Below are 72,089 nucleotides of genomic sequence, written 5' to 3'. Positions count from 1 at the left end.
CACAGTTGTAGCAGTTTCCACTGAACCGCTTCTTGCTTGGGTTGTATTTCGGACCAGAAGCCTTCTTCCTCTTTTTGTTAGCTTCAACAATATTTGCTCCTATTATTGTTGAATTTCCACGGCCTCTCCTTTCAGCAGCTTTATTGTCCTCTTCGATTCTCAACCGAACAATGAGATCTTCAAGGGACATTTCCTTTCGTTTGTGTTTCAAATAATTTTTGAAGTCCTTCCACAACGGAGGCAACTTCTCAATCATTGCTGCTACTTGGAATGCTTCGTTGATTACAAGACCTTCAGCAAGTAGATCATGAATAATCACTTGCAATTCCTGGACTTGAGTAATAACAGACTTGCTATCTATCATTTTGTAGTCCAGAAATTTTGCGGCAACGAATTTCTTCATCCCGGCATCTTCAGTCTTATATTTCTTTTCAAGCGCATTCCACAATTCTTTGGATGTCTCCATGCTACTGTATACATTATACAGATTATCATCCAGTCCGCTAAGAATATAATTCTTGCATAAAAAATCAGAATGCTTCCACGCTTCAATCACGAGAAAGCGTTCATTATCTGGAGTTTTATCCGGCAGATCAGGAACATCTTCCTTGATGAACTTCTGTAGACATAACGTAGTTAAGTAGAAGAACATCTTCTGCTGCCAGCGTTTGAAATCAATCCCGAAAAATTTTCCGGGTTTTTCTGCCGGTGCCAACGCCGGTGTTCGGCTTGTCGTTGCGTTGGCAGTCGCCATCGGAACAGCTTGGTTTTCGTTTTCAGTCATCATCTTTTCTGTAAAAGAATGACACAAACAAACGTTTAATACACGTTTTCAAACTGGAGTAAAAATCACGTAGATTTTAATATCCAACAAAACGCCACGAAGGCTTAACTCTCCAAAACGGGAGTACACAAACCACAAAGGTTTTAGTTTGCAGAATAATAAGAATAACACAAGTACAGAAATAAATATTAAATTCCTTAAGATTGTTATTCCCGGTCAATATTGCTGTATTTGTAAATATTAATTCTGCAAAATATAAGTTAACGTAATGAAACAATAATAATAAATTCGAGCCCACTGAATTCACAGTGTTTCCTTAAGGAATTTAATCCCCTCCTAGTACCCAAGGTAATGGATTATTTCCTCCCAGGATAGAACGAATAACACACTGGTGTAGCGGTACTTCAAACCCCAGTGTTTCGGCGAACACAAAGTTCGGTAGCAAATCACACTTACAGTTGCTTTGTTTGAAGTTAAAAAACAATGCAGAACGAAGGAGTATATACTCAGAAAAACGTATGGAAGTTCTGAGAGGAAGGAGTGCAATGTATAGCCAATTTGTTGAGCGAATTGTATGTTGAGTTGAGTATTTCTTCAACATTTGCTGCTCATATATATATAGCAGCCAAGAAGGAGTGCAAGACCAAACGTCCACCCTTCATGGTGGATCAAGCATTACATATTTGTGGAGCAAGCACTTCATATTTGTGGAGCAAGCACTTCATGGTGGGAAGACCATTATCCGGCTGCCAAATTATCAATACACGGATTGGAAAATATCCGTTTACAAATACGGATAATCTTACGTTAATATTTACTATTAACAAATAAATTTGGTCCAAAAAATTAATCAATCAATCGATCATTTGACCAAATCCAAATCCAAATCCAAATTCAAATTCAAATCCGAAGCCGAAGCCGAAGCCGTAGTCGTAGCCGAAGCCGAGCCGAGCGAGCGAGCGACGACGACGGCGCGAGGCTTGCTTTCTTCTTAACTCTTTAAGAGCTACAAGAAGAGCAATTATATATATACCCACCAAAAATGTCTTCCACTTCCAATATGGGACAATGTCTCATTGTTAAGAGGGGGAAACTTAAAATTTTACTCAAAATTTCATTTTCCCTCCATTTCCCATTCACCCTCATTTTAAGAATATTACATCTTAAAAAATAAAACCTCAACAATCCCCCACATGAATGGGGAATGGCTATATCACGGAAGTATGCATGAAAAAACTGTGTGATTTACAAGCAAGGATTAATTGCATCTGGATAAGTAGGTTTCCCTTTGAACTTTCCGTAGTAAACTTATGTCGGATATACTCGGTCAATCGGTAGATTTGATATCTTTGAACCGTCGATCTTTGGTGTATACCTAGACAACCATAAGTCACACAATCAACCCTTAACCGTCTTTGGTTCTCATTATGAAAATATAAATCCATTAAATGGTTTAATCAAATGTAGCTTCCAATTGTTTTGATAGCAAGATATAAAAAAAAGTAGCAGGCATGAAAAATGATACCAAAACACAAACCCAAAGATAAATTATTCAAAAAATAGTTTATTTAAATTCCATCCAAAGATGTGATGCCTAAAAGAAGTGAATCAAATTGGGATAGCGGAAAATAAACTCATCAATTTCAGAAAATAATCAAACAAACTTGAGTAGATTTTGCAAAGAGAAACCCAACAAGAAAAGCGCAGCAATTTCAAACATCAACTCTGTAAAATTGATCCGATTTTACACCGATAAAACTCAACAAGAAAAATCCAGCAATTTCAGACATCAAAAACATGAATTAATTTTGAAGCTACAAACATGGAGTTCAATCCAACGATTTCGCTGGCATCGAAATTCTCCGTCCAGATGTGAAATTTAACGACGAAGATGTACAGCTACAAACATGGAGATTTTTCAACCAAGAAGACAGCAATATATTTTTTGTTTGGACATAGTTACAGAGAGGTGGAAAAATATGAATTGGCAGGGAAGAAGCAGATAGCTTCAGAAAGGAGAGGGGAAAAAATGGCTGTCCGGAAAAGATGAGTTTGATAGGTGGGTGGGGGAGTAAAGTTTTTAATATTTTTTTAAGGCCAAATACATAAAGAGCCACTTAAAGTTGGCTCCAAACTCCATTTTGACAACTCAACTTACGTTGTTTCCTATTAAACACTTAATCTCAACCTAAACTATACCTATTAGGCCATCGTCTAACCACCAGTAAACAAAAGTAACAGCGTGAAATCAAACGCTATGATGTGGCCAAAAAACAAATCAAATAACGTATTATTTAACCCAAATAATATATTAACAATATGCCCCCCAAAAAAATATAAACTTGTTTTCTTCTCCACCTTGCCTCTCTCGTCGTCTTCTTCTCTAAATGAGCCCCTCCCAATCATCACTCTACCCCTTTCTCGATCAAATCTCTCTCACCAGTAAACTCTCTCTTTTAACCATTTTTTCTATTATTTGTCTAAGAGAACGAGTCTGAACGACGGTAGGTGAAGTTCCACACCAGTGTCGTTGACCCCTCTAGTTCCTCCAGCGAAAGCCCATCACAGTCATTTATTTTAAAGCCATGATCATACTCCATTAATGGAGTCTTACTTGCTACTTTTCCGGTGGAACATCCCAAGAACTTTTTTTGTCCAAAAATAAGACGCCAACCCTTGAGAAATTTATCCTCTATTTCAATTCTTTATCCTCTGTTATTTTTATTTTTTCTTTTATATTTCATCTGAGTATTATTATGTTGGTGTTTTGATTTCTTCTTTAATGAGAAATTTATAAACTACCAACTTGAAATTGCGAATTTGGGTGTATTTGGTCTGAAATTATTTGAAGAAGCTGTGGAGTTTTGATATTATGATGCGGATTTTTATTTCTAATGGTGGAGATGTGGTGGAGCTCGAAGTGATTTTCACAGTGATAGCTTAGTGGGAGATGGAGGTGCTTATGTTGTAAAAGTACATGTGGAGGAACTGGCCAAAACGGTGGAGGTGGGAATGATGCGGTGATGAAGACTGTGGCTATGGAGGTGGCGTGGTGGGGTGATATCTGCAGAGAAGCCAGATAAAGGAGATGGAAGAAAATTATAGCCTAATCGTCAATCGGCACTCTATTTTTTGTATCCACACTCTCAAAAAGAAGTGTGATATACTTACTTTGCCACCTCAACATTTGTGTCTAATAGGCACAATTTATGTTAATATTAAGTGTTTAATAGGAAACAGACTAAGTTAAGGTGTTCAGATGGAATTTGGAACCAACTTTAAGGGGTCGTCTATATATTTGGCCTTTTTTAAAAAATATTTTTCAATTTGGATTATTTAACCTTAAATAAAGAAAAAAGAAAATGGGCACAACCACGTGTCACTCTTTAATTCGATGTTGCACCACATTATCTGAAAGTGAATACCATGCACTTACTTTTTTACATTGGGTGAGTGCGAGGTATTTAATAGGTACATATTGCATTAAGTTAAAATGTATAATAGGTATCGGCCTTAGTTAAAGTGTTTAAATGGAAATTGGAGCCAAATTTAAGGGGGCGGTATATGTATTTGGCCATAAAAAATTGAAGAGTGTTATGAAAATATTACTTCGCTTGAAAAAAGATTATCCATTTTAGTACTCTATTGAAATTTATCTACAAGCAGCTGATGCAGGCAGGTTGCAAGCAACTCAATGAAATGATTTGCAGCAACTTCTTATTTAAACAAGAAGATTGCAAGCAGCTCTACAGATAGCTTACAAGCAGCTCATGCAGGCAGGTTGCAAGTAACTCAATGAAATAATTTGCAGCAGCTTCTTATTAAACAAACAGGTTGCAAGCAGCGAATGCAGACAGCTTACAAGCAGCTAAAGAAAAACCTTGCAGCTGCTTCCTGAAAAGCCTCGCAACTGCTTCCTTTCTTTTTTAAATAGAGGAGTTTTCAGTTCATTATGAACATGAGTTTGAAGTTGAATAATATATCAATCTCTATATAGACTTGTCTTCGGTTTATTTACTTTACAGTCTTTATTTTATAACACGTTATCAGCACGAGACTCTGCCATTTTGAGCACTTACTTGGAATTTAATTTCTATTTCAGTATTCATCTCCGATGTAAGGCGACACTCTTATGTCCGTGGTTAGATCTTGTTCATTCGAAGTATCATAAGGCAAATTATATCCTTGAGGTGATAAGTTTTTCTTCTTGGCAATAGTGATGTAGATATTACTTACATATGGAGTGGCCAAATTTGCGTAATTTAATTTGAGCCTTTTGCTTATATTTTAATATCTTTATCATCGCTTGTTTGGTTATATGTTACGTATACAGTACCTATTTTGATATTTATTTTCATCCTAATTATCTTAATAAAGGATTACAAAGTGCATAACATTGTTAGATCCACTTAAACTCCAATAGAGTTTACAAGAAATATACAACCACCAGAAGTGGTTATGTTTCGTATATCTCATTGTAACTAAATTTTATTAACTACCAGAAGTGGTGTATGCCCATGACCACCAGAAGTGATAATTTAGACCTTCTATGGTTACAATTAAAGATAAACTAGAAAAATATTCTCTATATTACATGCACGCCTCGATTTGCTCCTGAAGTAGTAAATATTTTAAAAGAGGTTGAAGCATCACAATTTGATGTGATTAATGCGTGTTCAGATAATTATGTTCGATTTTCTGAAGGATGAGAATTTTTATAAATATTAATCCATTCCCTAAAGTGAATGTGACAATATTAATAAAGCCGTAAATATGAGCGCACTATTGATGTAAATATATTACGATTCACCTCCAGAAGAGATAATATGGTTGAGAGAATATATACTCAATTTTTCGTATTTTACTTTGCTCCATAAGAAGTAACACAATTGAAATTTTCTCCCGAAGCAGGAAAATATTATGAAATTATGTCTTTTTGTGCGTAAATAATATAACGAGCTATTCAAGTTTATTTTTGAAGTACATTTTCATTCCCTGGAGTGAATGAAGAAATACAACAACTCACTTTCGGAAGAGCTAGAATAACAGAGGATATAAATTTTTTTTTTGTGGTATAAAGACCATTGCCGCACGTACATGTTGTACGTAAACACATCTTGGATAATTTTATTAAATATCATTCTAAGGCAAAATCATTCTTGCAGAATGCTTTCTGCTACAACCACATTAATATATTGTGGTTAGTTATTGTTCCACGAATGAAATAACAACTCGTGTATATTTCCTTAAAAGATGCAATGACTATGTGGTTACCGTATTGATACAAAATATTCAGATGTTAATGATATTTCTCCTTAAAGGAGATATTTGTCACAAAGTTAGTGGTAGAAATATTAAAATTCTTAATTTTCGTCATTTATAAATTTAAAATTAGTTTTATATTGTTCATTTGATTATGATTTTCTCTCGTGACACCAGAAGTGTCTGAGAAATATTTGGTAGTACAACAAAAGCTCTCAAAGAGCTAACTGTTTGTCTAGAAGACACATGACACCAGTAGTGTCCAATAAATATTAGATTGTGGATAATAAATGAAGGCTCTCGAAGATTTTATATACAAATATGTCATTCAGATTATATGATTATGGTCAAAATATATGTTGTAGTAAACCTGAAGATTACTAATACATATGACTATCATACTTAGACTACAAATGATTGAAAGATTAAAAATCTTCATGTTTCCACAATCATATGGGGTAAATATGTATGTGAGAAGTTACCTACCGTATTCTTCAAATTTGTACTACATCATGTATCACAGTATACCAGAAGTTTACTATGCAAAAGCAGTCACAGTAAATCAGAAAGTTACTAATACAAAAGTAGCTACAGTAAATCAGAATTTACTGATGCAAAAGTTTATGCCATAGTAAACCAAAAGTTTACTTAGAGATAGCACATTCCATGATAAACTTGAAGTTCTCATTTACCATTTTTAGATGAGCTATTTGAGAATTCAGATAAGCATATACTGAAGAACTAGAAGATTCTTCAAGAATTCTCTTGTGTTGCTTGTTCTCATAATAACTTGATTATACCATCTAAAGTTGGGACTAAAATTCTCGAATTCTGAAATATATAAAAGGTAAATATGGCTACATTCACGTATCATGTGAACCACTTATAGATGTATATATAAGATGGTTATATGTATGTTTATTGTCAATCTGCAGCTTGGCATTTGAAATTGTCTTTCTCAATTAAAAGCATAATTTTCAGATTATGAAATCAAGATAGTTCATCTTGATGATGCTGGTTTATATTCAAGCTAGTTTAGCATTGAATAGCTCCTATTAATGGATAAACTATTGCTTATGAGAATAAAGTCTCATGTGTTGGTCTAAGATTTTCTAAATTGCATAAAACAATATTTGTATGCATCAGACCAATAAAATATAATAAGTCCTCCCCTCACAATTGGTTTAGGATCAGAAACCAAATATTTTTACTATCTAATAACTTTTGATGTATGGTATATGATTAATTTCTCTACCACAATGCACAAAGATAGATTTTTCAAAGAAGATTGAGGATATATGTTAGTTTTTCTAACAGTTGGGGGATGGAATAAACAGTTGGAAAATATGCTATATGAATCGAATTATCATTAATATGATCCTCACTTAGAAGATAATTCAAGTCAAATTCCAGAAGCATTTGCTGATCCAAAATTAAATATCATATTTCAGCTACACATGCTCTTATTAAAATTAAAGTCCCTGGAGGATAAAGTTTACTGCACGCATGAAGTATAGTAAACCGATCAGTTCCAAAGGTAACAATCCTTGAAAAGGATAGGAGCAAACGATCATAATGAGGAGGAAATAAGCTATAGAAGAGCCCACGACATAACATTTCATGAAGCTCCAGAAGAAGTTCAGGTACCTGAAAATAAAGAAAGTGATGAGATCTCAACAAGTTATGTCACTTGCGAACCGATACAAAACGATCGTCGACGATATATTTGATACAATATAGTTCACAATATTGTAAAAAGATTGTGAGGATCGGACCTGTAGTCCAGACACCTGAAGATGTCATGCCATCTAAATGCAAGTCATAACCTATATGACTCATTTGATTAAGTCTATATGAAGACCCCTGGAGGATTTAAAATGCATGAAGCATATAGTTCAAAGCATCGTGAAATGCATTCAATCAGAGTACAAAGATCTTTGTACGGTTTAAATCAATCCCGGTGCATGTGATATAATTGCCTCACTGAATTGATGAATGAAGGTTATGTAAATGATGGTATTTGTCCATGCATTTTTACAAAAAAAATAACATCATAGTTTGTTATACTTGTTGTTTATGTTAATAGCATAAATATCACATGAACTCCATAAGAGCTCCAAAGGGAAAAACTTTGTCTTAGTCTATAAATTGAATATTTAGCAGACGAGATCTTTATTCATCAATCTGTCTATACAGAAAAGGTTTTAAAACGCTTTTACGTGGACAAAGCGCACCCATTAAGTACACCAAATGGGTGTTCAATCACTTGAAGTGAATAGGCATCCGTTCTAACCTCCAGAAGAGGATGAGGAACTCCTTGATCCTGAAATACTCTATCTCAATGCAATTGGTGCATTTATGTTAATGTGGTGAAGATCATATTGGTTATGCAGATGCAAGTTATTTATCTAATCCACATAAAGCTCGATCTCAAACCGGATATGTGTTTACATATGGAGGTACTGTCATATCATGGCGCTCCACAAAGCAATCTATTGTCGCTACTTCTTCAAATCATGTTGAGATAATAGCTATTCATGAAGCAAGTAGGGAATACGTATGGTTGAGATCAATAATTTATTTTATTCGAGAAAAATGTGGTTTGGAATACGATAAAAGACCCACAATTTTATACGAAGACAATGCTGCATGCATAGCCCAATTGAATGGAGGATTTATAAAAGGAGATAGAGCGAACCACATTTCACCAAAATTATTCTACACATACGATCTTCAGAAAAATGATGACATCGATATGCAACAAATCCGTTCAAGTGACAATCCAGCATATTTGTTCACTTTGCCAACTTCAACTTTTGAGAAGATGGTATACAAGATTGGAATGTGGAGACTCAAATATTTGGAATAATATTTTCATCAGGGGAAGTGAAATACGTATTGTACTCTTTTTTTCTTACTAAATTTTTTTTCACGGAATTTTTTTATAATATTTTTAATGAGACAACTAGTTATGCGTATCTATTTCTATACTATAAATAAAAATAACCATGCAGGTCATGGTCAACATGTCTGCCTGGCCATCCCGAGGTTAATTTAGTCGTTAGCTGTACTTCTGCTTTAACTATTTGTCCTCCGCAGTCTGTGTTAAATGGATGAAGATGTCAGGTTCCGCCTATTTCGTAAAAATAGCTTTTACAGAGATTTGTTTTGGCCTCACTTTTATCTACTTATTACTTATGTTTCTTCCTTAGTTTTCCGTAAATCCTACGTGCTCTGAGCCCTCTTGGGTAAATTGTTCTACATCAATTTTGAAATTGTCATTATCATGGTGGGGCCCATTTGAAATTTCACATACAACAAACACTAGGTTGTTATCTTTCTAACAAAATTTCACATGGCCTTCTCAATAACAAAATTATTAGTTTAAAGCCATTAACTTCTCCTATATGACTACCTTTATATAGCTTGTTAAAAATCATTACATAATATAAAACAAAGGAAATGAAAACTCATAAACAACAAAATTAAAAAAAAAATGAAAATAAAGGTATATGAAGGAAAATTACTCGAACATTAACTTTTACAACGATATTCACGTGTCCTCATTAAACTCACCCCATGAGCCTTGCACGTTGATTTCTAAATCTGAAATCATACTTTAATTTTTGGCTTTTCGATTTAAATTACATGCAATAATAATGTAATAAATTATTTACATCTTGAGTGTAATTTAATCTATTTTAACTGTTTACCTGGAGTATTATTTATTAAATAGAGTTATATGTAATTTTCTTTTAAGTTATGTGACTACATAAATATTTTATTACATTATCAATACATAGAACTTAAACTCTTAAATTTTTATTGTTACCCTAAAATTTATATGTAAACCTCTTATTAATTAATTATATAGACAACCAATTTAACGAATAATTTTTTGAAGAAGTCGAAAAGGTTAAAAAAATCTTTTATGTAAGTCCTACTTTGAAGATATTGAAGTTTGATAGAAGAACAAATTCCTAATGCACTAATACGAATTTCGTATTAGTCTACATATTTTTCAATTTTCCAATACACATGGATTAGTATAATTACAATCTGTTTTATTTATTATATCTATTACATTGTCCAGTAAGGTGACTATTTTTAATGTCATGGTACCCACTTTTACTTTGTCGGGTATGAACTTTTTATTAAGACAAATAAACCTCTTTGTTACTAATTCTTTTTCATTTTGTCTATAGGCAATTAGGCACATAAAACTTTAAAGTGTCAATTCTTCAATATTTATCAAATGAAGTTCAATCCTACCGCATCAAGTAAAGATAACTAGATTTCTAATAGATGGACTTGCTACAACCTACAAATCCATGTGCATCATCAGGAGTTTTGCATATGATGTATCATAATTTCAAAATAAATAATTCATATATTTTGATACAAAATAAGTAGTTCATATATTCCGATAGATCATCATGAGTTTTTGAGAAATTTCACGAAAACTTTTTTCTTCAAAATAGGTCCAAATAACTTCAAATTTTATAGTATCAGATATACTAACACCAATAGACTAAATGCTCTTCAACAATCAATCCAACAGAACTCAATAATGATGCTTTTTTCAATTTAACCAAATCAATTCAAATCAATCACAAATAAGAAAGAGAAGAAAAAGGACTAAGGAGGGGAGCAAGTTCTATCGAATGCCATAAGGAGGACATCCAAATGAAATGTCTTGTATTATTTCATAAAACATTTGAACCTTAGGTGCATCTTTTTAAATATTAAAAAATTTTAATATTGGACGACCACCAAATTGCGATCTCACAAGTCAGAATAATCGCTAAATGAATCTATAATATAAAAAAAGACAAGCAGAACAAAAGAAACAATAAGATAAAAAGGGAAATAAAAAAACTCACATTAAAAATTCAACCTATTGTGCACTCTAATATCTCATGGGCAACAAATTAAATGACACAAGTAATGTTCTCTTAATTAATTAACTATTTAACGCAAAGACAAAATTAAAAAAAAGGAAAAAAAAATTCTCGCATGTAAAATATCTTGGGCCCATGATGAGCATGAGCCATCTTTTACTAGTTACTAAATATTTGTGTACTCTTTTTCCTTCGTTAGAATTTTTTCCCACGGGGTTATTCCTAGTAAGGTTTTAACGAGGCACATTATCTTTTAATGAGCATCCAAGGGGGAGTGTTATAAAAATATTATATTGTGAATGTCCATTCATTACTCCGCTATAGATAATCTTCTTCATAGATAATCTTCCTGAAGAAGATTATCCACTTAGTGCTCTGTTAAAGTTTATCTACAAGCAGTTGATGCAGGCAGGTTGCAAGCAACTCATGCAGACAGCTTACATGCAACTAAAGAAAAGCTTTGCAACTGCTTCCTGAAAAGTCTCGCAGTTGCCTCCTTTCTTCTATAAATAGAGGAGTTTTCAGTTCATTATGAACATGAGTTTGAAGTTGAATAATATATCAATCTCTCTATATATTTGTCTTCGATTTATTTATTTTACAGTCTTTATTTTATAACAAAAAGTTTATTATGTAGAGATTTTTTTATATATATACTATGGAGTCCTTTGTCCCTTAAAATTTGATATGTAGGAAAAAATTACTTAGTGTTTTTGCTTAGAATTTGAACTTGTGAGCTCATGGTTCTCAATTGGCTATTAGGTTGTACCCTTAAATGCGATTTTGGGAGATTATAATGCATAAATTTTTTATGTGCTCATTAATAATGAAAAGATTGTTATACTAAATTACTTACTTTAAAAAGCATATTTTTATCTTTCAATAGATTAATATTCGTATTACTTGTTATAAATATATTATATTATGGATGTTCATTTAGTATTCCGTTGTAAATAAGCTTCCTGAAGAATCTTATCTATACGAGACTCCGCCGTAAATATGTTTATCTATTTAGTACTCTATTGGAAATAAGCCTTCTGAAGAAGCTTATCCTTTCGGTACTCCGTTATGGATAAACATCATCCCCGGTAAAAGATTATCTATATCTAATATAATGAGTTTATCCTTTTGGTACTCCGTTATGGATAAACATCACCCCCGATAGAAGATTATCTATATTTGGTACAATGAGCTTATCCTTGGGTACTCCGTTATAGATAAATATCACCCCCGGTAGAAGATTATCTATATTTGGTGCAATGAGCTTATCCTTTCGGTACTCTGTTATGGATAAATATTACCACAGGTATAAGATTATCTATATATGGTGCAGCAGCAGCTTACACATCAACTTACTTTTTTCTATAAATAGATGAGATTTCATTTCATTATGTACATATATTTGAAGCTTGAATATTATATCAGTTTCTCTCTACACTTGTATTTACTTTACAATTTTTATTTCATAACACGTTATCAGCACGAGACTCTGCCATCTCGAGCAAATACTTTGAAAGTATCAAAGGTAAGAACTTTCTTTTTCTAAATAATGACAAATCTTTCTAAACTTGAATTTGTAGCCCTGAATATATCGGGCAAAAGTTACATATCTTGAGTGCTTAATACTAAAATTCATATTGATGCGTTTGGCAGATACTATCAAGGACAAAAATCAAGCATCAAACCAATACCGTGCCAAAACCAATGGTATTCCTACGCCATCACCTTGATGAAGGCTTGAAAATGGAATATCTCACTATTAAAGATCCAGTCATACTGTGGAATAATTTAATAAATAGATACGACCACCTGAAGATGGTCGTTCTTCCGTATGCACGTTATGATTGGACTCATCTAAGGCTACAAGATTTTAAATCTATCAGTGAGTGTCGATACCCAATTTTTTCCTTATATATATATATATATATATATACTTTAAAAATAGTGCATATGCATCATCATTTGATTTACAAGCATATACAAGTATTTTCATAATTCTCCATAATTTTTAAAGGCTTTAAATTAATTTATTTCCGTATTTTATTATATAAATACCCATTAATTACCTTACAAATAATTTTTATGATGATTTTATCATATAAACTCATCATTTACACCTATATTAGGTTTTAAATATTTTTAGTACATTTGTTATAATTATATTTGCATTTTAAAGGCTACAATTGCATATTTTTGCAATAATAGCCTATATGTACATATAATTACTTTATTTATGCAAAAATAACCTTTTTATATTTTTATAATATTGAATATTTGTTTTCAATCATTTTTATGCACAAATGATATTTTTATTATTTATCTATTATTTTTACAAATTATTTTATTGGTTAAATTTGAGTATTTAAAATCTGGCCATAATTTTAATTGATTTCGGACCTGATACTACCCAAACCAACTCAATTCACCCAAGCCCAATACCCTTACCCACTTAATAAACTGACCCAACCCCTACCTAGATCCCAGCCGTCGATCACAAATGATCAACGGCTCACAAACAACCCTTCCCTTTCCTTATATCTCCACCCCCAAACCCTAAACCCCATTTTCCAAAACCCGTTGCCTCTATTTCCTTCCTCCGATGAACCCTAATCCCGCCACCTCACTAAAATCCCCCCAATCCCGTTCCTAATGGGATTCTTTCCCCATTCACTTACCATTTCGATATTTTTTCCTTATTTGGTGCTATGTTACGGAGTAACTTAAGTACTTGCCTAAACATGGTAAGTACCCCACTTTGATTCTGTCCCAATCGATTTTTACCTCTTGAATCTGGATGACCTTAAGTCCAAACGCGTTATTTTGTACCGTATGAGCCCTATTCGCTCGTATCTTGCTGATTCCCTAAGGTTAGGGTTTCAGATTCTCTATTGATTCGAACCTAAACTGGTTCAAACTCTGATTTTTAGCATTATTCTGCCTATATTCACTCTATTACTTGTGAATCTGCCTATTTTGTCGATTTCTTTACTTACCCGAATTAGGGTTTCAAATCCTCTTTAATCGAACCAAATCTGGTTCGATTTTATGTTTCTTTTTTGAACAATCTCCTGTCTATGTTTATTTTTATACCAATACGTGATTCTTTGCCATTATTCTCTATTGATTTTGGGATTTACCAACAATTAGGGTTTCAGACCCTTTTTACTTGAATCAAATCTGGTTCGATTCCGTGCTTTTTTTAAATAATTTCCTGTCTATGTTCATTATATGTATTGTGTGATTCTCTGCCTTATTTTTCTGCCGATTTTGTGTATTTTTACCTAAAATTTATGGTTTCAACTTTACTGATTTGAGTACTTGCCTTTTGGTGTTTTAATAAACTATTTTCCATGTTTATGCTCTAATCTCGGCAATATTTAAACCCCTCCCCACTCCCCTTTGAAAGGAGGAGGAGAGAAGAAAAAAGTTCGAAAGATCCTTTCACTACTATAAACAAAAGCTGCATACTCATATTCTCTTGAGTAATTTTACTTTGTGCTTTGATTCCTGGCCAGCTGAAAGCCAAGGCGAGAAATCTCCAAGTTCTGCTCATGTTTGGTGATATTTGCTACACTGTTGGATTCTTTTCTTCCATGTTTCATCTTAACCGGTGAGTTATTTAATCCTCTGCCATTTCATTATGATTACTTGCTCAAAGTATTATTGCAATTAGACCATGTTGTCCTAAATGCTATTACTTGTAGTTGAGACGTGTTTGAACTTAGTTTAAGCTGATTAATGAAATCTGCCTAATTCTGTGTTATTGAGGACTATCTTTTAGAGTTAAACATGCTTTCATACCTCTTTAGCCATGTATAGATGTGTGCCTTAACATATTTATAATGTTTGTTTGTTGAATTTGTTCAGCCTGTTTAGTTCTATTCTCACTATGTTATGATACCTCTACTAGATTTTCTTAATTAGTTCCTACTGCTAATCAATGTGTTTTCTTTCTATGACTTATCTGTTATCACCGTTAACATGTTTATGAACTGGCCTTATTAGCATGTGATTTTGTTAATTCTTAAAAACTTGACTAAGTCTGCCTAAGTTCAAGCATGTCTACCGTTTGTTTCTATATGCTCAATATGTGACTCTGTCTTAAAGTGGATTCCCTAATTCATTCTACTCCCATGATCCTTCTGAATTCCTACTCCTAGCTGGCTGAAAGCCAAAGCTATTTAGGTTCTGTCCTCTGACCTCCCTAGTGTGAGCACTGCTCAGGGTTCATGTGAGACCCTTGTGAACTCTAACACACTAGGACCTGGTCCCTAGTCTTTCTTTGAACTGTTTTTGATCAATCTCTCTAGTGTGAGCACTGCCTTGGGTTCCTGAAGCCCTTAATAACTCTGACACATTAGAGATTTGGGTTCTGTATGCTTATCCTTGAAATATGGGTGAATCATTCACTACTGGTTATTGTGTATCTATGAACATGGGCTTTTGGAACTACTCTGAGTTGAAGGTCTGGCCTGTCCAGGTGTATTTGGGCCTGCTGTGGGCTCCGTATAGTTTTACTTACTTTGTAATTCATTCATCAAATTCTGGTCTGTAATAATTATTTGTAACAATTCTGGGGTATTAGTGAAATGGGAAAGGGTTCTTATTTTACATTTACTATAAAGTGGGGTAGAAATCCTGCCTATAGGGTTAATGCTATGTTGTTGAATGTTATATGTTAGAAATCATGCCTCTAGGTATCTTATTGTGTTCAGTCATTATGTGCTAGCAGCCATAGGCTCAATGTTTGGTTCAGTTATGTTCTATTATAGACCATGCCTATAGAGAATGGTATGGTCCGATGTGTGTGTGAATTCCTGCTTGCATACTGTTTTGTTCAGATTATAGAAATCATGTCTATATGATTCAAAAAATGTTCAGATTGTAGAAATCATGTCTATAAGATTCAAAACTATTCAGATTATAGAAATCATGCCTATAGGATTCAAATTGGATCAGGTAATAGAATACACGCCTGAATCTGTTTAATTGTTATTTATGCATGTTTATTGTGCTGCTTTCCTCACTAGAAAACATGCTTGTAGGATTAAAATGAATAATTTTAGGTTTGTTTCCGTGACTGGCTACTATTTACTATCGCACAAAACACCTAAATACCATATTGGTAGGCTTAATCGTATTATGCTAAAATCAGTAGGCAAACTTTGTAGGTTCTAATAATCGCACTAAGAAACTGGTTTTATCACATAGATATCCTGCCTATAGGATTTTGTAGTTAATAAAACCTGTTAATGCTAATCAGTTTGGCGTGCATTTGATGTCTAAATGCGGAGGGTAACTTGATCCCATACTTGTTTCTATTTGAAAGTCATAACTGTTTTTGTATGTCGCCTAGTTTTTTCTTTTTGAGCAACCTAAGTTAAAGTTTAGAACCACCCTGAAATAGAGGTCCAAATGCCTCCTGGACCAAAGGCATGTGACGTGTAGTGCACGCATAGGGTACGGCTTAGAATTGATTAGAGCGCTTTAGGTAAATAACTTAAAGATAGTAATTAGGTAGTAGGAGATGATAGTTTGTGCCCGTTGAATAATATGAGTAACACCCCGTCTTGAAAGAGTTACGAAGTATTATTTATATTGCACGGGGTGATCCTTTAGGCTAAAAAACTTGGACCCCCATTTCTGTTTTAAAATAAATTATTTATTTCATTTGTCAATTGTTTCTTTTCTCTTAGACTAATTCACATGATTTGAGTTTGGCCGGGACCCACCGTTGTGGACCTCGAGTAGTGCCTAACACCTTCTCCTCGAGGTAATTTGAGCCCTTACCCAATCTTTGGTGACGCAAACTAGTAAACCCGAGTCATTTGCAAATAGGTGCCCTAACGCACCTTAATCTGTTAGGTGGCGACTCTCTCTTTTAGTAACCCTTCCTTTTAAAAGAGTTGTCAACGTCAAAACCCGATTTCACGAGAAAAAGGGGCGCGACAGTGAGTATAATTCTGCTATGTTCAGAATTATTTTCCAATTAAAATTATGTGGTGATAATATTATTGATCATGATATGTTAGAGAAAACTTTCACCACTTTTCATGCCTCGAATATGCTCTTGCAACAACACTATCGAGAGATGGGATTCAAAAAGTATTCTGAACGTATCTCACATCTTCTTGTAGCCGAGCAACATAATGGGCTATTAATGAAAAATCATGAAAGCCGACCTACTGGTTCTTGTCCTGAAGTGAATGAGACAAACTTCCACCAAACTAAGCGTGGAAGAGGACATGGCCTCAGTCGTGGTCATGGCAGTGGTCGGGGAAGAAACTCTAGTCATGGTAATAATAATGCACCAAAGAACCCTCATCACCACCAGCACTGGAAAAGGAAGGTACAAAAGCATGAAGCGGTGCAAACAACAAAGGCAGAAAATGCATGCTATAAATGTGGAGGAAAAGGGAGCAAAGACAGAAAATGCATATATGTCGTACGCCAAAGCACCTGGTTGAGCTGTATCAAGCCTCCCTGAAGAAGACATAGAAAAATGCTGAAGCAAATTTTATTTATGAAGATAATTTAGACTTCATGCATTTGGATGTAGCTGATTACTTTGCACTCTCGGAAGGAGAAACAAGTCATGTGATCAGTGATGAATCTGTAAAAATATAAATATTTTATTTTTTGTTGTTTGTAGTAGATAGTATGGTTATGTAATTGTTATACATAAATAAAAGTTATGCTTTGATAATGATTTTTACTTTCATAATTATTTTTTTTATGTCATTTTGAAGAATATGGATTATCCTCAAATTATGTTTGGATCAACGACCAATCATAAAGATATTTGTGTAATTGATAGTGGAACAACTCATGCCATGTTCAAAGATCAGAAATACTTTTCTTATTTTCATAAGGAAAAAGCAAATATTTCAACAATTTTTGGTAATATAAGTTTAATTGAAGGCTCCGGAAGAGCCATTATATTTTCTGTCGAAGGGAACAAAATTTATAACAGATAATGCATTATTCTCCTCCAAGTCCCGAAGAAACTTGTTGAGTTTTATAGATATCCGCCGAAATAGGTAACATGTTGAGACGATAGAATAAATGAATATGGAATATCTTTGTATTATAAAGAATGTTTTTGGCTAGAAGTGCATTGTAGTAAAGTTACCAACTTTATCTTCTGGCTTATACTATTCAAAGATTAGTACAGTCGAAACACACTCTATCGTAAACCAGAAGTTTACTAATTCAAGTATCTTTATGCTTTGGCATGGCCGTTTGGGCCATCTTGGATCAATAACGATGAGACGAATTACTGAAAATTTGAGTGGGCATCCATTAAAGAACCTGAAGATTGTTACAAATAATGATTTTTCTTGTGATGCTTGTTATCAAGGCAAAATGATCACTAGACCATCACCAATGAAGGTTGACATTGAATCCCCTAATGATATATGTGGACTTATTCACCCGCCAAGTGGACTGTTTAGATATTTTATGGTCCTAATAGATGCATCTTCAAGATGGTCTCATGTGTGCCTACTATCATCTCGAAATATGGCGTTTACAAAGCTATTAGCCCAAATACTTCGATTAAAGGCACAATTCCTAGATTATCCTATAAAGGGTGTTCACATTGATAACGCTGGAGAATTCCCATCTCAAGCTTTTGATGATTACTGTCTATTAATTGAGATAAAAGTTGAATATACTGTAGCTTATGTTCATACTAAAAATGGCCTTGCAGGGTCATTTATTAAACACATGCAATTGATAGCAAGACCACTACTTATGAAAACGAAATTTCCCACTAATGTTTGGGGCCATGCTATCTTGCATGCAACATCACTTATCCGCCTCAGACCGACACATTATGATAAATATTCTCCGTCACAATTAATTTTTGGTCATGAACCAAATATTGCCTATCTACGAATTTTTGGATATACTGTATATGTGCCAGTAGCACCACCATAACGCAGTAAGATAGGCCCGCAGAGAAGGTTAAGAATATATGTTGGGTTTGAATCACCCTTTATTATTCGCTATCTTGAACCATTGATAGAAGATTTATTTACTGCTCGATTTGCAGATTGTCGGTTTGATGAAACAAATTTCCTACAATTATGGGGAGAGAAAAAGGAAATCAAAAAGAAATTGTATGGAAAGTTTCATCATTATCTATTTTGATCCACGTACCCCTATATGTAATCAGGAGGTCCAGAAGATCATCCATTTACAAAATATAGCAAATCAAATACCAGACGCGTTTATTGATTTGAAAAAGATAACTAGTTCACATATCCCTGTAGAGAATGTGCCTATCCGAATTGATGTCCCGGCAGGACCATCTACTAGCATGAGAGCTAGTGAACCTAAAATATGCCTGAAGCGTGGTAGGCCATTGGATTCTAAGGATAGAAATTCTCGAAAAAGAAAATCGACAAATGATCAAAACAATACTATGAAGGGATCCCTGAAGACACCCAAGATCTGATTATTTCTGAGATTCTTGAAGAAATAAACGAACCCGAGACGCAAGTGAGTGAGAAGCTTTTAATAAGTTCTACTGGTGAATGGATTAATTTAAATCGATATGAAATAGTGGTGGATAATATTTTTGCATATAATGTTGCACTTAACATTATGCAAGATAGTGAGGATCTTGAACCCCGATCTTTTGAAGAATGTCGACAAAGATCTGATTGGCCAAAATGGCAAGAGGCAATTCAATCAGAATTGAACGCACTTGCTAAAACAGAGGTCTTTAGACCAGTAGTCCAAATACTTGCTGGTATAAAATCAGTTGGTCATAAATGAGTTTTTGTGCCAAAAAGGAATGATAAAAATGAAATTGAAAGATTCAAAGCTTGCCTTGTCGCACAATGATTCTCACAACGACTTGGAGTCGATTTTGATGAAACATATTCTCACAATGATTCTCACAATGGATGCCATAACATTTCGATATCTTATCAGTTTAGCACTACATGAAAAGCTTGAAATACATCTAATGGATGTAGTTACAACTCATATGTACAGTTCACTTGATAATGAAATTTATATGAAAATCCCTGAAGGATTTAAAATTCATGTAGCAAATTCAAAATCTCAGGAAATGTATTCAATTAGATTACAAAGATCTTTGTACGGTTTAAAGCAATTTGGACGTATGTGTTATAATCACCTTAATGAATATTTGCTGAAAGAGGATTACATAAATGATGTTATTTGTCCATGTATTTTTATAAAAAAAATGGCATCTGAATTTGTTATACTTGCTGTTTATGTTGATGACATAAATCTTATTGTGTAATGACACAACCAGTCATTTTGAGTGTATTAGTGTCGATCCCCTATTTACTGCTTTTTCCGTATCTGTTTCTTCTTATGTGACTTGCCGAGAGGTCTTGTTTTTGGTTTCAGAGTGTTTTGGGACACTTAGTCCCTAAAACACAAGCTTATTTTTTAGGAGTTTGACCGTAGTCAGAATTGTGTGAAGAGGATACCGGAATGGAGTTCCGTCGGTTCCGTTAGCTCCGTTGGGTGATTATGGACTTAGGAGCGTGTCTGTACTGTGAATCTGAGGTCTGTAGCTAATTTAGGCTTGAAATGACGAAAGTCGAATTTTTGAGAAGTTTGACCTGGGGGTTGACTTTTTGATATCAGAGTCGGATTTCTATCCCGGAAGTTGGAGTAGGTCCATAATATTGAATATGACTTGTGTGCAAAATTTGAGGTCAATCGGACGTGGTTTGGTATGATTCAACATCGTTTGTAGAATTTAGAAATTTCGAAGTTCATTAAGTTTGGATTGAAGGGTAATTCGTGTTTTTATTGTTGTTTGACGTGTTTTAAGGGCTCGACTAAGTTCATATGGTGTTTTAGGAATTGTTGGTATATTTAGTTGAGGTCCCCGGGGCCTCGGATGTGTTTTGGATGCTTAACGATTTGAATTTGGAGTTAGGAAAATGACTGAAGCCTTCTGATATCTGGTGATTTTGCACCTGCGGTGGGGAGACCGCAGGTGCGTACTCGCACGTGCGGATAAAGGAGCACATAAGAGGGAGTTGAGGAGATGGCCAGGGGTCGCAGGTGCGAGTGCATTTTCGCATCTGCGAGCTCGCAGATGCGCTCAAGGCTCCGCAGATGCAGAGAGTGAGATGGAGGGGAAGATTGCAAAAGTGGACCTTTGTCCGCAGGTGCGACCACTTGCTCGCAAATGCAGAACCAGTCTCTTATGTCATTTCCGCACCTGCGAGGGAAATTCCGCAGGTGCGGCGTCGCAGGTGCGACAGTGGGTCCGCAGATGCGGAAGAAGTGGGCAAAAAATGGGATTTCGAGGGTTTGATTCCCATTTCGATTTTGGGACTTTGAGAGCTCAGTGTGAGGCAATTTTTTGAGGTTTCTTCAATAAGATTGTTGGGGTAAGTGATTCCAACTCGGATTGGACTATATTTCATGAATCTATTGCTATTTTCATCATCTAATTAGGGATTTAAGTTGTAAATTTGGGGGGAAATGGTAGAAACTCCATAGGCTAAAATTTCGAGTTTTGGAAGGTGATTTGAGGTTGGATTCAAGTAATTCTTGTATGGTTGGACTCGTGAGTGGATGAGTGTTCACATTTTGTGACTTTTGTCGGATTTCGAGACGTGTGGTCAGGGGCCGGTTTGAGCCTATTTCGGATTTCGGCTTATAATTTCGTGTGGAATTGATTCTTTTAGCCAATATTAATTATATCGTACTGCTTGTGGCTAGATTAGGGGCGTTTGGAGATTGATTCGAGGGGCAAAGGCATTGCGGAGTGGTATTTTGCGCGGTTTGAGGTAAGTAACAGTTTTAAATCTGGTCCTGAGGATATGAAATCCCGGATTTTGATATGATGTGATTATTTTGGAGGTGACGCACATTCCAGGTGACAGGCGTATGAACGTGCATCGTGGGAGATTGGAATTTGGTCCGTCCTGTGAGACTATAAAGTCGAATAGCCTATTGTTAATTACATGTTCCCCCTGTCTTCTAGAAATTTGACTGCCATTCATGTTAGAAACCATGTTTATGCCATATGTTATCACCGTTGGGACCCGTAATGGTCGAGTACTTGTTGAATTAACTGCTATTTGCTGTCTTGAACTCAATCACAGTGCTACTTGCGAGTCATGTCTCTGTTTCCTTTTGTTTTCTTGTTGACACTTGTTATTATCTCTTTTGGCTGATTTGTATGATTTCTGAAAGCCCGAGAAGGCTGGAGAGGTTAGTGACTGAGATAGGGCCTGAGTGCCGAGCTGTGAGCTATGTGAGGGTATATGGATCAGGTTGCATATATGGATCAGGTTGCATATATGGATCGGGTTGCACGCCGCAACGAGCCTTGTGGCTATTTATGGACTGTGGATCGGGTTGCACGCCGCAACGAGTCTTATGGCTACTTATATAATTGGGTCGGGCTGCCCACCGCATCGATATAGCGCTTGGGCTGAAAGGAGCCCCTTCTGAGTCTGCACACCCCAGTGAGCGCAAGTACCTATTGAGTGTGAGTATTGAGAGCTGAGAGCCGAGTGATTAAGCTGTTGTGACGAGTTGAGTGATTGTTGCCCTGAGAGGCTGTACTTGTTTTTCATTTGTTGATGCACTTAGTTGCTATCTATCATTATTGTAGGGAATACGTATGGTTGAGATCAATGATTCATTTTATTCAAGAAAAATGTGGTTTGAAATGTGATAAAAAATCCACAATCTTATACGAAGACAATGCTACATGCATCGCCCAATTAAAAGAATGATTTATAAAAGGAGATAGAACGAAGCACATTTCACCAAAATTATTCTACACACATGATCTTCAGAAAAATGGTGACATTGATATGCAACAAATCCGTTCAAGTAACAATCAGACAGATTTATTCACTAAATCTTTGCCAACTTCAACTTTTGAGAAGATGGTATACAAGATTGGAATGCGAAGACTCAAATATTTGAAATAAGGTTTTTATTAGGGGGAGTAAAATACGCGTTATACTCTTTTTTCCTTACTAAAGTTTTTCCCACAGAGTTTTTCTTATAAGGTTTTTAATGAGACAACTAGTTATGCGTACTACTAAATATGTGTACTATTTTTTCTTCACTAGGATTTTTTTCCACGGGGTTTTTCCTAGTAAGATTTTAATGAGGCACATTATCTTTTAAATGAACGTCTAAGGGGGAGTGTTATAAATATATTATATTATGGATGTTCATTTAGTATTCCGTTGTAAATAAGCTTCCTGGAAAAGCTTATCTATATGAGACTACGCCGTAAATATGTTTATCTATTTAGTACTCTATGGGAAATAAGCCTCCTGAAGAAGCTTATCCTTTTGGTACTCCGTTATAGATAAACATCACCCCCGGTAGAAGATTATCTATATCTGGTGCAATGAGCTTATCCTTTCGGTACTCCGTTATGGATAAACATCACCCCTGGTAGAAGATTATCTATATCTGGTACAATGAGCTTATCCTTTCGGTACTCCGTTATGGATAAATATTACCCTCGGTAGAAGATTATCTATATATGGTGCAGTAGCAGCTTACAAGCAGCTTCTTTTTTTTATATATAAATAGAGGAGATTTCAGTTCATTATGTACATAAGTTTGAATAATGTATCAGTTTCTCACTACACGTGTCTTTACTTTACCGTTTTTATTTCATAACATTACTAATAATGGTCTAGTATCAAGCATTTCAAGATATTTAAAAATAAAATAATAAGTAATCATTTTGATAGAAAATATTCGACCGGAGAAAAGGAATGTGGAAATATTTATTTCATTCTAATGATAGATGAGGTATAGATATTAATTTCTACCCGTATATTAGGGTCCAAAAGTGAAATAGCTGGAGGAGGGAAATAACTTACTCCTTAATCCTGCAAATTATGATTAGAATGTAAAGACATCCAATATTTAGATATCGGTTTTCTCATCAGTGTTGCGAAGTTGTCTCTTTCTTACCGAAGCTTTTACCTAGGCCTAGCCATTCATTTTACAAAGAAGGGTTAAATCGACTCTACGCACTTAGTTAAAATGACAAAGATATTCATAAATAATAAAAGATCTTCCCCTCACAGATAGCCGACCTTTGTCTCGTGAACAAATTGTTTGGTTACTCCATCGAACTCTTTACGAAGTGTTAACACTCCGCATATTTTTTTGTTTAGTTATTGAAATTGTCCCGCAATGAAATCTTATGCTACTAAAACCATCCTAATAGAGGAACAAGTTTAATTTATTGGCGTTTTCTATTTCTTAATTAGGGGCCATCATCTGTTCCGTCGTTTATTTCTTAATAACAATTTGTTTGATTAACTTCGGAAGTTATATGTCTCTCATGATGAAGACCTTTTAGAGGTCAAAAGATTACTTCCAAGAACTTCTACGACTGGGTCCAAAACTCAACGTAACAGTCTCTGTAATACCATTACAAACAGGGCTACAGCTGTGAGGATTAGGACAAGACTTGCTCTCCTACAAGCGCGCTGCTAATGTGGTTACTAAGCTATTAATAATTCCCTGTTAAAAGCTACTAGTACCAGGTTAACTCATATGGACCAAAAAGGAAGTGAAAAAATGATGGCCTCCACTTTTACTTCACAAACAGTACCAATTTACCCTAGGAAAGACGGGGGAAGGGGAGGAATAAACGCAGCATAACTTCACTAATAGAAAGATTAACACTTGTAATTGAAATATAAGTCCGACATTCGTCACTATCTCAAGACTCAGTTGGCAGCCTTGTAAATATCCAAAAGACTTTAAAGTGGCAGCATTGCCGTAAATGTGTAATAGATGGGGCTGAATTATCTAATTTTACAGGTTTCACTGCGCCATCCCAAGCTGATACTTCATGCAAGGAATGCAAGGGATCACACTTCTGTGAAATGAGTTTTCTCACTTAAGTTTGACGGTGATCCTTCCCATAGCTCCGCTAGCTCCTTTCTCATCCACGAAATGACAATTATGGGCCCCAAAGTTGATGGTACCTATTTTAGTCAATTAAAGATAGACAGAAAACAGTGTAGGGACCAGATCAGATCATGCTTGTTGTGGGAAAAGAAGTGCTTAAACCACCATAAGAGGAGATCCTCAAAAAGTAAGAGATTTGTAAAAGATAGACATGAATAAACTACTAAAAACTTGTCATTAAGTTCTAGATTTATGCAAGTAGTTAGTACTATACTTCTTTTTTGGAGTCAACAGAGCAAAAACTAGTCTCTGGCTAGTAACTCATCAGCATTGAACTCAACATAGTCTACAAATGTTTAAAACGGGGTATGAAATAGTGCAGAGTATTCATGGCAGATCAATCTACTCATGCTGAGTTGAAAATGTCACTCATGTCTTAACATGGCTCTCCAAGGACTAACTAGCACTCTCTAAGAGCCATACCCAATAACCACATTAACGATGGTTGAACACCACCGCAATGCTGTGAGAGAGCCACTTGTGACGCTCGTTTCACTGTATTGGAAAAGAATGCACGCTTCCAATTTCTGGCTAATTCTTAAGTGCTTCTCTAGTGTGTAGGAAGAAACCCTTGTTGAAGTTCCCACTAAAGAAAGGAAACAAAATTCTGCCTACGTGATTTTCGCAAAGCATGCCCCGCCCAAGCCTAGTTACTGGAGGACAGTTGCGGTAGGTTGATAACCACTGTAAAAATAGTGATATTATAATTAGTCCTCTTGTTATGGTGGTGTAGTATCAAATAAGCAACGGATTCTATTATAGTGTCACGTGCGTTTCAGGGACTATAAGCTAGGTTTTCACACACAATTAAGTGGTGCAAAACAAATAGTCCCACAGATCAGTATCTGGATATGGTGCTAAATGGAAAATGATTCCTGCATCTTATTGGCTTATGGAGGTAAGCTATCCAAGAGAACGGAGTTCGAATAGATAGTTGGAAAATAGAATTGACAGGAAAGTCAAATTAGTTTATACCTTAAAGCGGACGAGAGCTGATTTTACGTGTCTATGAGAGACGAAAAGGACAGATAAAGGCTTGACATAGTGGCAACAAGATATAAATTACGGAATTATGGGACTAAATAAAAGCTGGAACGCGAATCATTGTATAACTAGGACTTCAGATAAACTTGTAGAAGTAAGGAGAATGGACCGAAGGATTATCTTGTTACGACTAGTATGGGGAAAAGAGACAATCAACAATCAACATCATTAGTACAACTGCTCCACGAATAGGATTAACGAGGAAACTAAACCTAAATATGGGAACAATATTGTTACGTTGATCCAAATGCACATTTAGGTAGACCTCCATATGCACCAACCCATAGGCGCGATACTATGATAACTGATATTACAAAAAAGAGAGGATAAGATAGACCTGAAATTATATGCAAGGAAGTCGTCTCCAAAAAAACCAGCAGTCTTAAAATCCATACAGAATTAGATAAAACAGGACGTAATGGAAACATAGGATCCATATAAGCAATAGTAATTCCTTATCAACAACAAGCCTATTATCATTAAAGCATGGGGACCGGAGTTTAATTTTAGCGAGGAAGTGTTGAGAATGGTGCCTATATGGGTGAAGTTCCCTAATCTTCCCTTGAATTGCTGGGAGATGGAGACGCTAAGCAGGCTTAGTAGTGGATTAGGAAACCCAATTTATGCTGATGAATGTACTACCAGGGTGGATAGAATTTCTTTTGCAAGAGTATTAGTGAAGATGGATGTTACAGTGCCACTGCCCCAAGTGATTAAAGTCAAGGATCCAACAGGCAAGGCCTTTGAACAGGAAGTCTGGTATGATTGGGAACCTGAGTTTTGTGAGACCTGTTTGCTAGTAGGCCATAACTGCAATGGTGCATATAGCGAACATATACCAGATCAGTTACCAAGACAGGTCGCTGAACAAAAGGAAAAGCAGGGTAATGAGCAAAAGGCACGACAGAAAGTTGATTTTGTGCAGAAGCAACAACATAGAACTGTAAATGAATGGAGAGCAAAATCAGAAATTGTAACTGTCCAGCCAGGAGGTAAAGTAGCAGAGCAGCAGGCAGAACCTATAAGAATAGAGCAGAAAACTGAGAAAGCACTGGAGTTAAAACAAGGTCAGGCAAAAGAAGCACAGGAAAATATATGGCAGAGTGTTAAGGGAAAATCTGTTACAAGAAGCACTAAAAGCCCTGCATCAGTTTCTGGGCACATTAATACTGAAAATGGATTCAGTCCTTTGTCACAACAAAATATAACACATAGTCAACCATGTACGACAGGGGAGAGTGGACAATGTAGTCAGATGGTGAAGGAAGGGCTACAATTCTTTAACATTTTAATATGAAGCTTATCACTTTAACATTTTAAATTGAAGTTGTTTATTAAAGAAAATAATGTTAGTATTATAGCTATTCTAGAAAATAGAGTACAAGAGAGGAATGCTAGTGGTGTAATAAGGAAAATTGCTTGGGGATGGGAATGTAAAACCAATTACTCTAATAGTAAGAGAGGGAGAATATGGGTGTTGTGGGATCCAAGGAAGCTTGACTTCACCATGACTGTTACTGAGCAAGTGATACATGGGACTGTGAAGTTTTCAGTAATACCTATTGAATTTCACTTTACTGCTACTTATGGGCTGCACACAGTTGAAGATAGGAAAAGCTTGTGGAGACAGTTGAGTAATATAGAGACTGGATTACAGGGACCATGGCTCATTATGGGTGACTTAAATGCTGTACTAAACCCAGATGATAGGTTGAATGGTTCTATGGTGACAGAAGCTGAAACTAGGGACTTCAGGGATTTCATCGTGGACACTGGACTATGTGAGCTCAAAACAGTTGGCAGGGACTTCACCTGGACTAATAGCCATGTATTCAGTAGAATTGATAGGGCCCTCGTTAATGCTGAATGGATGACCAATTTTACACAATTGGAAGTGGAAGTCATGGATCCTCGTTTCTCTGATCACTCCCCTCTATGTATTGATTTATGGAGACAATTAACAGGAAGCCTAGACCTTTCAAATTTTTGAATCATTTTTTGATTTTGCACCGGGTGTCCGAGTCTCTTTGAGCCCAGACTAATCCCGGGGGTGCACAGGCCCTCGGCAAGGAGTTTCCCGCAAGTGCACCACGGTTAATTCAGGTTTTACCCAGTCCGATGGCCCTCAGAAATTGTTTGCACCCAGTGGGTTTCGAACTTGAGACCTTGAAAGGGAGCAAACCCCAAGGCTCAAGTCAATTGCCACCAGGCCAACCCCTGAGGGTTATCAAATCATCTGGCTCACCATCCGAATTTTGTAGAAAAAGTTGAACATGGATGGGAAAAACTTGTTGTTTGAAATTGCATGAAGAGGGTGTGGCTGCAATTCAAAAATGTGAAATAAAACTACTGAATATACGGGAATTCTCAAATGTGGGCAACAGGATTCAGAGCACTAGAAAGAAGCTGGCAGACTTACAAGAGCAAATGAAGGATTATAGGCATGATGGTGTGCTTTTTGAGCAGGAAAGAACTTTAAAGGAAGAACTAGAGAAGTGGCAAACGGCGGAGGAGAGTATTTTTAGGCAAAAGTCTAGGATACAATGGTTGCAATTAGGGGATTCTAATACATCGTATTTCTTTACAAATGTCAAGAACAGAACTGCCCATAATCACATAAAGAGGCTGATGAACTCGTCTGGACAATGGATACAATCAGAAAATGAAATTGCTGGTGAGATAACAAGCTTTTATCAGAATCTACTTGGGACTGCTGCAGCACAACTACCTGCTGTTTACCCTGAGGTATTTACGAGAGGGCCTGTTTTGAATAGAAGCCAGCAACTACGTATGATTTCCCCAGTGACACAAGAAGAGGTTTACCAAGCTGTACAAGGTATAGATGACATGAAAGCTCTAGGGGGAGATGGATTCAATGCCTATTTCTTCAAACAAGCATGGTCAGTAATAGGGAAGGATGTTATCACTGCTGTATTGTATTTCTTTAATACTACTTTTATGTATAAACCTATTAACTGCACATTAGTGACCCTTATCCCTAAAGTGAAAAATCCCTCAACTGTTAAGGAGTTTAGACCTGTTTCCTGTTGTACGGTACTTTACAAAGTGATATCTAAGATCTTAACTAGTAGGCTTCAAAGTGTAATGGATATCCTTATAGACAATAGCCAATCAGCTTTTGTGCCTGGGAGAGTAATTAGTGATAATATTATCCTCAGCCATGAGTTGGTTAAAGGTTATGGGAGGAGGGGTATATCTCCAAGGTGCATGGTCAAGGTTGATATGCAGAAAGCATATGACTCCTTGGAATGGGATTTTATTGAGCAAGTTTTGGTAAATCTGAACTTCCCAGTACAGTTTATACAATGGGTGATGAAGTGCCTAAGGACTGTATCCTACTCCATTTGTATTAATGGATGGCCTACAGAACCATTTGCTGCTAAAAGAGGGCTGAGACAGGGTGATCCCATGTCACCCTTCCTCTTTGTCTTAGCCATGGAATATTTTTCTAGGCTTCTAAAGGGACTGCATGATGTTCCAAATTTTAACTATCATCAAAGCTGCAACTATTTCAATTGGGATTTGCTGACGATCTACTCATGTTCTGTAGAGGAGATGTAGTTTCTGTCCAGCTGCTTTTTGAGTACTTTCAGGAGTTTTCTAAAGCCTCTGGCCTTGTTGCTAATAACGAGAAAAGTTCTGTATACTTTGGGGGAGTAGATATGGTCACACAACAGGCTATCCTAGATCTGCTCGGATTTTCCAAAGGTGATATGCCATTCAAATATTTGGGAGTGCCACTTAGTACTAAAAGCTTATCGGTCATCCAATGTTTACCACTACTTGAAAGAATGCTTGGAAGGATCACAAGCTGGACATCAAAATTCTTGTCCTATGCAGGCAGGGTACAATTGATTAAGAATGTTCTTTTTTCCATTCAAATTTTTTGGTCACAAGTGTTTGTATTGCCGAAAAAATTAATAAAACTCATTAAAGCTACATGTAGAAAATTTCTATGGACCGGAGGCGTAGAGTTGACTAAGAAGGCATTGCTTGCTTGGGAGAAGATATGCTACCCTAAAGTTGCTGGTGGTTTAAATATATTGGATATTACCCTATAGAATATGGCATCTGTTAACAAGCTACTGTGGAACCTTTGTTGCAAAAAGGACAAGATGCGGGTAAAATGGGTACACTCATATTACATAAAGGAGCAGCAAATATGAGAGATTATGCCCACACAAGCATCATGGGTGGTACATAAGATCTTGAAGATCAGAAGCTATGTCCAAAAAGCTGGGATAATGGAGGCCGATCTAAGGAACATGACAGAGTTCTCTGTAAAGAAGATGTATATGCTTATGAGAGGAGACTTCCCTAAAGTGCAATGAAGGAAGATTGTCTGCAATAATCTTGGTTTTGAAAAGTGGATCTTTATTCTTAGGCTTGCAGCTCATGAGAAACTAGCTACAAAGGATAGATTGATGAAGTGGGGTGTCATAAGTGACCAAGAGTGCCCATTGTGTTTAACTCAGAATGAGAGCATTAATCACCTATTCTTCCAATGTGATATGTCAACTCAAGTGTGGTGTAAACTATTACAATGGCAGGGGATTCACAGAGCAGTCATGCCTTGGCTAGAGGAGCTTAAATGGGCAGAAGACTATGCTAGAGGAAGAAGCGCAACTGCAGAAATTTATCGAATGACACTGGCGGCAGGTGTGTATCACTTGTGGATAGAGAGGAATCATAGAGTATTTCAAGCTAAGCAAACAGATCCGAAAACTATTGTTAGGAGGATTATTCAGGAGATTTTTTATAGAGGATCCATGAGGAGTAGACTAAAAGTAACACTTACAAAGCTCAATTTTTATCCTGTGTAGAGGGAGCTTGGTAGTTTCAGGTGGTTAGCAGTACTTGATGTCATAGTTGGTTAGTTGCTTTGCTGCGGTTTGGAGATGTCAAACTGCAATAGTTTAGTTCTGCTTGTACATATCCCAAATGGTTATAAAAAAAATTTATTTACCAAAAATAATAATAATAATAATAATAATTCCTTAGGAAGAAGGCTTAGTCGTAAGATTCGTTAGATTTCGTGTTCGTTAGAAGTCCTTTTAGTTTGGTTATATATTTTTAAATCCGGAGGGAGAAGTATGAGCTAGAATCTCCTTTTAGAGAACCCATAATCATCTAGAAAAACAAAATATTTAGAATTTGAATGATATGACCTGAATAGAGTGGAATGGATATAGAGGATTCATACAACCGATTCTTGATTTAAAATAAAAAGGATTCATACAACCAATCAAACTAGTTAGACGTAGCTAATGAATGTATACATTTATCCAATAAATCTCAAAAGACTAATACATCTTTACCAAGGATCTGAATAGACGTGTAGATGGGTAGATATAAAGACAGTCTTGACCGTGAAAGAACTTTTTTTTTTAAATAAGAAAATTAATTTATGATTTGGCTTTAACGACCACCTACATTTTTAAATAAACAAAAAGAGTAACAACCCCCATCAGGGACTAGTACGATTCAATTCAACATTTTGTTAGTATGGGTTTGATTGTGTCGTAGCTCTATAATTTGGATTGAGTTTAGATGAACTACATTGTTGATATTGATCCCCCAAAAAAGATGGTATTAGAAAATGAAACTGTGATCTGTTTCTAGTGGGTTATTTGAAAGAAATAGATTAATTAGTAGATTGTGTCTCACACAAATATCTTTAATAATTCATATCATATAAAATATAAAATAAAAAGCTAGACAATAATGAGAAAAAAGTTCTTGCAACTACAAAAATTACAACAACCTCAATGAACATACACTTTGTCAGTTAATTTTTTATATAACTCCAACACAAATTTTACGAACGGAAGCTCTTATTTTCATACTTCTCATTGATTACCTTAATTCTGAATCCATTTCATTTTGAGAGTAAACCTAATCATAACCAATAGACTTCAAACTTACCAAAAATTTACCGAGGCCTAAGCATGAGACTTCGAAGCTAAAATAGATATCATGTAAAGGAAATGACAACTTGCATTAACAAGGTAGTAAGTGAAGTTTTAGGTGTGTCAAAAGACCTGAGACCTCAATAACAAGAACCGTGGTGGTAGAATTAATAGGTGCAAAAATTATTAGTGCACGTCCTCGGGTCGGGAGTCCTTTTATTTTGATCAGAGACTTTTAGGATGTTTACGAATAAGTATGAGTTTTAGAAAACCTCTACTATGGAAAAGACCCTTCATTTCCCAAATCTGTGTACCTTTATGCTGTTTCCGACACTAACAACCAGCCAGAACCGTGATTTGTCTTGCTTACTCTTAAAACCCCACAAAGTAAAGAAGACTTGCGCCAGTAAATGGGAGGGCAAAGTTGAGCTTCATGCAAAAATAGCAGATCAAAATAACATACCAAGTATAGAAGTGCTGGTTGAGGCGAGTGGGTCAAAATACCAGCTGCTAAGGCAGTAACCAGTCCAACAGAATATCCTGATAGGGCATACCATATGTACTTAAACCCCTTCGGAGATGACATATCCTCCTTTGGAAGTGGTATATCCAAGATGCTTCCAGAGTCCCTGCTCTTTCTATGGTCAAAACAGAAAACTAATGCTAAAAGCATAGAGGGAATAGCCTGAAAATACATATAACAAATGAAAGCTTAGTCCACGTCAAATTGTTTAACAACAAAGTAATGACAGTATCACATCCAGAAGGACTAATCACAAACAAGAGAATCTGTAGGATCAACTTCATGTGATCACTTAACACGTTTATAACGTAAATGTGTATACATGTATATGCACTCAGCCTTAGCTACCGGACATTGAATGTCAGGAAACTACCTTTGAAAGCAATTTCAACTTGTGTGCACCTCGGCTATTCCACCGGGTACCTGCTATCACAAACCAACACAGGTACCGGGCACTCTCCCGGGTACCTGCACAAACACAATTATTACTGCACAAACACAGGTACCGGGTACCTGCTCTTGTTATATAACTTCCACAAATTTAAAACTACTACTTTAAAAACTTTTAATTGCCACAAGCAAAGTAATATAAAAGCCCACTTAATCGATTATACTATGTAGACACTAAATGTGTATCATATAGTATAGAAAGGAGCAAGTATGCACTTTGTTGCATTTGCATACACTACCTTATAAAAGAATGCAGTTGCATAAACAAAACCAGTAAAAACTATCTTGAGGAACTATCTTAAATTGACATCGTACTTGGTGGCAGTAAATTTGAACCCCCTCCTCCCAAAAATAATAAAATGAAAAGAAAAAAAAATAGTGAGTAAAGAAGTAAGTCAACAAGAAGCTAAATTTACTTATGACCAAGAAACTAAGAAAAGAGAGTGACAATGAGGAAGAAGGTATACACAACACAGCAAAATAAGTCCAAATTTGCCCCCCCAATGCCAATATTAAAACCCCTGCCAGAAACAGGCGAATCATTTCTCTTGCTAGTCATGTTTACACCCAAAAGATTCACTTATCCAACAAAAAAGTATCTGAAATCCCAAGGCTCTAAGCAGTTAGCACTGTTCTAATCATATTGCATCCCACTTTCTCCATACACCTCTGAATAAGCACTACACTGCCGTAGCTCTATACTGAAAAGAGTCCTGCTGTTCATCGCACCACCCAACTCATCTAGACTTTCAGCAACTGCAATGCATGGTTCAACTACACAATTTTCTTATTTCCCCTTTTACTTAAATATTATGTTGTTGAGTGTGTGAATGAAGACGGATTACTGTCTGAACATGAAACTTCGTGCCTGAACTGGATATGGTTCAACTATGCAAAACTACTGATGTCTTTAGTTGTAAACAAAGATCTTTTGGCGAATTTAGGGAATTTCAAGCATCAATATGCAAATATCTTTTGATCAATGAGGACAACTCCTATCACTGAGAAGAATTGAAGTGTTCCATTTTGTGCCTCCCCCTCTAACAAAAATAAGGTGCAAAACAAGAGCAGTATAGAGGGAGATATTGACTAACACTTGTACTTATTTCAAAAAAGGAAACATATTTACCATGTCACCAAGACCCAGCATCATGAAGTCAGTAGCAGCATTTCCAGGCACTACCCCACCCAATAAATTTCTTGGGAACACAATCTTGACAGGCAACTCTAGTTTTTTGGTTATCAACCGCAATCCTGGAAGGCTCAAACTATTAGCCACTGTGTGTACAGGATTGGATGCTTGCTGAGTTGCCACAGACACCATGACGTTTGCGCCAAAGAATCTCTCGGAATAGAAAACCCAAAATATGTCATACACAAACAAGCAGACAAGGAGCATTGCACATATCTTAATGTTAGGAAGGCGAACATGGCTCACAAAAGCAATACAAAGAGAGATGCCCAACAAATTATTCAGTATCCAATGCCCAGTGACAAGCCACGCTATTACCGTGCCAACACATAGCAACATCAAAAGCCCTTGGATCCTAGTAAACGGCTTGGAACAACATCGAGATACAAAAGGGTCAGCTAAACCGAATTGAGACTTGATTTGGGCAATATAAGGGAATAGGCAAAAGTAAAGAGACGATGCCGAGGCAACTGCAGTAAACGCCGTGAGGATTTGTGAGACAGAAGAGAACAAATAGAACATCATAAGCAAGCTGCACGAGCTCACTATCGGGATCATAAGAGCCTGAGACCTGTCTAAGGTGATTGATGCTTCAGATAAATCACGATTTTTCTCCATCTCTTTGCCATAGTTTAGAGCTCGGAATGCAGATCCATATGACACAGCTATGGCAGTCAAAATAAGAGCAATGGGTGCTGGTTCAAGCAAATAAGCTAACTTCCACAAAGGCTCCATCTTTTAACAAAGTTTCACACTCTTCCTAATTCTGCCTGTAAACACTTCCTTTTCAGAACTAATAACGTTAAAAATCAAATACTTTTCCTTGTTTCATGAACTCAAAGATAACTTTGTAGAAATTCAATAACCTGAAAGGACAAAAAATTAAACTGGTGAAATTTCATTCGGTGTTATAAGTATAAGGCAGTGCCAGAAAGTTAAGGACTTTAGGGTATTAATAATTTGCACAAATCAATTCATATATTATTTTTAATTAAAAGGTCCACAGACTCATTTTAACATAGCTTCATTAACAAGATGAAATAAACTTCATCTGATAACAAGTAATCGGCACCGACAACTATACTTTCGGTTACACAATCAACTAAAGGCAAAAAATACCCATGAACAGAGGTTTGATGATGATAATTATGAAAATGTAATGAGTTATATAAAAAAATATACAAATTGGGGTTTTTTTTACAGTGAATTTAGGAGATCTTTCTAATGTGGACTTACCTTGGACTTGAAGAATGTGACTGAACTCCTCTTTGTCCACAAATCCCCAAAATTCCCCTTCTTTACCGAACGTGTTTTGAGTTTCGACAGAGCTCTGATTTCTAAATGATTCAGTGAATCAAGTAACTTGCTATGGTGAATGAACGGAAATATCTTTAGTGCCCAATTTAGCAATTGGGCTCATCGACTTAGGACATATTGTACAATGACCCTGTAAAAAGAAATATTAGTCATATTAGCCAACGTATTCGTGCATTTCCAATTTTGGCTGAATCTCTTGCTAATCTATTATATGGGACTGAATATTTATAATCATATAAAAGGTACAATTTTTAAGATATTTTGAAAATACTATGAGCATGTTAGGACATAAGATTTTTTCACTTTTTTCGAATTATTTTTACTTTTTTTCGAAATCAATGTTTGGCCATAAAATTTTCAATTTTCACTTGAAGATAAATTTTAAAAAAATTCAAAAATTTAAAAAACTCCAAAAATTTATTTTTCAAAATTTTCACTCAGATCATTCACAAAACTTCAAAAACAACCTAAAATTATATTCATGTCGAAACACAACTCTGATTTTCAAATATCATTTTAACTTTAAAAAAAATCACTTTTTAGGAAATTTTACAATTCTTATGTCCAAATGTCCACTATATATAATTAAAAATTAATTTTATTTTATCCAAACGATGAAAGTGACTGAAATGGGATGTGCGGGCAATGCCGGGTTGGATGAATTAGAAATGAAGTTATTCGGGACAAGGTGGGCGTGGCCCCTGTGGAGGACAAGATGTGGGAGGCGAGACTTAGATGGTTCGGGCATGTTGATGTGTGGCTATAATTCAATATTTTAGTACATTAATTACCTTGCATTTTATGAGCTTTAATGTTAAACTATACTTTATTTGCGTGTAATGGAGTATATTTTATGTGTAGGTAAATTGGAGATGAAATTAGAGCAAAAGGAAGATTTAAAGAATAAAGTGTGCTCGAAAACTATGAAAAGAAGAAATAATGCATTAAGCAGTGAAAAGATAGAGAAGCTCGCGAGGCGACCCCTTGATCTCACGAGAAAGTTGGTGATGCGAGCCTCTGAGCTCGCGTAGGAGCAGGCATCGCGAAGGGTGAGGCGAGCTCGAGCTCGCGTAGGAGCTGGCGCCGCACAGTGTTAGGCGAGGTTCAACTCGCGTAGAGCCTCACGAGGCATAGTCCGAGGCGCGCTTACTCCGAAATTTGAAGGATTATTTCGTCTCCTGGTTTGACTAGGACTTGACCTATGTCGTTTAGGTCTTTTCCTACACATATAAATAGACATAAAACACCACTTTTGAAGAAGTTTTTGTGACCAGAGGCAAGAATAGCTCGTGGAACACTAGTTAGGAGATAGAATCATCGATTTCTACATTCTTTCATCTTTACTTTGTAATTTAGTTATGCAAAAATATTTGGGATATTGTTACTATGAATATGAGTAGTTAAACTCCTAATCTAGGGTTTTGATGGAACCTATTGGAGGATGAATTTCTTGTTACGTTAATATAGATTTGTTGTAGTATTTTCTATATTTGTTCAACTACATTATTATTGTGGTTGGTTGAAGAGCTCTCAATCGACTGTGCCTATTTAGTGTGTATTACTCGTAAGAGAGTGCATATTTAGATAGTTATCGAACAACATCACTCCTAAAGTATATGCGAGATCATTATGGAGGTTTTAAAGGTGGGATTATGAATAACGAAACCTTGGTGCGATCCGAGTGAGCTGTACTTAGTGCCAACTAGCGTAATTCGGAAGAATATGTCTAGTAAATTGTGGTAGTTACTCAGGAGAGAATTACGACACTCGGAGCGCTCATGATTGGTAGAGAAAACTTAGGCAAATTTATAGGAAACATAGAGGAAAGGATTCCGACAATAGGGAAAATCATAACCTTAGATCATTCTAATTCTTGTTTACAACTTGTTCGTAGTTAGTTATCAATTACTGCATTTACCTTACGTGATATTTAGTTAGTAAACATCCAACTTGTTATTTAAATATTTTTGAATATTGATTGCGTGAATTTGTGCGAGTCTAATAGTTGTATTTAATAGGTTAATTCCCTGTGGGATTCTACTCCGGACTTGTTAACCAGAATATATTTGCAACGACCGCTTAGTCCTTTTTATAATGCATGGTTGGGCATGATAAAATTTTGGTGTCATTGCCGGGGAATTAACAGTGTTATTAATTGCAGCCAAAAGAATTGCTAGAATTCTTAGTGTAGTCAATTTTCTTTATTTTTAAACTAAATACATTGAAATTCTAACGTTTGTAGTTTTAGATATTACAAGTGCATGCCTAGAAACTCCTCAAGAAGTGGTAAATTGTTCAAAGCATTATCAGATCCTGATACAGTTTTCAAGGCACTGAATCATATAAACAAGAAGGACAAACAACAACAGAACTCAACTGAACAAATCGATCCAAACATGGATGACGGAATAGAAAATCAATCAACAGAGTCAATGCGAATGATCCGAACAATCAGGGTGTGGTGCCTCTTGTGCCTAAAGCAGCATTGTATGATTGGGCACAACCCACTACCGAAAATCTGGCAACCGCAATTGTAGTCCCACAAATACAAGCGAAATCTTTTCAAATCACAAACAACATGCTATATTTGTTGCAGAACAAGGGACTGTTCTCAGGGTATTACGTTGAAGATCCTCGGCAGCATTTGAAAATTTTCCTGTCGATATGTATCATACAAAGGCAACCTAATGTGACACCAGAAGCAATAAAGTTGTTATTGTTCCCATTCTCGGTTACGGGAGAGGCTCAGACTTGGCTTAATTCACTTTTCATAAACTCCATCACTACCTGGGAGGAATTAGTTAAGTAATTTATGAATAAGTTCTACCCACCCAATAAGACTACCAAACAAATTGATGAGATATTGAGCTACAGGCAGAGACCAACAGAAACACTACAAGAAACGTGGGAGAGGTTCAAGGGTATATTGGTTAAGTGTCCATATCATGGCATTCCATATCAGATGTTGGGAGAGAGGTTCTACATGGGATTGGCAGACATCTTAAATGCCAATATTGATGCTTCGGCGGGGTGGAGCATTTTTGAGCAAATCATTCAGAGAATGCAAGATCCTACTTGATAAAATGGCTCAAAACTCATGATGGATGACAAGTGACTCTACGATCACTCATGTAGTTCATTATATGGCTTTGGACCCAAATAACTCCATAGCAAAAAATATGGCCACTCTGATGACACAAATGAGTATCCTCACCAAAAAGATCGATGAATCAGGCCAGAAGCAGCAAGTATACATAATTGACGCGACTAATGAAGGCTTATGTACACCATACATTAACCAACCATATGCATGCTCCTGGAGTGCGGAAAGTGACAACCAGCACTATTAGGAAGATATGAACTATGTGGCCAATTATGAAGGACAGAGGCAAGGTGGTCAGAATTGGGGGCAACGGAATCAGGAATATAGACGAGCACAATAATAGTACAATAATAGCAGCAATTTTAGAGCTATGCAACCACAGGGTCAAGTTGTGACGTACTAAAGGCAACATGGATACAACCAGCAAAATCAGAAGCTAGCCTATCAACAACCCAAAAAATAACAAATAATGAGACAAGAAGATGGGTTGTCTGAAATTAAAGGAATGATGCAACAACTGATTGGGACTAATGGAAAAATGCAAGAGAGAGTGAACTTACATGAATCAGCGATAAAAGGCATTGAGATTCAATTAGGACAAATTTTGATGGCTCTAAATAATCGTCCCCATGGGACGTTACCGGCCGACACACAAGTCAATCCAAAAGAGCAGGGCCCGAAACAGCTTATGGTAGTGAGTTTAAGAAATGGTAAAGACCTAGATCTTGAGCAAGAAATTGCTCGCGAAAGCCGACCAGCTGAAACACTTATGCCAGTACCTTGAGGTAGATGATTCAACAGGGTTAACTGAGGTAACGGTACAACATGCCCAAGAGGGCACAAGCAAAGAAAAAGAGGTTGCAAAAGAGACTGAGGTAGCACAAGAAATGACAGTAGAAGCAGTGCCTGAGCAAGATAAAACTCAAATCACATGAAGGAAGCGACCTCCAGCACCATTCCCATAAAGATTGGCCAAATATCAGAAGGATGAGCAGCATAAGAAATTCATGGAGACGTTGAAACAAATTCATGTAAACATTCCACTTATTGACGCTTTGAGGGAGATGCCTGGGTATGCCAAAATGATGAAGGATTTAATGTCTCGCAAATTCGACTTCCAAGACCTAGCCACTGTTACACTAACCCAAACTTATGGTGCAGTAGTGACGAGACCCGTAGCTGAGAAGTTGTCAGACCCGGGGAGTTTCACAATCCCATGTACAATAGACAGTTATGCTTTTGCTAAAGCATTGTGTAATTTGGGGGCGAGCATAAACTTGATGCCCTTGGCTATCTACAAAAGGCTAGGCATTGAAAGAGCAAGACTCACATCTATGTTACTACAGCTAGCCGACCGGACAGTGAATAGACCATCAGGTATCCTTGATGATGTACTAGTGCATGTTGGAAAGATTGTGTTTCTAGCAGATTTTGTCATTCTGGACTGCCAGGTTGACGAGGATATTCTCATAATTTTGGGAAGACCATTCTTGGCCACTGGGAGAGCATTGATTGATTGTGAAACTGGAGAGCTAAAAATGAGACTGAATGATGAAGAAATAACATTCAATGTGCAGAAGTCTATGCGGCGACCAAGTGAATTGGCTAACTACTCTCTCGTAAAAGTTGTGGATGTAATTTTGGAGGAGGAAGACGAGACTCTGAACTCTAAAGACCCTCTAGCAACCTGTCTCACGAACTTAGAAGAAGTAAATTGAGAGGACTTGGCGGGGTGGGTGCTGGCTCTTGAAGTCCAAGGGTTCTGGAAAATAGAGCTCGAAGTTGAGTCTTTGCACTTAGAAAACGAAAAAACTCCTCCAGCTAAGCCATCGATCGAAGAGCCACCGCAGTTGGAACTAAAGCCACTACCACCTCATCTCATGTATACTTTCTTGGGACCTAACTCAACTTTACATGTTATTATCTCATCCGGTTTGTTAGATGTGTAGGAAAAATAGCTTTTGCAGGTATTGATTAAGTGCAAAACTACAATTGGTTGGACCATTGCATATATTAAGGGTATCATCCCGGCCTTCTATATGCATAAGATTTTACTGAAAGATGGCCACAAACCTTCCAGAGAACATCAAAGAAGGTTGAACCCTAACATGAAAGAAGTTGTGAAAAAGAAGGTAATAAAGTGGTTAGATGCGGGGATCATTTTCCCCATCTCCGATAGCAACTGGATCATCCCAGTCCAATGTATGCCAAAGAAAGGTGAATGATTGTAGTGCAAAATGAGAACAACAAGTTGATCTCAACAAGAACAGTCACGGGATGACGAATTTGTATGGACTACAGAAGATTGAACAAGGCCACCCTAAAAGATCACTTCCCCTTGTTGTTCATTGATCAGATGCTAGATAGATTAGTTAGGAGGTACCACTTCTGCTTTCTGGATGGACTACAGAAGATTGAACAAGGCCACCCTAAAAGATCACTTCCCCTTGTTGTTCATTGATCAGATGCTAGATAGATTAGTTAGGAGGTACCACTTCTGCTTTCTGGATGGATACTCGGGTATAATTAGGGGTGGGCATAATACCGACCGAACTAAAAATTCCAGTTTTTTGGTTTCGGTTTAATTGGTTATTCGGTCGGTGTACGATTTTTAAATTATTAAATTTCGATTTTCGTGCGGTTTACAGTTTTGGTGTTTCGATTTTCGGTTAAACCGAAAAACTGAAGTTATGAGACACGAGTTGAGAAAATCAGAAATATGGCTCATACTCATAGGATATTAATATATTAAGTTTGAACATACCTTTGCACTTTCAACCATCTTCTTCCAAATCAGCTGGTTAACGTTAATTAAAACTAAATCAGTAGCATATATTACATCTCACAAATAATTTGGCTATGTTTTACTTATTTCTTAAGAACATCCAAGCTCTTAGTATGCATAGGGGACTGTGGCAAGACACCATTTGAAGGAGGCAATCCAATCAAACCATATACCAAAGTCTAAGGAGAAGTTTCAACACATGTCAATATTATTGGTCTTGATTATTAAAAGTTAAAACAACAACAGGAAATGACGGATGATAGAGGATCCAATAATTAGTTGTTGTCTGCTGAGGCGTAGAGTATGCAATATTTCCAATGTAACAGAAAAATGAGCAGTCTATGAGTCAACACATAAAAATTTTGCACCGTAAATAACCGAAAAATTAAATCAAAAATAACTGAACCGTAAATACTTTGGTTTGGTTTGGTTATTAATATTACAAAATCGAAAACCGATAAACTGAACCGTACTTTCATATTAACCGACCGACGCCCACCCCTAGGTATAATCATATCTTTATTGCCCCGGAAGATAGAGTGAAAACGTCATTCACCTGTCCATATGGCGTCTACGCTTTTCGGAGAATGTCGTTCACCACATTTCAAAGGTGCATGATGGACATCTTCACATATATGGTAGAAGACATAATAGAGGTCTTCATGGATGATTTCTCAGTGGTGGGAGACTCATTCGATGATTACCTAAAGAATCTGAAAAGAGTGCTGAAAAGATGTGTGGAGACTAATCTAGTGCTCAATTGGGAAAAGTGTCATTTCATGGTACAAGAAGGTATAGTCTTGGGACACCTAGTGTCAAGTAAGGGCATTGAGGTAGATTGTGCAAAGGTTGACGTGATAGAAAAGCTACCACTACCCACTTCCGTCAAAGCAATAAGAAGTTTCCTTGGCCACGCCAGTTTCTACAGACAATTTATAAAAGATTTCTCCAAAATTGATACCCCCTTGGGTAAACTGCTTGAAAAAGATCACCCCTTTGTGTTTTCTGATGACTGTAGGGTAGCATTTGAGGAGTTGAAGAAGAAACTGGTGATTGCACCAATCATAGTGGCCCCCGACTGGGGGCAACCTTTCGAGCTGATATGCGATATAAGCGACTATGCTGCGGGAGCAGTTCTTGGGCAGCGAAAAGATAAAGTCATGCATCTGATCTACTATGCAAGTAGAACATTGAACAACGCCCAACTGAACTACACAGTGACAGAGAAAGAGTTGCTAGTTGTGATGTTCGCATTTGATAAGTTCAGGTCATACCTGATAGGCTCAAAGGTAATTATTTACACTGACCATGCTTCCCTCAGGTACCTAATTGAGAAAAATGAGTTAAAGACGCGCCTAATTCGATGGGTGCTACTGCTACAAGAGTTCGACTTGGAAATCAGGGACCGAAAGGGAACAGAAAAACAAGTTGTTGATCATTTGCCAGGCTTGAAGGAGCGGAAAAGAAGGTTAAGGTGGAGGAGATCATGGAGACTTTCCCAGACGAACAACTCTTAGCAACGAGCCTCGAGGCTACACCATGGTATGCAGATATTGCAAATTATATGGCAAGCGGTATTGTTCCTTATGACTTGTCCTCTGTGCAAAGAAAAAGTTTTTTCATGATTGTCGCATGTATTTCTGGGATGAACCATATTTGTTTAGATTTGTCTTGAAAACATGATACGGAGATGCATTCCTGAGATAGATCAATCTTCTATTTTGCAGGCATGTCGTGCTTCACCGTATGGAGGACATTTTGGAGGTGTAAGGACATCGACTAAAGTATTGGAATTAGGTTTTTATTGGCCAATGTTGTTTAAATATGCACATTTCTGGGTGAAAAGTTATGATGAGTGCCAACGGACGGGGAATATTTCTTGTCAACATGAGATGCCCATGAACCCAATTCAAGAGGTGGAAGTATTCGATGTATGGGGAATCGACTTTATGGGACCATTTACCAGCTCATATAATGACAAGTACATACTTGTAGCGGTGGACTATATCTCGAAATGGGTAGAAGCCGTGGCACTTCTAACAAATGATGCCAAGGCAGTTATTGGATTCCTGAGAAAGAACATCTTCACCTGATTTGGCACTCCAAGAGGCTATCATCAGTGATGGGGGCACCCACTTTTGCAACTGAGCCTTTACAAAGTTGTTGGAAAAATATGGTGTTCGCCATAAAGTTGCTACTCCATATTACCCACAAACAAGCGGGCAAGTCGAGGTGTCAAATAGAGAAATCAAGAGTGTTTTGACCAAAATTGTAAATGCTACTCGGACTGATTGGGCGAGAAAATTGGATGATGTGCTATGGGCTTACCGCACTGTATTCAAAACTCTGATTGGTATGTCGCCGTATAAATTGGTGTTTGGAAAGGCATGTCACTTGCCGGTAGAGTTAGAGCATAAAGCCTTCTGGGCATTGCGATAATTAAATCTGGACGTGGAGGCCACTGGAACTAGTAGAGTCACATCGCTGCATGAACTTGACGAGTTTTGGTACCATGCTTTTGAGAGTACGAGGTTATATAAGGAAAGAATATAACTGGTGCACAAAAAAAACATTCTTGAGCGAAATTTTAAGCGGGGAGATAGGGTATTATTATTCAATTTGAGATTGAGGTTGTTTCCTGGCAAATTGAAGTCAATATGGTCAGGACCATTTTGTGTGCTAGAGATTCATCCCACCGGAGCCGTAGAGATTGCTTTAGAAGATGCCTCTCACAAGTTCAAAGTCAATGGGCACATGTTAAAATATTATTTGGGCATGGATGCCACGAAAGTAGTGTCGGTGACTCATTTGCTAGAGCCACCAATGTTGAGAGAGCCTTAAGTCGATTGCCTGCATCATGCCGCGACGTTAAATAAGGCGCTTCATGGGAGGCAACCCATTGTAATGTTGTATTCGTCATGTCATGACATTAACTAAGGCGCTCGTTGTGAGGCAACCCAATTCGTAGTTGATATTTAGTGTAGTTAGAAATTTTCTTTTCATTTTTAGGTACTAGCATATTTGTAGGTAATTTCAGTAAGTCGTACAGTTCACTGCACGTCGCCTGGTCCCCATTGAGTTAGGCCAGGCATTAGGTCTCGCGTCGCTTGATGGAAAGCTAGCACGTGAGCTCGCCTCGCGAGGGAAAAAGCGAGGTGCAACTCGCGTGAAAGCTTGCCTCGCGAGGGATGAGGCAAGGTGCGTCTGGCATTAGGCCTCACGCCGCAATCCCAAGAGTTCATGTTGGAGCTCACCTCGGGAGGGGTAAGACGAGGAAACCACCTCGCGTCGCTAGGTAAGTGCATTTTTCGGTTATTTTAATTATTTTTTCCTTATTCCTTTTAACCCCCTCCCTTAAAAGTCTAACCTAAACGCCCAAACCTCATTGCTCACAAAACACACTCAAGAACTCAGCCAAAACCCTTCCCTCACAACCCCATTGAAGACAAACAATCTTCTGTTATTTCCTTCACTTGCAACATCAATTCAAAGGCAAATCTCTTCTCTTAAACATCTAAGGTATGATTTCTATCTCATTTCTTTGGACAATTTCGAGTTAGGTGAATGCATGGCATTAGACACAAAATTTGGGGTTGTTCTTCATTGTAACAATGTGTTTGTGTGTCCCAACTCTATGAACCCCATAAGAGTGGTGTTGTTATTGTGTGAACAAGTGGTAGTATGGAACTCCCAAGCCGATTTAGGAGGGTGAGGCAACCCCTAACCCTTACAAGCACTCTCATGGCACTAATGCATGCTAAGTGTTTGTTATAATACCTCAAATGCATTCTTTGTCCCCATCGGAGCCCGAGTCTTCGGGATTATTAGACTAGTGCTATGTAGTCGTGAACCACTCTAAAATCTTAAGTGTGGGGTGCCTCACTGGTAGCCCGATGCTTCAAAAGTGGAAGAAGCACCCATGTGTCATTGCTTGATTCTCATACTAAGAAACGGTGAGATGAAGTCTGAGTAACCTCAAAAATTATTGATAATCATGTGTTAAACTCTTAAGTATGGGGTGGCAAGACCATGTTTTGACATATTGCAATGCATCTTAAACTGATTCATGCTCACTTGTGTAGGTACGAATATACCTCCAAGAAAAGACATCGGTAAAGGCAAAGCCACATCCTATGCTCCATCTAAAGCTAAGGCTACCTCCGTACTTCCTCCGAAGAAGAGAAAAATGGGGGGAAGCTACTTCCAGTCAAGGTGAAGGACTGCAAACCGTGGTAGCTATAGCAGCCACTCGTCCACAACCTCAAGGACAATGGGAGTTTGGACTCAAAAGAATACCCCCACACACTAAGGATTGGTACAGGCGTCATAGGCCAAAACATGTACATCCAGAAGTTGCTATTCATGAGCGTCGCCTGCAAGCCAAGTATCAAGCAATTTGGAGAGGCATCTATGAGTTGGGGTTGAGTTATGTGTTCAAAAATACATGGGATATAAATCTCAATCTGATTCGCTATGCCGGGTTTGATCCAAAAGATCCGGAACAACTGGTGCCAATTTGTGGACGGTTGATGGATTTTTCAGCCACCGCAATATGTAATTTCTTAGGTGCTCCAGATGTTCCTCACGAGGCATTGGACTACTTCATCATCCGTCCTATAAACCGAGAGTTGAGACACACTCTTTGTGGTGTCAATTTTGTGGCAGCTTGGGTTCGGGATAAGAAAACAAATCGACACAGGAAATTCCCCAAGAAGAAGATAGGGGCAGAGGCTCAAGTATGGCTGAAACTGATTAATACATGCTCCTACCTTGCAATCATGACACCCTTATTAGCCGTGAAAGGACGCGTGTGCTATAATTCCTCATGACGGGTCAGAGGGTAAATGTGGGTCATTTGATCTGCTACCAGATGTCTCAAGTAAAAACTAGTAAGAGGATCGATCGAATGCCATTTACAAATATATTAACTTAGTTCTTGAGACACGAAGAGGTTGAGGAGGAGCCAACGTTCGATCACATCATTGATCAGCCCCTATGAGTAATGGACATTACAAGTATCCGGGTTAAGGAGACGACTGCTATGCCATCATTGACAGGTGCCGAGTGCAATGCTCCTGATGATAGTTTTATGGCCCATTTATATGGGATGATGGATTTGCAACTTCGGATCGGGGGACGACCGACCTCTACAGAGGAGAGGGCCATATTGGGTGAGCGGTTTCCGCTCGAGCTCGTGCTCAACAACTGGTTGGGCTTGGTGATGGATACAGACTCCCAGATGATGAGGATGTGAACACACCTGAGCAGTTCGAGGCCGAGCTGGAGAAGTCAGATAATGAGGATGATGATGAGGAGGAAGAGGAAGCACAAGACGAGGAATGGACAGCCTCAGAGGAGGAAGACGATGGCGCGGCTTGATTAGGGAGTTTTCCTACACCCTACTCATATTTTTTCTTGTTTTGTCAGTTTGTATATGCACTAAGGACATTGCATGAAAAATAAGTATGGGGCGGTACTTGTAAATATTAGTCTTGTTTTAGTTAATTTCTTCTTCTTTTTTATTATTATAATGTACTAATTTTGTTTTAGTTAGTGTCGTCTTAAAAAAAAAGATAAAAATGTGTAGTGTCGTCTTGCTAAGTAAAAAAAATAAAATTGGACTCTTCCCGACGATGGATCTCTTAGACAGTGTTCTTGAGAGAATTAAGTCTAAAGAAAAAATATAATAAAAAAAATAAACCAAAAAAAGATTTTCTTGTAGGTAGTGTAGTAATTCCCCCTTGGTTTTTCTTTGGGCCGCGGTTCTTGTCCAAGGGTTTTAAGTTGAACCAGGTATAGTTAGTTTTAATTTTTAGGAGTAGAAACCATTGGGCTAGGAATTGAATTGCAGCGATATATTTTAACTTTGCTATGCCATGAGAATATTGAGTACTCTGGTTATGACGCTTAGGCTCAGGTTTTGACTCTAGTATAAGTACCTTAAATCGTAGATTCTTAAATTTGCTTAACTGCTTTGACCGGAGTGTCGTGATAAAATCAATCATGAGTTGAGTTATGTGCTATGTGTGTGAGAGGTTTGTATGAATTATGTGTATTGCATTTGATGTCTAGATATTGCCCCGTGTGTGTGCAAAGCGAAATAGTAGTCTTTTTCGGTATGGGAAGTGATATAGGCATTTATTTGTTGAGCCAGATATATATAGTTTACCCACCTAAATGTTATTTAACGTAGTTAACCCCTCTGAGCCTATAATCCTGTTTCTTTGGTAACCACATTATAAGCCTTACCCCTTTGTTTGAATCTACCATATATTTGAACCTAGTCACCTCTCATGAGCACTTGAATTGTGATGAATTATGTAAAAGTTAAAGTGTGGGGTAGTGGTTTGGTGTTTGAGTGGAACAAATGAAATAAGGAGAAAAGTACACCGTTTGAATTTTTTTTTAATATGTCAATAAAAGCTAGTTGAAGAAAAGAAAAGAAAAAATAATATATATATATATATATATATATATATATATATATATATATATATATATATATATATATAATTGTATTGTATGAAAAATAATTCTTGATGGTGGTAGCTAGTGATATACTTGTACTTAAAGAAGTATGGGGTATTATACTTGGATGTGAAGATGGAATTTTGGTTTGACATAAGTATGAGCTTGAGTGTTAAAGTATATGTATTAAAGTTCTTAAGGGAGGTGTAGTCACTCATATCTAAATGTATCCTACCCGACCCGCAACCTACATTATAACAAATTCAAGTCCTACTTGATCCTAGATTGAATGAGCTCGATTAGTAGAGTATTACACTACGGGCAAGCCTATGGTGCATCATTTGTGGCATATGAATGTTATTTCTGAGAGCTAGTGAATTTTTCCTATTTTGAGTTCCTACGTTCTTAAAATTCATTGTATGTGGAACTAAGCTCTTTGTTGGACGAGGACACGTGATTCATAAAGGAAAGGTAATGTCATTGACCTCCATGTTAGAGTAAGTAAGTGAATTGTGAATAAGGCATGGTATTTGTGAGTCAAATCTTGAGGTGAGGATGTTACACCTTTGTGCTTAGGCTATTTGAAAGATTCATGGTGTGATGAGTTAAGGGAATTGCTTAAAAAGGTCGTGTCTATAAGTGTAGTTTGATTGCTCGAGGACGAGCAATGTTTAAGTGTGGGGTATTGATGTGTGGCTATAATTCAATATTTTAGTACATTAATTACCTTGTATTTTATGGGTTTTAATGTTAAACTACACTTTATTTGCATGTAATAAAGTCTATTTTATGTGTAGGTGAATTGAAGATGAAATTAAAGCAAAAGGTAGATTTAAAGAATAAAGTGTGCTCGAAAACTGTGAAAAGAAGAAAGAATGCATTAAGCAGTGAAAAGATGAAGAAGCTCGCGAGGCGACCCCTTTATCTCCCGAGAAAGCTAGCGACGCGAGCCTCTGAGCTCGCGTATGAGTAGGCGTCACGAAGGGTGAGGCGAGCTCGAGCTCGCGTGGGAGCTGGCGCCGCACAGTGTTAGGCGAGGTTCATCTCGCGTGGAGCTTTGCGAGACATGGTCTGAAGCGCGCTTACTCCGGAATTTGAAGGCTTATTTCGTCTCCTGGTTTGACTAGGACTTGACCTATGCCGTTTAGGTCTTTTCCTACACATATAAATAGACATAAAACAACACTTTTGAAGAAGTTTTTGCGGCCAGAGGCAAGAATAGCTACTGGAACACCAGTTGGGAGATATAATTATTGATTTCTACATTCTTTTATTTTTACTTTGTAATTTAGTTATGCAAAATATCTGGGATATTGTTACTATTAATATGAGTAGATAAACTCCTAATCTAGAGTTTTGATGGAACCTATTGGAGGATGAATTTCTTGTTACGTTAATATAGATTTGCTATAGTATTTTCTCTATTTGTTCAACTACGTTATTATTGTGGTTGGTTGAAGAGTTCTCAATTGACTATGCCTATTTAGTGTGTATTACTCGGAAGAGGGTGCATATTTAGGTAGTTGTTGAACAAAATCACTCCTAAAGTATACGAGGGATCAATACGGAGGGTTTAAAGGTAGGATTAGGAATAACTAAACCTTGGTGCAATCCGAGCGAGTCGTACTTAGTGCCAGCTAGCGTAATTCATAAGAGTATATCTAGTAAATTGTGGTAGTTACTTGAGAGAGAATTACGACACTCAGAGCGCTCATAATCGGTAGAGAAAACTTAGGCAAATTTATAGGGAACGTGGAGGAAGGGATTCCGACAATAGGGGAAATCATAACCTTAGATCATTCCAATTCTTGTCTACAACTTGTTCGTAGTTAGTTATTAATTATTGCATTTACCTTACGTGATATTTAGTTAGTAAACATCCAACTTGTTATTTAAATATTTCTCAATATTGATTGCGTGAATTTGTGCGAGTTTAATAGCTATGCTTAATAGGTTAATTCCCTATGGGATTCGACTCCAGACTTGTTAACCGAAATATATTTGCAACGACCGCTTAGTCTTTCTTATAAGGCATAATTTGGCGTGATCACATGTGAAGAGGAGAGGCACAGATGCACCGGTGAGGAGACGTGAGAGGTTGGCCTTGGAGGGCCTAAGGTACATACAGACCGAAGAAGTATTGGGGAGAGGAGACTAGGCAAGATATGACGTTGCTCGAGGTCACTGAGGACATGACCATGGATAGGAAGGTATGGAGGTTGAGAATAAAGGTAAAATGTTAGGATATGTAGTCGAGTGTTGTACTTGTATGTAATAATAGTTTTAGTACATGAGTTAGTGTTATTTGTGTATTTTCATATTCCTTGACTTATGTGATTACTTGTTGTTGCTTTTGTTTCGATTTTCTCATTGCAGTACTTAATTTTAGTTTTGCATTTTTGCTTTGATTTTCTAATTGGTGTGCTTGTTGCTGCCTTTCCTTATTTAAATTGCAATGAGGACATCAGCTTAAATTTGCAATGATATCTAAAAATGTGGAATAGCTATTTGGCAGTATTTTCTTTTACTAGTCATCTAAATAAAGGTTGCTCAACACAATGAATTTGTGATCCAATGGCATGATGTAACCAATGGTGTTGTTAGCAACATTGCACGGCTCTTATATAAACCTGTATTTTGTTAAACCATTCTATTAACAATGTCCGAAATATTTGAAAAGTCAACTTAGAAGATAAAAGTGACCGTTAAAATCACTAAATTGAACAAAAAGATTTCTAACTTGTTTGGTCAAGTTTCTAAAATCTACTTATTTTGAAAAATACGATTCTCAAAAGTATTTTTTTAAAAGTATTTTTGATGAGAAATAATTTATTTTTGACTAATTAATTTGAAAAGTACTTTTGAACAACAATCGGTGTTTGACCAAGTTTTTAATAAGTATTTCTAAATATATTTTTCTCAAAAATGTTTTTCAATTTTTTTTTATTTTTTAGAGAAACTATTTTTTTCTGCTTCAACTTCTACGCAAAAAAACACTTTTTTTTACTTCAAAAAGCTTGGCCAAACACTTTAACTTTGTCAAAAAAAAAATTTGGCTTTTAAAAAAAAAGAACAAACAAGCTATTAGTTGAAAAAAAGGGCTTAAGAGTTTTGTCTATGTGCTACCTTTTAATCACAAGGAAAAAGAAAAAGGAAAAAAATTAGCAATTACAGCAACCCACTTGGATCCCCAATTCAAAACCACCAGATCAACCCGAATATTAAAAGTCCAACCCGCCGTTAAACCCATCTTCTTCCCATCACCTAAGAAACTTCAATTGTGAAATCTGAAGGCGACTTAGTTCTCTCCCTCTCTCTATAAATGCTTATGCAATTAAGGGATCTTTTGATTGCTGTGACCCCTTGGTGCCCCAACTAGTGAAGATCAGTCAATGCATATCAAAGGTAAATACCATACTTCAATTGGGTTACTTCAAGAATGGTGCTTTTCAAAGATCCAATTTTTACTTAATTTTGATGGGTCTTTTTTCTTCTATGCCCTATTTTGTTTGCTTTATTTTCTATATGGTGTGTTTCAATTAAGAGACAGGGCACAATGGAAGAGAAAAATCTATGTAGGTGATAACTACTAAGTAGCTATATGTTTTAGACTTTGTAGAGAACTTCTATATCTATCTATCTATCTATCTATCTATATATATATATACACACACACACATACACTTGCACTTTTAGTTTATTTTGGTAATGACGATGATATGTGTTGAGCTTAATGAATGAAATGAGGATTCATATAGCCGACCCCATTGTTGTGTGTCTTAATGAAAAGCATTTTTGTGTTTGGACCTTTTCTTTTTTTGGCTTAAGTGGGTAACCCCTTGGATCTCACCTATCACAAAAAAGAAGAAAAAAAAGAAAAACAAAAATAATTACTCTAGATAGATTGCCATGTACATTCTGATATGCTGGCACCAGTGAAGCTTCTAGCTTGCTCACATATCTAGACAGAACTTGGAGTCTAGTGCATGACGGGGAAGTAGCTCATTATGTTATTTTCATTTGGTATTTATTGTAATGTCAACTTACATCCGTTATGTTTGCCCTTTTTCTACATTGGTTGTTTTCTATACGAACAGGAAAAAAATGATTATGTTCTGCTCTAGTTTCATGCTATCATGGCTGTTAGTTGAGACTAAATTCTCTAATTTTTGATTAGGTTGATCTTGGTGCATGATCTAGCACTAGGTCAGAGGGTTGATATGGAAGCTGTGAATGGTAAACAAGTGGGCCATCTATTTGAAAATATTAGCAGCTTTTTTCGCCAATGTATATTTTCTGTGCTTTCTGTGGGTCCTGTTCCTAGTCATATTGCTTTCATTATGGATGGAAACCGTAGATATTCTAAGAAACAGAACTTGCTAGATGGGGATGGACATAGGGCTGGATTTTCAGCTCTTATCAACATGCTAAAATATTGTTACGAGCTTGGTGTAAAATATATAACGGTTTATGCCTTCAGCATTGACAACTTCAGACGAAGGCCTGAAGAAGTCGAATCCCTAATGAAACTGATGCAGGAAAAGATTGATGAATTAATTAAAGAGGAGAGCATTGCAAACCGCCTTGGGGTTAGGATTTACTTTCAAGGAAACCTAAAACTTCTGAGCGCCCCTGTCAGGTCATCAGCTGAGAGGGCTATGGTAAAGACAGCAGGTCATTCAAAAGCTGTATTATCTGTTTGTGTTGCCTACACTTCAACAGATGAGATTGTGCATGCTGTTCAAGAATCTTGTGAAGAAAAATGGGATGAGATTAGAAAACAAGATGCAAATAATGCTGGAGGCAATTTAGTTGGACGCGAAAAAAATGGGAAGGACAAGGATGAGCATCTTATTGGTGTAACGAATATTGACAGCCATATGTACATGGCAGTTGTTCCTGATCCAGACATTATAATACGGACTTCTGGAGAATATCGGTTAAGCAACTTTCTGTTGTGGCAGAGTGCAAATTGTCTTCTTTATTCTCCCACTGCACTATGGCCTGAGATAGGTTTGAGGCATTTGGTTTGGGTAGTTTTAGACTTCCAGAGAAACTACTTGTATTTGAAGGAGAAAAAGAAGCAGGCATGAAGTAGAAGTAAAAGCTCTTTAGTAACTTTTAATTATACTGTGATTCTGTGTTGCAGCTCCATTTGTTTAATGCAGTTCTAGTCTACCAAATATGTAAGCATGGATTAGGACTGCTCTTTATTGCTCTCTCTTAAGATACAGTCAGTAACTTGTCATTTGGTGGTAGAAAAATCAAATACAATATGTAGTAAAAGGCTGAAAGCTATACGGAATACACCTTGATAGCAAGCAGATTGTAGTTTGGGCACTGAGCTCTGGGCTTGAAAATTGTTGTATCAATGAGAAGTGAATTATTACGAATCAAATGTTTTACCCCTTGTAGGTTTGAATTCTTAGGGACCATTTAAGCGTTCCCAACTCAGATTAGTGGTTTCAGCTAAGTTTGATTAGAGCTTTATCCAAAGTAATTTTTTTGTTTCTTCTATATATGCAGCTTCCTGTTTGCCTCATAGCCGAAGAAATCATGGGTTGGGCCTTCAGCAGCACTGTGTCATTTAACAAAGCCAGTAAACGGCAGTTGAGATGAATTTTTGAAGCCACAGATAGATTTCATCTCCTCTAACTACTCTAATGCTCCGCTTTGGCAGAAATTGTCAAGAATAAGAAAAGTGATTTCCGAGGAACAGCCTTTCATGCTTTTGATGCTGAAGTTATACATTTTTTTTGAAATGAAAGAAAGAGGCAAAAGGTGAGGAAAATGTTAACAATATATAGTAAGTCAATAAAGGAGAGAGAAAAAAGAGAAATTTCCAAGGAAAAACTGGTAGGCTTCATCACTCTCACTCTCTCCGGTCTACCTATGTCGCCTTATTATCTATCCTTCCCAGGCCTTGCATGCTGCAAAATATCAGGTTGGAGCATATAGGTTCCATTAGAGTTGTCAACAACTGATGATCCCCTTGACAGGTTTGAGCAGATTGAGAAAGATCTTTATAGAAAACTCATTACCCTAAGCACTTCTAATTCTTGTTCCTATCAACTTTATACATAGCTCATTATCTTCAGCACTTGTGAATCTCAGCCTCTCTAAACTTTCGGTGTCTAACTCTAACCACAGACTTTGACATCGTCTGGAAGTGTTTCTAAATGACATTGTGAGTTTGTGATCCTTTAGGTAGAACCATTGAGAATCATTGAAGGCAGAGGGGACATGGAAATAAATTGTGATTCTTGTTTCTATCTCAGGCAAGCTGTTCAGATAATCGCTAAAGCCTAAAAGAGATGTTTGTTCAATTACATCACCGTTTTTAACTGCCTGATGGGATACCTTGCTTTTCTAATTTTCTTTTACATATGTTATGTTATCACTGTTTTATCTATTGAATTGTTTCTTTTATTTGTTAATTAAATAGGCTTTCTTCTATATCTGTTGGTTACTAGTGGTTGGTGAATTTTGCAAAGCTGATCACTTATGGCGTTTACAAATAGTATCTTGCCTCTATGGTTGTCAAGTTGATCTCTTAGTTAGCAAAAGGTTACATATCAAATGAGGAAAAAGCCTGTACATTCTGATCAAGCCATTTTTCAGTATCAACAATCATTTGGCATAAGTCATTAAATTTTCACGGGCATATCTGTTTTTCTAGTGGTCTCTTTTGATCTTTTGCTTGATATCGAGTCTTGTCACTACCTCCTACAGTTTTAACTTTTGAGACAACAGTTTGCATTCTTTCTAGTTGATGTGCAATTGCCAGATTTGCTTTCGTAAGAGATCAGCTAAACATAATATGGTATATCTGCTTCTGAATTGCTCTTTTGCTGTGTTACTGAAGAAAGCTGTTGCTCTGTTTATGTCAACAATTTCTTATTGTAATAAATCAGAGTTAAGTAAAAGAACCTGGACAGTTTTTCTTATTCATGCTTGAAACGAGAAACTAAATCTAAGATTCTCTTGCACCTAAGGGTGTGACCTAAGGTCAATGAAGTGGGTGCAAACGTTGGAGACCAGGTTCAAAGGTAACTTTCTGTTGGTGGAGGTAGCAGATATTCGATGGAATAGTCAAGGTGTGCTCGTAGCTCGCCCAAACCAACGTTTAAAAAAAAAAAAAAATCTAAGCTTCTCTTTTGTTTCCTCATCCCAATTCCCATTCACTGTCTGGTACAACTTAGCCATATTTCTGGACAAGCTACTATTTGTTCTTTTCCTTATCAAACTGAAAGTTAACATGATGTAAACTCGTAAGTAGTTAATCAGTTTGTCATCTTTGAAGAATCATTCATGTCTGTGATAAACAAACATCTGCTCTTACTTGAGTCGCTGCTTTCATTTGCAAGAAGTTGATTTGCTGGATTAGATGAATCATTCATATTTCTTGCTTTCTACAATATGGAAACTGATTATGTGAAAGCATCAGATTCCTTAGTTGATCTCAGTTGATGACTTGCCATATATAAGCTCGAGTCATCTGACTGAACGACAAGTCTCTCCGGATGTCCTGCAATCTTGACCATGGTTAGCTTAGCTGCTGCAGTGTCTTCAAAAAGAGGAAATAGCAAAAATTCATCTTCCATGTTAGTAAGGATATCTGTCACTTTTTGTAACCAGATAAGACTTTTGCTGCCAAACTAGAAACAATCATGTTAGAGATGTAGAAATCTGATACTCCCTTCGTTTCAATTTAGATAAGTTAGTTTGACTCGGCACGAAGTTTAAGAAAAAAAGAAGACTTTTGAAATTTGTGGTCTGAAAAGCTTAAATGAGTCAAAGTTTTGTGGGACCATGACATTTGTGTGGTTATAAAAGCTTTTCATTAAGGGTAAAATGAGTAAAATAAAGAGTTTAAAGTTGAATTATTTCCAAATTTAAAAATGTGTCATTTATTTTGGAACAGACTAAAAAGAAAAGTATCTCATCTAATTTGAAACTGAGGGAGTACATAAACTTCTATAAGTCTGAACTAATATAGCGTACGTTAATTTAAAAAATAAATTAAGCTACAGCCATACTATGTGAAGTTGTAAGTACATTTAATTTTTTAAATTTAAGATAAACTAATGTATTTGGAGCTCTTGAAATAACTATAAATTTGTCATCTTTTCCTATTTGAAAAATTTACCTCAACATTATGAACTCTTAGAAATTTCAAAGTTGTTATTGACAGAGTTCATTCCGAGTAAGTTTTAAGATACTATTAACTTTTATTTGGTGTTAGATGAACGTGCAAAGATTACGCAAGAAGAGGTCAACATAACTTATCTATAATTTTGATTAACTTTGAATAATCAATTATTTTCTTGTATAATGAAATTATGAACATAGAGTTTATAAAGCGATGCTAGGTGAGATACAATAACATATCATATTCGTATCTTATAAGTAATTATAACTATAAATACTATAGAACTAATTACACTAGTTTTGTTTTAAAAAAAATATTGATTTCAACTATATTGTGTCAATGTAATAATATTCATTTTCATCATTTAAACACATTGCGTTTAGTTTAAGCTACATTGCTATTTTTCAACAATTTGTATACGTTTTGTATTAATTAATGTGATGTACACGTGCAACACACGTACACTAAAACTAGCAATATATTAAAAGCACGAAGACACTTAGCGAAATATCGTTCGCCTTTTTTACCCTTCAAAATTAAAGATTATACTAGATAAAATAGTCATTTAATTAGTTTTCTAATATTTAGGAATATTTATTTAATTAATTCCCTACTATTTAGAAATAGTTATTTAATTAACTTCCATTTTGAAATCAACTAAAACTTAGACTTACTAGTAAATTTTTCCTTATTTTATTTATGTAGATTAATCCCACCCCAACTTTTTTTGTCTTAAACGTGTTAACATTATGACTCAAAGTAGTAGTCACTTTTTTATTTTGGCATTTTACTTAAACGAGTGGGGGGAGGTTTGGATTTTTACACTCTAATAAAGTGGTTAAAAATAATTAAATTTTAAAATTTATTATAATCATATGTTGGTCAATATTTTTACCCACAATAGTTTAATTATCTTTCTAATATTTAAAGTTTTAAAAATAACTAAAATTCTCTATGTGAAGATATTTTTATCCCTTGAACATAGAATTCTTATTGGATAATAATATAGTTATAGTTAAATATTAGACTTGGGATGAGCTCATATTAAGAATTTGAATGAAGCAAATTTATTTCCTCTAATGTTCAGAATGAATAATTAAGTTTTTGAATTAATTTAACAAAATAAGTTTTTGAATCAACTAATTAGTTAGAAAATCCAATTCAATTATTTTACAAATTCATCATTTTTGTACTGTACTTAGGGTAAAAGAAATTAAAAAAACAAAAGTAGTTACAATATAGTATTGAAAGTTAAATTGATAAAAATATAAACTTAAAGTAATAAGGATGAAATAGTAGAAGATAAAATATATTCTAAATGAGTGATTATTATTTTTTTTCCCTTTGCTTTCGTCCAACAAATATTAAAGTTCCTATATTCTTTTATTTATTAAGCTATTTATTACAAAATACTAGCTTAAAATTGATCATTTTTAGGCTTTACATTGTCACTTTTTTCTTGAGGGCTATAGAGCCAACATCTATATCCCCAAATGTCTAAAAGACCAAAAGATTTAATTTTTTTAATTTGATTATTTGACAAATCTTTGGAGAATTACAGTGAATTATTTTTGTGTCACTTATTTGTTTCGAGTATTAAGTTATACAATAGCAATAGTTTTTATAAGATATTCACAAAGAAATTCCCAGAATTCATAATAAGGCATATAAGGACTTCTACAGGCACAATATTTTCATAATGAGCTAGCTAAATCTCACGACCCTAATTTTCCACCTTAGGATGTCGTGATGGCACCTAATTTGTAAGAGTAAGATTAGGTAAGCTTAACACATACTGATTATTAATAAAATTTAACTAACTTAACTGTAATACATTAAATAATATTTGTAGCAACACAACTCGACCAAAATCAGTTACAAAATCCCAAAATTGGCAGTACAAGTCATAAGCATTTCTAAGAGTAACTGTAAATAATGAGTACATCACTATTCAGCAGGTATACCTTGAAGTCTCCAGCAACGCAGATATAAGTCTCAAACCAACTCGATCATAAGTACCTGGATCTGCATAAAAAGGTGCAGAAGCGTAGCATGAGTACACCACAACAGTACCCAGTAAGTATCAAGCCTAACATCGGTAGAGTAGTGGCAAGGCCAGGTCAAGACACCTATCAGACATGTAAAACTGTGCATGATATAACATAAAACTAACAATGGAAACAACATCAATGTATGACCAACAACAGAAGGATCATAATTTACAATCAAAAGTGAAAATAATGGAAGCATGAATGGCAACAAGAACAACCAGGTAATAAAGCAAAAACATAGTTAGAATACACATGAAATGTGATTGAATTCAAGTAAGGGGAACCGATGACAACTCAATCAATCAAATAGTTCCTAATGCACGAATTACAACAAGAATTACCTGAGGTACCACTCCTCATAATCTCAAATCATAAGTTACAACTTCCAAATCTTACACGTTTGGCATCTCGTGCCCACATTTTCTTCTAAATCACTTTCGCACGACAAAATCCTCGTGCTACCATGTACAATGTATCTGTGTAGATGCTAATTTAAATGTTCAAGAGATTTATCTATATCCGATAAGACATAATAACAGTCTTGGGTAAAGTAGGAAATCAATGAGAAAATGAGTTTTATTTAGGAACCAAATACAGTGAAATAAGGTACAATTTATACAAGATATAGTACCAATTGAGTTTAGTTTAAAAGTCTTTTGGATAAAGAAAATATCATTTTTAAATAAACAAAGAATCAGATAAGTTACCGAATTAAATCTAGAATTTGTTAAAATAAAACGTTATAACGATTTTTAAGTAAAGTAAAAACGTCAGATAAGATAAGGAGTTTAAATTCGAGAAATCAATATAAAGTAAAATATAACAACTATTAAGAGTAGTAAAGTACCGAATGAAACGACGCGTTTAAACTTAAAAGTTGGATAAGGTAAGCATGCTCCTAATTCTTTCATTTAAAATTATTATGTTATTAACAACTCAACAGGGTATGGGAAAATGACTCCGCGTAGTAATTCATCTTGAAAATCAATTCACCAAGTAATCATGAGAGCACAAAATGACACATTGAAGTAATACAACGTTTCACGTAGGATGCATGACTCATACAAGACACAACAATAACAACAGAAGTACAATACACACAATCCGTTGCGACGCGCAACCTGATCCCATCATATCATAATCCTCCCTTATTCTACCATATTATCATTAATCATTATCAAGCATCACATATACAATCTGTTATGGTGCGCAAACTGATCCTACCGAATCATCATTTATCAATATCATAATCCTCCCTTATTCCACATGTTGCGGCGCGCAGCCCGATCCCACCGTATCATCATTTATCAATATCAAAATCCTCCCTGCGGCGTGTAACCTGATCCCACCGTATCGTCATTTATCAATATCAAAATTCTTCCTTATTCCACCCGTTGAGGCGCGCAACCCGATCCACAAACAATTTCAAATAACAATATCAATCCAATAACTCAAATTATAAGAATTTCTAAACTCTAAGGGTATGAGTGCACATCAATAAGGGAACCACATAATAATCAAATAAATGCAACATATATTACAAAAATAACACGACAAGTAAAGCACGTGACAACTAAGGTGTGCAAGTAAAACAGTTAAGGCAAGTAGCAAATAGTCACGGAAGGGACGAACAATTCAATATTTCCAAAACAAATAGCCCATGGCTCAACCACAGTGTGTACAAGAATTTCAACAATAACACAATGAATGGGAATACTCAACAAGGGAAGGTAACAAGATAATAAGGAAGACAATAACTTCAACTAAAGCATATAAGAGCAAAATAACAAGTAGGAGGTAGAACACATGCTAACAATGTCAAATAGAGCATGTAAGAGTAGATTAACAACGAGATATTCACATGTTATGATAATTTAATTAAAGGCATGAAGAGTGTCTAGATAATCTAAACTAGTCAAATACCGCATATGGGCCGTGTACCCACTAGTCACCTCGCGTACACAACTTTCACATAACACAAATAACATAATTAACCCAAATCCTAAGGGGTAGTTTCCCCCCCATAAAGTTAGACAAGCTACTTACTTCAATTTGGCCAAATCAATACTCAAATTAGCTTTTCCTTTACAATTTCACCTCCGCTCGGCTCAATCTAACCCGGCTCTCAAATCCCCAATTTTCTTTTTTTTTCTTTCAAAACTTTGACAAAATCCCCAAATTTGCTCTTAGATTCTTATGAATTTGATGTTTAAACTAATATATAATCATGAAATATAGTTAAAAATTGAGTATAATTACTTACCCAATAGTTTGGTATGAAAATCTCTCCACAAAATTACCTCCCACCGAGTCTAGGATTCAAAATATGGTAAAATGAAATTAAGACTCAGAATACTTAGCTATAAACAAGCTGCAGATGTCGCATTTGCGATATGGGGTTCGCTATTGCGAACCCTCGCAAAAGTGAAGAATCCTTCGCAAAAGTGAAGCTTGAACAATTTTAATGCCTTCGCAAAAGCGACAAAAATGTCGCAAATGCGGACATTGGTCTTTCGCAAAAGCGACTCTACCCCAGCCTAGGCCTTCATAGCAAATGCGATACAATGTGTACTCTACAGGAATTGCAAAAGCGATCATTTCCTCACAAAAGCGAGTTCCCTCCCCAGCAGCCCAGCATCGCAAATATGATGAGAAACCTCGCAAATGCAAAATCAGAAACACCATCAAATCTGAACCATCTTCCAAACACTCTGAAATACGTTCGAAACTCATCCGAGTCCTCGGGGATCCAAACCAAACATTCACATAAGTCTAAAAAAATAACATGAACTCACTCGTGCGATCAAAACACCAAAATAACATCTAGAATCGCGAATCGGATGCCAAAATACATGAAAATTGCAATGAACTTCAAGAACTTCTAGAATTGCAACCAAGCATCCGAACCACATCAAATCAACTCAAAATGACACCAAATTTTGTAGGCAAGTTCTAAATGACGAATTAGACTTATTTCAAGTCTCGAAACCAAAATCCGAACCCGATAGCCTTAAAGTCAAACCATGATCTTAGAAAAATTCCAACCCTTTAAATTACCAATTTTTGCCAAATAGTACCGAGACTTTCTAAAAACATCCAAATGCAAAATCAGGCATATGCCCAAGTCCAAAATCATCATCCGGACCTATCAGAATCATCAAAAGTCCGATCCTAGGTCAAGTATTTAAAAGTCAAACTTGGTCAATTTTTTCAACTTCAGTTTCTCAAATGAGAGTCATACCTTAAAATCATTCCCGAACCACTCAAAAACCAGAGCCGATGGGTGCACGCAAGTCGTAATACCCTATGTGAACTTACTCATAACCTCAAACTGACGCAATTGGGTGCAATTTCTCAAACGAACGAACTGAAGACCGCATCAAAGGCTTCCGATCAACGGACAAGTACGCCATCGACAGAAGGACTGATTGTGGTCGGAACAATAGATCAATACAGGACAAAGAAGTGTTAGGTACGCGGGATCCTCCCTATCTCAGGCTTTCATAATATAATTTCAACGTCAGTGTAGTAGAGTTGGTGTCAGTTATGAGAAACATCAAAGAAGCACGGTTCCCGAACCAATGAGATTCGATCCTAACCAGAGGGATCCCAACTTCTAGTGTGAATACCATAGGATGAATGGCCACCGGACTGGGGACTGCTGACATCTCAGAGAAGAAGTGGAGAAACTATTGAAGAATAGGCATCTCAGAGAATTCTTAAGTGACCGGGCCAAGAGCAACTACGGTCGCAACCAGGATAACGCGAAACCCTTGAAAGCAGGAGAAAATCCTTTACGCCAGACGATCAACATGATATTCGGGGGGAATGAAATCAATAGGGTCGCCTTCTCGGCAGCAAAAAATATGAAAGTATCGATAACCCATAGCAAGAGACTCCGGGAAGTTGCTAAAGATGACATCACTTTCACGGAGGAAGACGCAAACGGATTGTTGCTACCGCACAATGACGCATTGGTAATTTCTTTAAATGTTCTAGACTTTAAAATCAAAAGTGTTATAGTGGATCTAGGAAGTTCAAACAATATCATACAATGGAGAGTATTGGAGCAAACTAAACTCATCGGAAGAACTATTCTGGCCACAAAACTCCTCGCCGGATTTAACCTTGCGAGCGTGACAACCCTAGGAGAGATTTTGTTGCCTACGAATGCTGAAGGGGTGATGAAAACGACTCTTTTTGAAGTAGTGGATGGTGACATGTGATATAATATTATTCTGAGAAGACCATGGTTGCACGAGATGAGAGTTGTACATTCAACGTATCATTAGTTGCTGAAATTTCCAATGCCCGAATGAATTAAACAGATAAGGGGCGACCAACCAGCGACAAAAGAGATGAATGCGATTTAGATCTCCAGTAGCAAAGGGAAGGAACACGCGGCATAGCAACTACAAGAACCGGCTCCCGCTCCCGAATCGAATGAAGTTAGCCCGGGGATAGAAGCGTTGGAATCTTATCAGGTGCCAAGGTATTTCCAAGTAACAAAAGAGACGAATGCAACAAATTCCACGGCGGAAGAGCTCGAGCAAGTTGCATTGTTTGAAGAGTTGTTACAAAAGATAATTCCACTTGGGTACAAGACTGCACCCCGAGCTCAGGTCTGGCTTTATTGAATTTCTTAAATTTAATGCCGATTGTTTTGCTTGGTCGTATGCGGACATGACAGGTATCCCAACGGAGGTGGCCGTACACAAGTTAAGTTTGGATCTTAACATCCCTCCGGTAAGATAAAAGAAACGCCCTATTGCGGAGTCCAGGAATAAATTCGTCAAAAAAGAGGTAAATCACTTACTCGATATCAGTTCGATCTGAGAGGTAAAATATCCAGACTGGCTAGCTAATGTAGTAGTAGTTCCTAAGAAGAACAATAAATTTTGCATGTGTGTAGATTATAAGGACTTGAATAAGGCGTGTCTGAAAGACTCGTTCCCACTGCCAAACATCGATCAAATGATTGATGCGACGACCATGCACAATTTAATGAGTTTTCTTGATGCTTATTTCGGGTACAACCAAATTAAGATGAACCCATAGGATCAGGAAAAGACTTCGTTTATAATGAATTTCGGCACATATTGCTATAATGTGATACCCCTCGGGTTAAAGAACACCGGAGCCACTTATCAGAGGCTCATAAATAAGATGTTTGAAAAACAAATAAGGAAAACTATGTAAGTTTATATAGAAGATATGCTCATTAAGTCTTTGAATGCACGTGATCACCTTAAGCATCTGCAAGAAACTTTTGACATCCTAAGGAAGCCTACCATGAAGCTTAACCTCGAGAAGTGCGCATTCGGGGTTAGCTCCGGTAAGTTCCTAGGATTTCTGGTATCACAAAGGGGGATTGAGATAAACCACGATAAGATCAAGGCCATTGAAGACATCCTGGACCAACTATTAAGCGTGAAGGAAGTCCAAAGGCTCACAGGGAGATTGGTCGCTTTGAGCAGATTCATTTCTCGGTCATTAGAGAAATGCCACCGTTTCTTTGCACTGCTCAAAAAGAAAAACAACTTCGAATGGACCCCAGAATGCCAATAAGCTTTGAAAAAGGTACTTGTCAAGCCCTCCATTACTTTCGAAACCAAAGGAAGGCGAAACACTGTCGGTATACCTTGCAGTCTCGGAAGTAGCGATAATTGCAGTTTTGGTCCGAGAGGACGAAGGTACGCAATCTCCCATTTATTACGTTAGTAAAATTTTAATGGGAGCAAAAACTCGCTACACGCACTTAGAGAAGCTGGCCTTAGCCCTCGTAGTCATAGATCGGAAGTTGAGGCCCTACTTCCAATGTCACCTGTAGCTGTGGTGACCACATTTCCCCTACAAAATATCCTTCGCCAACCCAAACATCCGGGTAGGATGGCCAAATGGGACGTTGAAATGAGTGAATTCAACATATAATATAAACCAAGGACTGTGATTAAGTCACAAGTCTTGGATTACTTTGTAGCCGAATTTAGTCCGGGATTACTACTTCTAGCAACCAAAGAGGTAGTAATGGTGTCAGAATCGACATTGGGAGTATGAAACTTATTTATGGACGGAGCCTCCAACGTAAAAGGGTCCGGGCTTGGCATAGTATTAACCACGCCTTCAGGAGAAACCCTAAGGCAAGCCATTAGAACAGTCACTTTGTCTAACAATGAAGTAGAGTATGAGGCTTTGATTGCAGGACTCGAACTGGCCCGTGGACTAGATTTCGAGGTCATAGAAATCAAGTGCGACTCACAGCTGGTGGTAAATCAGGTCTACGGGATCTTCGAAACCAAAGAAGAGCAGATGCAACAATACGCGGTGAAGGTCCAGGCTCTGCTGGCTCGATTTCGGGAGTGGTCGACTACTCACATCCTGAGGGAAGAAAATGCAGAAGTGGGTGCAATGGCTAACCTCCGATTGTCGACAAAAATGAAGGGATCAAAGTCCGGGACAATAGTACAACTGATGCACTCGGTCCTTGTCACAACCCAAAACTCAGTATAGGCCATGATGGCGCCCAACATTGCCATTAGGTAAGCCAAAAGTGAACTACCAGGTTGATTAGGTATTTATTATTTTCGAACTCGTGAATTTTATTAGATAAAAAAATCAACGCATTACAATTATGGAAACTTACACTTTAAATAGAATAGTTATTTAGAGTGTATAAATGCTATGCAAAATCACTAACAACATCTAGAACATCCCAGAACCCGGTGTCATAAGTGCATGAGCATTTACTATGGAGTACAATAATAATACAACATCTGTCCAGAATGTGAATAAGACAAGATAAGGTAAATAGTATGATAGAGACTCTGTGTACTGCGATACGTGGCTTGGAATGCAGCTCACCATAAAGTCTCCTTTGCAGCTGCGCCTACATGCCAAGATAACCACCAGTTGATCCTGTCAGATCATGCACATTTAGTGCAGAAGTGCAACATGAGTATGTAAATCAACGTGTACCCAGTAAGTATCTAGCCTAACCCTGGAGAAGTAGTGACGATGGGTCGACATTGACACTTACTAAAGGTCCAATAAAGCAATATAATAAATCATAAGCAGATATGAAGCACACAACAATAATGGGGTAAATATGTAAGTTACTAAGGAGTCGATGTCACAAGTGCATGAGCATTTACTAAGCAGTACGATAATAATACAACATATGTCCAAAATGTAAATAAGACATGATAGAGTAAATAGTATGATAGAGACTCTGTGTCCTGCGATACGTGGCCTGGAATGCAGCTTACCATAAAGTCACCTCAGCATCTGCGCCTACGCGCCAAGATAACCACCAGTTGTACCTGTCAGATCGTGCACATTTAGTGCAGAAGTGCAACATGAGTACGTAAATCAACGCGTACCCAATAAGTATCTAGCCTAACCCTAGAGAAATAGTGATGAAGGGTCGATATCGACACTTACTAAAGGTCCAATAAAGCAATATAATAGATCATAAGCAGATATGAAGCACACAACAATAATTGGGTAAATCTGTAAGTTATATAATATTCCAAAAACTACTTTTAAAGGTATGAATTTCTCAGTCTTGTATTCTACCTCAATAACTCAGATGTATCAAGTGCCAGAATCAAATGGATAAGGAATACCATATAAAATGCCAAGCAACAATGGAAGGATAATCTCGTAAATATTTGACTGCCAGTGATATAATGCCCAATTATGCCGAGGTTGTTCGGCTCGATCCAGAATAATATGTACACTACCTAGGGTCAAGCGGCATGAACCATAGATGCATCTATTTCAATGTCGAGGCACTCGGCCCGCTCCACAAGAAAGGAAGGAAATCATTGAATTACGAGACACATGCTTACAATACAGTACATGAGCACAAAGTGAATATAACCTTTACTATCTGTCAAATAACTTGCCAACAACTCAAGGTGATAAGGCTCGGCCTATAATATATATATATATATATATATATATATATATATATATATATATATATATATATATATATATATATATAAATCTATTTCAATTACAAATTCAATTAGTTAATCCAGTAGAATGAGTTCAAATAATTCAAATTTTACATGATAAAGTATACCCGGACATAAACATGCTTTAGCTACGTACGGACTCTCGTCACCTCGTGCGTACGTAGCACCCACAACAAGTAGCACATAACAATTATATCACCTAGGGGGTAGTTTCGCCCTTACAAGGTTAGACATGAGACTTACCTCGTTCCGAAGTTCCATAATCGGTGACGAGCGCAAAACATACACTTAAATATGCTCGCTAGTCGAATATAGTATAATATAATATCGTATCCATAGGGATTGGAGTTAAACAGTATTATTGTAGTTTGTAGCTAGATTTCTAATGACTAATGACAATCGAAGCAAGGACTAAGCAAAGGAAGATATCAATGGGAGAAAATAGGGTTTTGATAGGATAGGTGCAAGATAATTGTCTGGATTTAACTCTAGATAATTCACTTCTAATGTTCAAGTGACTCTCTCAAATTCACTTAATTATCAGTACAATTATTTCGTAGAAACTCCTCTTTCGATTAAGTCTCAACCTCTCAATATGAACCAATTTAAGCATGTGAAGATATGCAAGAATGCGTAGTGGATTGGTCTTTAGGAGAACCTCTCTCGATTATCCTCCTAACTAGGTTTAATCAACAATTCAACTAGCCTTTTTCAATTACTAAGAAGAATTAATGAACTCAACCAACAATATAATGCAAAGATATCATAAGTTATGCCTCTCTCGATTATATGAACAAGTGAATATAGATGCAACAGTTAAATCATCCAAAACGCTTTAATACATAAAACTAGAGTTATAATCCACAAACAATTATCAATACACCAAATCCATCAAACCCTAAAGAGAACTACTTTATAGATATGAAGCAATTCATCGCAAATATGTTTAAAGTAAAAGAAAACATAAAACAATCCAAACTCGGGTCTTGAGTGAGGATTGAATGATGAACTCCTCGTGCTTTGGCTTCTCCCTCTCCTTCTTAGCCTCCTTAGGTCTCCAATGTGTCAAAAGTCTCAAAAATAATATTTTTCTATGTATTTATACCAAGTAGCGTCGAGCCCAAAAGAAATCACCTTTTCCTACGCGAAATAGGACAATTACTGTGTAAACTTTGCACAGGCACGCCGCATGGGGTGACGTGCCATGCGGAGAATTAGTGAGAAAATTCAGAGAGTTGAAAATCCATCATGCAACAGAGAAATGTACAAGCGCGGAGCCCCACGCGCCGTGGTAGTGGCCTTTTCTTAGAGTACTGAATTTTCCTCGCTTTTTGATATCCATACGTGGTTCTCGACCCACGAACGCGATCCCAGCTTAATCCCTTGGGCTTTTACTTAGACTTCAAAACTCCAAATAGCTCGAATTCATTCCATACATCTACATAGCTTGGAATCACTCCTACAAGGCTTAAAACACACAATGAGTACAAAACACTAGCGATTAAAGCTCAAACACAATAAACGTGCAGTAAATTAGAGTGCAATAAGTGACTAAAATACGAGATTATAGCCTACCATCAACCGGCTCCAACGCCTATCTAACACCTCAACTCAAAGATAAACGTTCCGAAACTAGTCAAATAACATGCAAATTAATCAAAATATACTTCAATGCTTATAATTTAACAATTTATAATGATTCCCAACTCAACTCGAAAAGTCAATAAAGACAACCCTCGGGCCCACGTGTGCGGATTTCGAAAATTTTCAAAGATAAATATTACCCATAATATTACGAACTCAGATATATAATTCATCCCCAATTTCACGTTCAAAATCGTGGTAAAAATCCAAAATTATCAATTCTAGGCTTCTCCTTAAATTTCCCTAATTTCCATGTTAAAAACCTTTATAAAATCCAAGTATTTAACTTGTAATAGGGGGAAATCACTTACCTCTTGCTCGATGAAATCCCCCTCAAAATAGCTCCCCAAATTCGGCCAGTCCAAGTGAGAAATGAGAGCGCAGTCTCGATTTAAAAGAACCCTTCTGCCCAACGACTTCCGCACCAGCGGACATCCAACCGTACCTGCGGAGTCGCTTTTGCGACAAAACTTTGCTTCTGCACTTCATCAGCCCAAGGCCCCTTCCCGGTTCTGCAACCAACAACCCACACCTGCGAGCTCGTAGGTGCAAAAATTCCCTCGCACATGCGCAACCACAACCTCTCACCCAGAACTGCTTCTGCGACTTCGCACGTGCTTAATCTTCCTCGCACCTGCGCTCCCAAACCTCCTCCAGTAAATTTGCACCTATGATGACCCCCCTACGCACATGCGTGACCGCACCTGCGACCACTCGTTCTGCAGGTGCGATGACACCAGACTTTAACAACAACAACATGACCTAAATTCCAAGTTTCAATCCGTTTCGCGCCCGGGCCCCTCGGGACCCCATCCAAACATACCAACAAGTTCCAAAACACAATTTGGACTTAATTAAAGCCTCAAATCGCGCCAAACAAAATCAAACCTATGAATCAACGATCGAAACCTTTCTTTAATCTTTCAAACATTCAAATTACGCCGAACGCGTCCGAATTATGCTTAAACATCCCAGAATGACGCCAAATTTTGCGTGCAAGTCACAAATCGCGATAAGAACCTATTCCAAGTCTCGAAAATTCAAATGGACATCTATAATAATGAAATTCATTTCAAATCAAACTTAAGAAATTCTTAAACTTCCAAAATGCCAACCTTCCATAATAGAAGCTGAAATGCTCCCGGACCACCCGATACTCAGCCCGAACATATGCCCAAATAAGAAATCATTATACGAACCTATTGGAACCTTCAAATCCCAATTCCGAGGTTATTCACTCAAAAGTCAACTTTAGTCAACTCTTCCAACTTAAAGCTTCCGATTTGAGAATTTTCCTTCCGTAACCACTCTAAACTTCCCAAAATTTAATTTCGACCACACGTACAAGTCATAAAACATGAAGTGAAGCTACTGGAGGCCTCAAACCGCCGAACGACATGCTAGAGCTCAAAACGACCAGTCGGGTCGTTACATTCTCCCCCACTTAAACATACGTTCATCCTCGAACGTGCCAAGAACTGTTCTAGAGTTGTCCAAAATCATTGTTTAATACCTCGTGCACCTACTCGTGCCACCATAACCCATGTGAGCATATTAGCTTGAGTCAGAATGAAGATCCTTCCTTTTTTCTTATCCAACAAGCCTTAGAACCAGGTTCCAACATTCAGAATTCTCCACGAGACCCGATTCTAACATACGAACACCTTATCCATCACTACACACTGTACCAAAACATGATCATGCACCTTTGGTGAAATCACACCATGCACCGCATAATTCGCATGCCCATAATAACATCATTCGACCACAATAGGTGCAATTTCACGAATCGGATGCCCGTAATACGCCTCACAATACATATAAGCCATGTCCCAACTCTCGCAATACCGCCACGACGAAAGAGATGTGCAGAAACTCATAACTACCTGTCAAAATAATAAATCATGGGGTCTCTTCACCTGACAAATACCATTATTTTGAATTGAATAACGGTACTTTCTCGTAAATATACCCTACCTAACTCCGATCGCACTAATCTCAGGTCCAATAATCTCGTCTCACCCAGTATAGGCTGCTCGAAAAATAAGCCATCTCAAACACCGTCTAAAATCTTATATGACGCCATCAATGTGCTAATAAGCTACAATCCAAATATGACTCATACTGAAAAATGAACTCTGGCAAGGAACTACCCAGCCCGCATAACGAATGAAGCGGCCAAGCCGATGTTATGGTTCTATCTTGGAGATAAGGAAAAAGGCACGCAAATAAGTATAAGGAACTATATTTTAAATCTCATTGTTGCGGTGTGCAACCCGATCCAACCATGACACTGTTGCGGTGTACAACCTGATCCAAACATGACACTGTTGCAGCCTGCAACCTGATCCAAATATGACATCGTTGCGGTGCACAACCTGTTCCACACAACATACCCGTGGCGGCGTGCCACCTGATCCAACAATATACCCGTGGCGGCGTTCCACCCCATCCACACACCAATCAATAATGTAACACCCATCAAGCCGTAATGCTTATACTTACGAATGCTCGAATATCGACCACAAGCATGCCAAGTGCATAATACATGTCTAGGGAGACAGATAGAGCCATACGCTGCAAAAACCCAAGCACAACTAAGGTGCAATAAATGACCCGCATTTTGAGATCCATCTTGCTCATATAACACCACAAACTATACAAGATCACCACACATGTGCGAATAATCAAGCCATCTCAAAATCCACTTGGCATAATAGAGTATTACATGGAATAGCTGACGACATGCATAACATCCAACACCCGAAGACTCCTCTGTACGCGATGCTATGATGAATGAACACATCCGATCTGACGTAGAGCATACATTCACATTAGACCCACCAACGGACCTCAAACCAATTCTGATCATACCATATTGGGCCAACAAACTTTCAAGGATCCAAAATGGCCCTATTCATGACACATACATACAGTCGTCCAATCTGGAACAAACTCATACAGTCCACAACCAAATGACTAGAGAGCTTTTCAAGCATAAACTCTCACATTAGTGATAGTACCAGAATCTCCATACTTGGTTTCAATCCTTAACAATTAAGTGACTAACATGTAACACTTATACCGAACTCCCCGTGGGATACGCTCCCACGACCTTCCGCACCAGGTAGCTAAGTCTGCACATCCATACCACCAACCGTACTAATTTTGTAAAGCAAATCAAGAATCCGCAAATTAATACACAAATCCTCTGACACAGGACACCTTCTCAGGTGACACTAAAGAAAATGCCAGCTTACTCTGAACGTCTGAATTCTTCCCTGCTCATCCGAGCTCATTACATTCTTATCAACACCGAGCCGCAACCTTGATCCTCAGCCTCCAATTCCCATCCCACTCACTGCACCTATCATGCCACAACAGAAGAGTACAAGAATTCATCATAACCCCTGCACTACTGGTAGAATAAACACTTCATGGGCTAGAACCCTTTCACTTAACTCATTTAAGAAGAATCATTGCAACACGCAGCTAGATTCCCATAACCGCAAAAATACAAACCTCAAGTTGTGGTCTAAACCGCCATAATTCTTTCGGGATCCATTTACACATGACAAGGCCATTTAAAACAAATACCTCCCAAATCAATCGAATTATGGTAGCTGTCAAGCCCGCCCGTACAACCGCAAATCACCTTTATAACTAACACGCCAAAGAAACGGATCATTGCCACAATTATGCTGATTTAAACAATTACTAACTGACCCAACTTCTTCCAGTTTACTCTTGACTTGCCTTAGAAATAATAATAGCTCCATTAAAAAACATAACAAACTCAATCTACACTCATTCCGAGTGACCCGAATCACGAGATCACATCATCTCGACACCCCATGAATCATCTCATACCCTCCTCATGCGCACAATAACATCTCCAACTGGTATGCCCATTCTGAAGGACCTTCCGCGAATCAGAAACTGTTTCTTCCATTTCTCCAATACTTCCCCACAGACCCGATGATAACATAGAATATTCCCCAAGTATTCTTCACACTCTACAGTAAAATCCCGATCTTCAGCTACCCAATGAACCCAAAATCCTTAGACACCGCGCTTACATACTTGAACCCATTAGAACCACTATTGAGACTCACCCATTCTGATCTAGTCCCGAATATAATTAAACTCCATCGCTCTATTAGCACATTAACACTCCCAAAGAAGCAACCAGATTAATTCTTTTCCTTGTACATCACATTAGGGCTGTGCATAATTTGGTAAATACCAAATTACCGTACCGAAACTGAAAATTTTGGTATTCAATATGGTATTTGGTTTAAGTTTTAAAAAAATTGGTATTAGGTATGGTTTTTGATATTTTAAAATGAAATATCGAAATACCGATACCGTACCAAAATATATATTATATTACACAATACACATATTATTAATTATAACATAAATATAAAAAATCTAAAATTTTACTTTTCTTTATTCTCTAAGTACATCAATTGACTCTAAGTAAGTAACAAGACATTTCTAATGATCAAATTTATTCCTTTATATACT

General features: G+C 36.9%; 3 protein-coding genes and 1 non-coding gene across 4 annotated transcripts; 2 read left to right on the top strand and 2 right to left on the bottom strand.

The window, feature by feature from the left end:
- Window positions 1-24,607: 24,607 nt before the first annotated feature.
- LOC104104286 (signal peptide peptidase-like 1) lies at window positions 24,608-35,567 on the bottom strand. Its single transcript, XM_009612332.4, has 4 exons — window positions 35,294-35,567; window positions 33,995-34,923; window positions 32,356-32,577; window positions 24,608-24,935 (listed from the first exon to the last, which is right to left on the bottom strand). The coding sequence occupies exons 2-4, from the start codon at window positions 34,790-34,792 to the stop codon at window positions 24,819-24,821; spliced, it is 1,137 nt and encodes a 378-aa protein (XP_009610627.1). The 5' UTR covers window positions 34,793-34,923; window positions 35,294-35,567; the 3' UTR covers window positions 24,608-24,818.
- A 2,652-nt stretch (window positions 35,568-38,219) lies between these two features.
- On the bottom strand, window positions 38,220-38,326 carry LOC117278744 (small nucleolar RNA R71). Its single transcript, XR_004509090.1, has one exon. It is a non-coding gene; the product is annotated as a small nucleolar RNA R71 (small nucleolar RNA).
- Window positions 38,327-39,484: 1,158 nt separating this feature from the next.
- On the top strand, window positions 39,485-40,195 carry LOC138908106 (uncharacterized). The gene has a single exon (XM_070198746.1). It carries the CDS (start codon window positions 39,485-39,487, stop codon window positions 40,193-40,195), a length of 711 nt encoding a protein of 236 aa, XP_070054847.1.
- A 10,712-nt stretch (window positions 40,196-50,907) lies between these two features.
- On the top strand, window positions 50,908-53,138 carry LOC104104287 (dehydrodolichyl diphosphate synthase CPT3). Its single transcript, XM_018773478.3, has 3 exons — window positions 50,908-51,010; window positions 51,054-51,135; window positions 51,908-53,138. Exon 3 carries the CDS (start codon window positions 51,951-51,953, stop codon window positions 52,821-52,823), a length of 873 nt encoding a protein of 290 aa, XP_018628994.1. The 5' UTR covers window positions 50,908-51,010; window positions 51,054-51,135; window positions 51,908-51,950; the 3' UTR covers window positions 52,824-53,138.
- The last annotated feature ends 18,951 nt before the right edge of the window (window positions 53,139-72,089 follow it).

Source organism: Nicotiana tomentosiformis, chromosome 3 (genome assembly GCF_000390325.3).
Source record: "Nicotiana tomentosiformis chromosome 3, ASM39032v3, whole genome shotgun sequence".
Taxonomy (NCBI): domain Eukaryota; kingdom Viridiplantae; phylum Streptophyta; class Magnoliopsida; order Solanales; family Solanaceae; genus Nicotiana; species Nicotiana tomentosiformis.
Note: the sequence above shows the minus strand (reverse complement) of the source record. Positions and strands in the feature narration are given on the sequence as shown.

Coding starts and splice junctions, on each gene's coding strand:
- LOC104104286 (XM_009612332.4), bottom strand. CDS start 34,792: ATGGAGCCTTTGTGGAAGTTAGCTTATTTGCTTGAACCAGCACCCATT. Junction 32,578..33,994: donor TGCTGGGTCTTGGTGACATG/GTAAATATGTTT, acceptor ATGTATTTTCAG/GCTATTCCCTCTATGCTTTT. Junction 24,936..32,355: donor AACCAGCACTTCTATACTTG/GTATGTTATTTT, acceptor TGACTAAAATAG/GTACCATCAACTTTGGGGCC.
- LOC138908106 (XM_070198746.1), top strand. CDS start 39,485: ATGGAGACGTTGAAACAAATTCATGTAAACATTCCACTTATTGACGCT.
- LOC104104287 (XM_018773478.3), top strand. CDS start 51,951: ATGGAAGCTGTGAATGGTAAACAAGTGGGCCATCTATTTGAAAATATT.